Below are 72089 nucleotides of genomic sequence, written 5' to 3'. Positions count from 1 at the left end.
TTTTTGGGCACTGAATAAAGGGAATGTCCTCCATCTATAGAAGCAAACTGCATCTACTGCCAAAATAGACAGGCTGGCTGCTCTTAAACTGCTTCTGTGTTGAGCCATACCCATCTGGAAGGGAGTGAGTAGGTCCAGGTCAAAAGCTTGCCAGAGGTTGTTGATTGGCAGACAGTGCCAATCAGGTGGTATAGAGCTTTGTCTCTAATTCTCCCTCATGCTCCCCAAAGTAGTCAGATTCCTCAGGTACTTGATGCACAGCCTTAGCAGATCTATCTCACTATGGTCTCTAGCAGTTACTTCCTTCTCTTGCTGTCTGCCTCCCATTCTACTGCAGTTAGATGCAGGAGAGTCCACTGGACAGAAGTCATCTGTAATTCATGGACTTTGTTATAATGGTGGTTTCTCAACTCTAACATCTTCATTGTCCATGCAAAATTTAGATGCACAGCTTTTTTGTAATGATGTAGGGTCAAAAGGCAACTCCAGGCAATGGACTGAACTGTCAGTGAGGTTATCTGTAGTAGCACCTCTCTTGTATACCTGGATTCAGGCATATTTATTTTTGCAGGAGCTTCTCTTTTTCCTGTCTTTTTTTTTTTATCTTTCGTTTCTCTTTCTTTTTAAAAAATAATGGGCATCGATCAAGGAATTGATTCTTAAGTGCAATGGCTCTCAAACAAAACAATTAAAAGTAAAAAACTGTACTTATTATTGTATATTTGCTTGTTTTCTCCGATTTGTGAGAAGAGCATGGTCTAGCAAGATGTTTACTATGAATGCCTCAGACAGGCCTAAGACTACGTGTTGCAGAATCAGTAGCCCTTTTTGCGTTCTATCAATGCAAAGATGGCATTTCTTCTAAAAACTTAGATCAATATATCAAGGTGAAAAATGTGAGCTGTGGGTTTTTTTCTTGTCTAAAAGATGGCCATCTCCCCAAATAATTGGTAACTTAAATAGACCAGTCAGACAACACTATATCCACCGTTGCAGTCCATGCAGAGTTATATGTGGTAAAACCCTACAGCTGAGCTGCAAATTGACTTCTGGTCCCCAAACCTTGGATCAATGCCTTGTTCTTGTGTATTCTCTCCAGCTTACATTATCTTCAGGCTTAAATTTGGTATTACATTTGAAAAACCAAATATGCCGTTTGTATGGACAACCTTTGTAAATGAGGCATTTTATTCCAACTGGAGTTACTCTTTTGCCATTATTGAAAGTTTGAAGTTTTATTTCTTTCCAGTGAAAACCTCAGATTTAATGTTTTCCTGCTGGACATGAAAAGACCCATCTCTGCTTCCTTCCTCCAGCTGGGACTTTACCTTGCTTGTTCTTTCATTCCCTTTGATTCCTCTGCTCACCTGCTTCATTATTTGTGATTCAGGTGAATGTAAACTGAAGATGCTTCCGCTCTGGGAGTGTTATTCTGTCACTGGATCAGGTGCAGATGGCAGAGCTCTTGTTAACTTAATTGATTATTAAAAAGCTGACATATGGAAGGAATTACTTCCAGTTTTCAGCCTGGGGAAATTGTAACGCTATATGAGTAAACAACTTAGAAAGTTCCTGAAAATAAGGGTTAGTAATATATTAGAAGTCTGCTTTTGATCTTCTCATGAGTTCTCACCCCTCTAAAACTTGGAAGTTGACACAGATTCTACTATGTGGAGTTGCATTTCTAATAAGTTACATGTGAAAGGAAGTTGTCTGTAGAATTAAAGAACTTCCAGCTTTCTTCAGAGTAGTTGGATCCTATTAAGAAAACCAAAAATATGAGAGGTGTAGAAATGGTCAAGGAAATCCAACAAAGTTGGACAAGAGTTAGTGTAGACAGAACATGTTTGTTTTTTCACATGGTATATTCTCTGAATTTTGTACTTCAATATTGCTTTAAAAAAGTTCTGATTTTCTCACTGTTTTTATAACCACACTCACCTAAGGAAAGGACAACCATGCTTTCTACTTAACTAATGAGGACACAAAGCTTTAATTTCAAAGACATGGACAAAACAACATAAATCTGGTCATTAAAGCCTTAGGAGATGTTTGGCTTTGACAGACCTACTAAAACTGCCAGTCTCAACTTCAAAGCTCTTGTAAAGAGGTTCATTGGAATCTGAATGTACTGAGGTGTCTTCATTCAGCTTCTTCAATTCTGGCTATGCACATCTGTTCACATTCCACAAATATAAAGTATTACTATGATTAGGGCATTTCCTAAACTATCATCATGCTTACATCAAGGTAAACTGCAGGTACTGCCTCTGATGTCAGCTCAGATCACTTCTATTTGATATTTTCGAATAACTTCACACATTTTGTCTTGTTGCCTCTCATACTTGGGAAAATCTTCCTGTAGTACTCAGAAACTCATCAGCTTCTTTAAATTATTATTTCTTTTATTGTCCAGTGGGAAATCTGATAGCCAGTAACCTCCTAGAGCACTGATGACTGCCTATGGTGCTTTGTCTTATATCTATCACAAATTTTATATCAGATGCGGATTGTAAACTCTTTGGGGTGAAAAATCATCTATTTCATCTGTGAGTTTTACAAGAGGTAATATAGCAGGGTCCTGATCTTATGGTACTAAAAGAATTTACAGCTTCAACCTTATGCTGTCAAATGAATATCAAAATCTGCTTCCAATGTCCTTCTTTTATGATAGCTAACAATCTTTTGTACACTACTGTACACAACAGCAACTGATAGCACAGCACCTGAATGCTAGAAAAGTTGTTCAAGAGAAAATGCACACATTATTGCTAGAAAGAAGTCTATAGCATATCACATCCAGCTGAAGTTTTCTGACACAAAATACTTCATATAGTTGTATACTTGGTCCAGTCACTTTGCAGATTTGTCTATAAAAGAAGCTGCTCATCAACTGTTTAATCTGTTCATGAAACACTGTTATGCCAGCTGTCTGAGCTGGCACACATGTTCAACTGGACACAAACATATATGATTGAACGTAATAAGAATGACCAGAGAACAAAGAACTGTCTTGTAATCTTACTCTGCAACCTCAAAACCTGAGTGTTTTGCATAACTTTTAAATACTTATTTTTTCGTTTGCTGCTAAAGGACAAAACCTATGAATGTGTTAAGGAAGGTATGACTGTGTAGCGAATTTAGGCTGAATTGATGTTGGATGAATGAGTACACAAGCAATTGGGAGAGGAAACTACTAGTGCAATGTTTTCCTTATTCTGGCTAAACAATCCTGAGCAGTGGCATGGAAGGGAGAAAAAAAAATATCATCTCTCTCCCTAAAATTCTCGAAGTACAGAATTTGTACTTCTTACATTTGATGAAGGAAGGATTTCTTTGCTTCAGTATAGCAATACAGTAATTCCCCATCCCTACAGGCCTGCCTTTAGACTAGCAGTGAGGAAAGCGGAGGAATTCTGGTGTGTGGGAACAAAGGAAAAAGAATAGGCTACTACATACCACCTCTGTGATGGCAGGACTTTTACAGAGCTTATAACTTTTCTCCTGTTCTTGTCCCCCTCCCTTCTGTATGCTACACTGGTTTCTACCATGTTGTATGTAATGGTCTGGTAAACTCTCAGAAGGGTGTAGAGCCAGCTATCAATCTAATAAAATGCTTCCCCACCATTTGCTTAATTACCATATGAAAATCAAACCATATGGTCTAAATGAGACTTTCTACAATTTGAGCCAAAGCCAGACCTTAAATGCAGAGGTGTCACTGTAGAGAATTAATTCAGGCATTATCTGATTGAAGAGAAAGGCAGACCCTTTTTAAATTTGTGAATGTGCAGCTGTAGAGGGAAATACAGGAACATCAATTAAGCATAACCATGACTTGTTGATCATAAAACCAGAAAGGTAATGAATGCTTCAATCAATTTCAAAGTGCTGTATACTGAATCATGTTAGCAAGCATGTTGGCTTCATCAGCATATCCAAATTCTGGTTTGTTAAATACAAATTACTATCTCTGTGTGACTGACTTAATATTATTTACTCGGTAACACTAATATGTCAATACGCAAAACAACATCAAGAGGTGTTGTTCTTGTCCAAGGAAAAATATCAAGAGGTGAAATTCCAGATAGAACCCTCTATTCTTTGTATTCCAGTAGGACACAACGACATCCATTTCAGTTCTGAATGAGCAGACTTTAAATTAATACTATATTTTATCATTTTGTCTCTCAGCACTAATAGCAGAGGAAACCACAGATATGCATCTTAGTTGGAAAGCTGAAGGACAGTCATTGAATGTCTTCTAGAGCAAACCCTCATCAACACAAGGTTTTTGGGTTTTTATATTTTGTTTAGGCTTGTTTTTTTTTCAGAAAAAAAAGTTGTATTTAAGTATGCTCTAAATTGATACTATAAATACAACTGCTTTATACAAGGTTCAAAACCCCCTTCAGTCTTGCCTGTGTTTTGGTCTTATGACCGTCTCTTGCAATAACTTCATGCCTGTGTTCACATCTCTGCCAGCAGAGTGCTTTATGCTGGACAAAAATCTCCTAGTGAATCCATTTCCTTGATGGAATGGTTATTAGGTATCAAGATATAATATCCATTGAGATAGTGTAATTTTGATACAAGACATACATCAATACATCAAATCATACTCTTATCTACGGAAAATATTCTGTTCTGTGTGAGACTTTTTTCTCTATTATATCTTGGAGATAAACCACTTGCTGTTCTAGTATGGGGACAAGAAGGCAATATTGATTATATTGAAACTAAGCTATTAAAGTATGAAACTGCTCCTAAAGATAGTCTGGGTGAGACGTTTTCCTCTTTATTATCTCATGGTAGTTTATATAACAGATATGTTCAGCTTCAATGTAAAAAGATTTTCCAGTTGCCAAGCAATATTTAAGTCAAACTGCAGGTTTTCTGTATGTTTTCACCTGTAATAAAGGTACATACCTACTCCATGGTAGTTTTTGTAGTTAAGTAGTAAATATTTGCCAAATTCCTATTTGCTAAGCTCAAACAGAACTTGGATGCAGTCATCTAGAAGTTTCCACTATTCCACTTCCCTTTCTTCCACAAGCCTACTTGAAAAAACTGTATCTAAGAACAGTTGCTCCTTATTTTAACATATGAAAACATACAAGGGATACTAAGTTTAGTACTGTCTGAAATCATGTTCCACTCACACTCACCTGTGTCAGGGCATGGCAGTTGGCTCCCCAGATTACAAAGGCAATGTCTTTTTCTGAAACTGCACCTTCTAGAACAGTCTTGGTGATAGAAGATGTATTTAGAAACAGTTTTATGGCTAAGGCCATAAGCCATTAAGGCTCCCCTTAATGGTTAGAAATCAGTTTAACAGCTTTCATGCTTATTAAACTTACCTGGCTGATGGGAAAAGGATGTGCTCCTTAGTTTCTGCTTGAAGATGAATATTCTCACAAATAATTAGTGCTGTTAAATATGAAAAGATGAGTATCAGAGTATTGACTATTGATCATGTAGTTCTGGAGGTGTTATATATTCTCTGAAAACCTTAACCCCTAGTGACTTCTCTTTATTAATTGGTGATTGTCAAATGGAAAATATCTGTTTTGCTTCACTTGACTTATTCCTAAGAAGAAAATAAGCTAGTTAAGAGGACAAAGAACAATCACAAAAACCTACCTTGGAAAACTAGCCAGAATTTCCAGCTACTTGAACCTGCAAAGACAGGAAAGCCCATGCACAGAATAATATGACATCTGTTTTGTGCAATACTCCTCCTGAACAGCTTTAATCACATTTCTCCTTTATTTATCAACTGGACACATGACATTCCTTTATTTCCACATCTAGGAATTTTGCCCCTCAAATTCAATCTGTGGAGATTCACACATTTATTATTGGAGACTTCCAAATGAGTTTCTAGTTCAGCAGCCAAGAAAACAGCCATCTTACCTCTATGCAATTTGTACTCAAAGGCAAGAAGCATTCACATGTTTACATCAAGCCTAGGGACTAAGCATGAATGCTAGCATGATCATCATCTAAACTACCTCATCATTATCTTCTTGACACAGGATTTTATTGTGGCAAACAGCACTAAGACAACATCTGGATGACAGCACACACCTGAATCTACTCTCAAAAGCAGTAAAGCAGGATTACATCAAGTCTTTCTCCTCCCACAGTACTCAGATACACCACCATTGGGTTTGTTTTCTCAAGCAAATAAAGCATGCTGTCACGCAGCATCAGGACCAGGGCTGCTTGACAGCAGGGGATGAGACAAGAACCAAGTTCACCACAGCACAGGCAGCACATCAATAAGGTGCAGTGCCACAGCCTCTAAACAAACAAGATGCTGTGGAACTGCAAAACAATGACTCCTCTGGAGTCCAGTAAGAACAGCAGAAGATGAGTCCTAGAACATCCTGACATCCACTTAGGAGACAGAAACAAAGATATTTACAAAAGTACACTTACAACAAAAATAAATAACCTACACCTGATCTTAAATAGGTCTCCTGAGACAATGGACTGAAGTGTTGGTTGAAGTCCCAGCTGAGGTTGGTCAGGGAAATTAAGGCCCATTACTACACTCAAGATCCTAACACATGCAATGAGTTATTAGTTTCATTCTAACAAGTGTTGCTCTGAAAGAATGTAATGTAGACATGCCATGATATCAAAGAATTCAAACAAAAAGCACACCTAGGAAATAATTGCTGTAGGGGCACCTTATGGAAAACAAGAGAAATCGAGAGTAACCTCGGGTTATGACAATTGTCCCTACCCCTGTAGCATTTAGCAGTATAGCTGCAGTTGGTCCTGCAAAAAACCCTTTGTCCTCAAATGATACAGCATAAACTGAATTGTAGTGTAATTAGATATCTAAGGAAACTCACTCTCTCTGTTTAAAGTGAATGTACTCTTTATTATCAAGTTAAGTGTGATTAATGTAAGCTGAAACTAACCCTCATTTTGTGAGCAAAGCAAAATATGTCTGCTTAAAGTATTAAAAAAGAAAGATGTTCCATAATTTTTCCTTTCTGATGCTGAAATTTAAAAATAAATTCAATGTATAGTAGTGTAATAGATAAATTTTTATGTAGTTTAGTGTAATATTTATACAGCATGAGGATGATTTTATTTTTTATGTATAGGTCTTTTCAGTGCGGTTACATGTTACTTGGAATTGTGCATGTTTTGCTATAATTTAGATTAGCTTCTGGTTGTCAGTTCTGAAGAAGAATAATTGGCAGTACTTATGGATGCTTTGAATAAATCTACATAAATTATCAAGACTGTAAGAGGGTATGACTGTGGCCAGAGGCAAAAGAAAAAAACATTGCAGAGGAAGCAAATAAGTGTGGAAAAGGTATAGAAAAGTGTAGAAAACTACTACATATTTGTCACATGTAGTATGTATTTAATGAAGAAAGTGGTAGAAATATTTAGTGCTCGATGGACCACTTCAACTTTCCAGCAGCACATGGTGATGCCTATGAATTTATTTATTAAAACTTGAATGGCATTTTTCGTGCCCCCATCAGAATAATGTTCTAACTTCACAGAAAAGGCTGGTTGCTACAAGTGTTAAATATGAAATCTTAGAGATTCAAACACATATGATGTTGTTCTCTTTTGTAATCAGAATAAAAATAAGATGTGCCAATGAATTTTGTTGCCAATGACTGGTAAGTTATTAAGAAATAAAATATATACAATTTAGAAATGTTAACTTTCTACACCATCCTCCATGATGAATATGTAATGAGTACAACCAGTGTGAGAGACTCTGAGTATATATCTATACATAATTATTTGCTGTTCCTTTACTGTTGAAACACTAATCATTCTGGATTTCTTCTCACTCCTGGGGATGTCTGCTGTATTTTTATTGATAAAACTTGCAAACTTCTCAAGGCAGAGAATCAGTTTTCCTCTCAATTTAAAGTACCATGTGTATCTTTACTTGCATATTAATCACAGGATACTGATACCCAAATCTTGGAGTAGCCGTTTTAAGAAGCTAATTTATGTAAACACATATTCTCGGATTAAAGGCATTTTCCAAAATCATTAGTTTCTGGACTACCTTTCCCAAGAGTAGAGGGTTTTGCTAAAAGCTGAGACCAGAAAGCAACACAAGAAAGAGATGGAGGAATGTGAAACAGAGGACAGAAGGTGGTGCCAAGGGAAAACAGCTGTTAGATGAGGCTCCAAGGAAACTTGAAAAGACTGGCAGATGTGCTACACTTGTCAGAATTCAGAAAGCCCTCTGTAGAGTGAAATACACAGCAATCACCTATTTAATAAGGTCTGACTGCCACTTTGAATATTTCCTACCTTTTTGATGAGATTCAAGACACCTAGAGCCACCCTTTTGCTACACCCGTCCTCGTCTTCTTTTCTGTAATATTTGAATGTGTGTCAGCCCATAATTTCACCTGAAAAAAAAAAGTAAGGGCAGACAGATGCACAGGTATATGTTCCAAAAACATGTTCTCTTTTGCTTGGCCTGTTTGACTGTTTTCTGATTTGTCTGGGTTTTTTTTTTCCTGGTGTGATAGAGTTTAAATGACAGTCTATGTTAATATTCTCCATTTTTGTTATCATTTAATAAAGTTGTTTCTCTTTGGACATAAACAATACAAGTGACTTTTGCAATACTGCAAGTATCCTTGCAGTCTCCTACATTGGAGATATTCAGGGCCTGCCTGGACAAGCTCCTGTGTGATGTACTCTAGGTTACCCTGCTCTTGCAGGAGGGTTGGACTAGATGATCTTTTGAGGTCCCTTCCAACCCTTGGGATTCTGTGATTCTGTGATTCTGTGATCCTAGTTTCTATAGATATTGAGTGCTCATACACTTCTGTAAAAGGTGAGATATTTTTATTTTGAAGATGATTTCTAAACTGCAGAATTAAAATGTTGCCCTAAAATTTTCATCAAGATAATCCATTAGTTGAAAAAGAGATGTTATTATGTATATAGTGTGAGCATTCTTTCCAATTATAGGTTTGGACTTCAGATTCAGAACTCAGTTCCCTGCTCGTAACTTATTTGCTGCATGATCATGGGCAAGACACTTCCTTCCACGCCCTCTGTAAAACAGACGTAATTCTGTCAACTTTTTTTGCAAAGTGCTTTAGCTGTTCTGAGAAAATGAGAATAGTTGAGAAATACTATTTTTATTTGCTTTTACATATTGGTCTTTTTTTTTTTTTTTAAGACAGGCCTTAATTCCAAACATACTCTTCTGAGTACATTTATATTTTAAAAATTAGTAATTGATATAAATTATTACCAGCTGGAATACTGGGATACTTGATCCATTGATCAAGTGGGTTTATACAACAAGAATTTGAATATAAGTTAAGCAAGTTTCAGTGCATCAGATTCTCACAAAACAAAATAAAGAAATGGTGGTGAGGGAGAAAGGAGTAGTTAACTCCCTCTCTGGACAGTTAGGGACATATTCTTCCTCTCCTTTTGCAAGCAACATCCCTTCTGCTGACAAGATGTTTTGTCTTATTTGGGGCAGATTCTAAAACCATTCATATTGCAGGTATTTGGAGTAAAAACTCTGGATCCTGAAAGTACACTTGCTGTGTGATAACAACATCTATTTCATCTCTGAAAGCTTTGTAACAGTGTAGCTCATTCCCCTGGAGATCTTTATTCTCAGTTTCTGTGTACCATTTCTCATCATTTTATCCAGTTCATGTTCTCCATTTGTGATGGCATCCCGTCAAAACAGGTAGTCACATTCCCAAGAGACAGACAAACCAGCTGATCAGGAACCAGATTAGCACCTTACATAGTCTCTTCTCATTTGTGGGAAGACAGGTCTTGCTGAGGAATTTAGTGAAATACTTTGACATCTCTGTATAAAAACACAGATGTGTGTTTGGACAGTTATAAAAATAAGTTTCTTTCGTAAAAAGCTATGTGTATTGATGTTATAAGGGTAGGTTTTATACTTCATAACATATTGGATTATTAAAATAAATAGAACAGAGTCACACACAGTACCGCAAAGGCAGACATTTCATTTTTTTGTTTTTCTTTGTCAACATTTTTCAGTAAAAGTAACTTACCACAGTTGTTCAAGGATTGTCAGGTATCTGGAGTAGAAATTGGTGATAAAGTTGCAACACATAGTGGTTTCTTGCTGATAGTATATTTTCACAGAAACAGAATAGTTAGGGTTGGAAAGGACCTTAAGATCATCAACTTCCAAACCCCCTGCCATGGGCAGGGACACCTCACACTAAACCATGTCACTCAGGGCTCTGGCCAAAATGGCCTTGAACACTGCCAGGGATGGAGCATTCACAACCTCCCTGGGCAACCCATTCCAGTGCTTCACCACCTTAACAGGAAAGAACTTCTTTCTTATATCCAATCTAAACTTCCCCTGTTTTAACCCATTACTCCTTGTCCTGTCACTACAGTCCCTAATGAAGAGTCCCTCCCCAGCATCCCTATAGGTCCCCTTCAGATACTGGAAGGCTGCCATGAGGTCTCCATGCAGCCTTCTCTTCTCCAGCCTGAACAGCCCCAACTTTCTCAGCCTGTCTTCATATGGGAGGTGCTCCACACCCCTGATCATCCTTGTGGCCCTCCTCTGGACTTGTTCTAACAGCTTCATGTCCTTTTTATGTTGAGGACACCAGAACTGCACACAATACTCCAGGTGAGGTCTCGCAAGAGCATAGTCAAGGGGCAGGATCACCTCCTTTGACCTGCTGGTCACACTCCTTTTGATGCAGCCCAGGATACGGTTGGCTTTCTGGGCTGTGAGCACAAACTGAAGCCAGCTCATATTCATTTTCTCTTCGGCCAACACCCTCAAATCTTTCTCCACAGGGCTGCTCTGAATATCTTCTCTGCCCAACTTGTAGCTGTGCTTCGGATTGCTCTGACCCAGGTGGAGGACCTTGCACTTGGAATGCTTAAACTTCATGAGGTTGGCATCTGCCCAACGTATCAACTGAATCTCCAACGTATCAACTGAATCTCCAACGTATCAACCGAACCACAAAGCTTGGTGTCATCAACAAATTTTCTGAGAGCACACGCAATCCCACTGTCCATGTCACCAACAACGATGTTGAACAACACTGATCCCAACACCGATCCCTGAGGGACACCACTCCTTACTGGTCTCCAGCTGGACATTGAGCCATTGACCACAACTCTTCATGCAGCCATCCAGCCAGTTTTTTATCCACTGAGTGGTCCATCCATCAAATTGATGTCTCTCAAATTTAGAGACAAGGATGTTGTGTGGGACAGTGTCGAATGCTTTACACAAGTCCAGGTAGATGACATCAACTGCTCTACCCCTGTCCATCAGTTCTGTAGCCCCATCGTAGAAGGCCACCAAATTGGTGAGGCAGGATTTCCCCTTACTGAAGCCATGCTGGCTGTCACCAAGCACCTTGCTGTTTTTCATGTGCCTTAGCATGGCTTCCAGGGGGATCTCCTTTTTCTAGTCGTCAGGAGCTTCACCTGACTGCCATGATTTTTCACTTCTGATGGACAGTGGCTTCTCAACTTCATTTGCCATCTCCTTCAGGACCCATGGATGGATTTCATCCGGTCCCACGGACTTGTGTATGTTCGGGTTTTTAAGATGGTCTCAAACCAGTTCCTCTCCTACAGTGGGCGCAAGGTCTTCATTCTCACAGTCCCTGCGTCTGCCTTCCAAGACTTGGGTGGTTTGGTCAGAGCCTTTGCAGTGAAGACCGAGGCAAAGAAGTCATTCAGAACCTCAGCCTTCTCCTAATCCAGGGTAGCCAGTTCTCCTGATAGCTTCTGGAGAGGGCCCACGTTGTCCCTAGTCTGTCTTTTATTTGAAACGTACATATAGAATCCCTTCCTGTTAACCTTAACATCCCTAGCCAAGTTTAATTCTAACTGGGCCTTAGCTTTCCTAGCCTGGTCCCTAGCTTCCTGGACAACATCCCTGTACTCTTCCCAGGCCACCTGTCCTTGCTTCCACATTTATCAGCCTCGTTTTGCCTTCAAATTTTCCTCAGCATCTCCTTATCCATCCAAGGAGGTCTCCCGGCCCTCCTGCTTCACTTCCTTCTAGTTGGGGTGCAACACTCCTGAGCTTGTAGCAGGTGATCCTTGAATAACAACCAAGAGTCTTGGGCCCCCTTGCCCTCTAGGACTATATCCCATGGAACCTTACTAAGCAGGCTTCTGAAGAGGCTGAAGTCTGCTCTCCAAATAATGATTTTTTCAATCATGACTAAAATGTTTTTGTTTGTAACTGAAAGCAACCCTTCCCTGTGCTGTTGTTTTGGGGTTTTGATATTTTTTTTTGTATGTTTGGTTGGTTGGGTGTTTTATTTTCTTTGGGGGGGGGAGGGGGTGTTTTGTGGGGATTTTTTATTTGCTTGTTTGTTGTGTGGTTTGTGTGTTTGTTTTTTAGTGTTGATCTTGTGGGGTTTTTGTTTTTTGTGTTTTTTTTTAAGATATAGAGTATGACTATTGTGCTTTTAGAAAGATGTGCTCAGCTTGCTGAGTTATCTTTCTAAACACAGATATACTCAGGGGTGGCTTGCTGACAGGCAAGCTGGAGAAGGATTTAAATGGATGTGTTAAATTTAGAAAAAGATTCCCATTCTTAAACCTTTTGTAAATGCTACAATGCTACCCGTGTTTATTCTGGGGAAATAAAATCATTACCAGCTTGTGATAATTATGAGTATGTGCCTACATAATGTTATTTCTATGTAAAGTAGTATCCACATCAGAGTAATATATACATGTATCTACACCTGGATAATAGCTTGAAATGAAGGTAGGTTGGATGCTAAGTTGTAATGGATCATAGTCAGAATGCCAACTAATAAAATACTGTTTTATTTTGGAGAAAAACAATGTCTTGTTTGACCCGTACGTCTGTGTATGTGTGTGTGAGAGTGGGTGTTCAGTTTTGTTCTGATCACTTATTGCACTCTCTCTGATTAACTTGCCAGTCAACTTAGTTCTGTCTTTTTATATAGATGCTCCAAGAAAAAGAATGGAAATTTATTTTTGCTTTCAGTACGTTGTAAAGCAAGAAACTCAATGGAAATTACCCTATATGTATGCTAATTGGAAATGCATGTAGTATGTAGATTTGAACATGCCGTGTAACTATAGCACTTCTATACATCCTGCCACCTCTAACAGCTGGTTTGTCATGTATTATGTATGACTTTCAGTGTGACGCTTCAGGGCTTTTTGTTGTCCTTTATACTTTCATTTTTCTGAAAGTGTCTCAGAAGCATCAGTCAGTATTTCATGAAAAGAGGAGGCAGAGCACTAATGTCCCCGGAAGGGTGAGAAGTATGCTTCCTTTGGAGTCCTTCTGCAGTACTGTCTGTAATACCACAACCTTTCCAAGGCAACTCATGCAATGCTTTGGTCTTGAGATACAAATGTCCTTGGGGATAATGGGTACTGGCAATAAACACCACAGGGCCTTGAATACTGAGGTAGCCTGGGGTGAGATGGTGAAATTTGTTTTTTGGCCTGGTGGTGCCTGGATGTAAGGCCCAGGGAATCAGTGCAGGGTCCATGGGTGCCCCATGCAGTCTGAGGCCAGGACAGGCATGATATCAAAGGCCATGACTATGGCCAGGTACAAGCATGGCTGTGACAGAGCAGGGACTGAACTGCAAGAGGTTCAGCATAAAGTGGTTCCTGAACACAGGAGGGAGGATCTTCTGCTGAGATATCTTCCATCTCTTTTTTTCACAACAGCTCTTCTCAGCCAGCTAACTTACTTGTAGTGGGGGTAATGCCCTCAGGACCCAAAAAATTAGTGCAATACATTGTGTATTTCCAGCGCCTGACAGCTATCACTATGACTGCTTTGTACTTCTTCCATTTGCAGTCATAGATATAAAAAAACACCACTCTCGGTGCAACCAGCCCTGAATTGCAGACCAAAATGCAAAGCACGTTTAGTTATGCCTGAGGAAAGGGGTCTTCACTCACACAGAAGAGCACAGAGGCCAATGGCAGGTTGCACAACCTGTGTGGTACCCTATCCTGGCTGTTCTGAAGGTTATCACTGCAGGGTAACCAGCCCATAAGAAGATCATCTACATGAACATGAAGGAGAACAGAGGTGCGGTAGCAGGCAGGAGAACCCCAACAGCCCAGTCAGACACTCTGCCCTGGCTCCTTCCAGGAAAGCATCAGCACCTTTCTCTGGTTGTGAAATCCATCAAGATGAGTTAATAAGAGCAGATCTCAGGAGGACTAGACCATTCAGACTGAGTGGCATTACAGGGTGCATGGAGGAGCATTTAGGGATTTTTTCAAAGCATATTATGGGTTGTTCATGGGGAGGAACCAAAGGTGAAGAAAGAGGGATTGAGGTAATTAGGGGAGGATCAGGCACAGGAATGTAAAAGGATAAGAGGTTAAAAGGGTCTGGATGTATGTAAATTGGGATTATCAACATACTTGTCTTGCCATGCCCTGCACCTCATCACTGCCCTCTGCCCTGCCTTCTCAATAAGCTCAATTTCTATTTTCCTAGGTGAGAGAGTCTCTGTTCTGTGTGCACCTGTGTTAATGGAGGTCTAAATGCCAGCAACTGCAGTTAGACCAGGTATCACAAGAGCCTAGGTTTCTGGGGTCAGCAATTGAAGTGAATGAGGGTATTCATATCAGTGTGTGATTGCTAGCAAATTTCAAGCTGGACTAGCTGGCAAGCAGGTTAAGTAGCTTGGGAGCCAGGTTTTCAAGTGGTTGTCAGATATGTGTGTGTCTCTAGTGGGGGGATGTGCTAGAAGGAAAAGTACATGCCAGCTACTGGAAAGACCATGGGGTCTAGGAATTGTCTGAGACAACCATTTGTACGCATATGTGTGATGTTTGTTTTCTGTAAGCCTACCTTTTTCTTTGGACTGAGAATACTCACATATGTTAATTCATTAGTATACAGCTTATAAACCAGTCATACAGTTTTTTCACTAAGTCCTTTATTTTTAGACTTAGAAACCTAAACACTTTCAGGCTTCTGTCACCAGATGTCTCCCCCTTTACTCCATTTATTCTAGAAATCTTTTTCTGCATCTGTTTTAATTTCGATTTATCTTTTTTGACCAATAGCCATTCCAACTGCACTAGTTCCAACCAAGGTCTCACCAGTGCTGGCTTAATCGTCTTGCCTTAGCATTGTATGCTAAACTGGGGTTAGTGCATCACCTCTTTTTCATCACATTTCAATTGCAAAAATAAAACTGCACAATATTTTAATTATGCAAAGATGTTACAGATCTTTCTTGCCTGCTTATACTCTACATTTATTCATATACATGAAATACAATTACTGTACTGGCTCCTCATACCAAAATATCACAAAACTATGGTTAAGATTTAATCATGTATAAATAATCTTTTCAGCAGACACATTGTATGAAAACAGAATTCGATGTGATTCTCTAGTACTCCTCGCAGCACCATTTGTATCACATGAGGCTTACTCTCTTGGTTTCCATAGAAACCTTTTGCAAGTGAATGTAATTTCATTATTAATACACTCTACATGTGTTTTGTTTTGCAGTTTTGGGCCAATTTTACAATTGCCAACCATTCCTGAGTTTTGCAGCTAGAGTTCCCATATGGATTTCCTTTCTACCTCTGTTGCCATAAAAAGTAGTTCTAAAGTTTTCCCTAAAGCTGCCCCTGTCTTGCTTCACAGAAGGTGATCTGAAGGGATCTAAAATACTGAATAAACAGGCCTCTTGGAACAAGATAGGCTACCTCTTCAGGCCAGATTTGATGAACTGTCAGGATAAAGTATCTTTGAGTCTGACCTATTATTTTGTTATTCTACTTACCCTCACTCCCTGGTTTTGTCATCTGAATATATATGTGTGTGTGTTTATATATACTATTAAAAAATTCAGTCTGAGATACACTGAGGAGAAAAACTCTCATGCAAAATTGTGTTTGGTTTCAATTTTCTATTGCTAATTCCAATTATTTACTTGTAACTTTTCTTGTGGAAGGGATGGTTTCTTAGATTTTGTATTCATAAATTAAGAAAAGCTCAATTCTTGGGAGCATTTGGTCCTTCCAACAGCTAATTTGAGCTAATATGATGTGCCAAAGGAAATTTGACAGTCCTGATACAGCCTTTATTCATTTTATAAGATATATGCCTTTATTGCATTGACTAGCTATGAATTATTGCTTCACATTTCCTATAACTGGGCAAAAGTGTTAGTCCAGACCCTGTCTATGACCCAGCTCCACACAGCTGAATTAGTAGGAGGTAGAATACTTGTAGCTTGAGGAAACATGCCTTCTGCCTCAAAATTAGTTAAGCTAACGTTGATTTCAAACCTCATGAGCAATTGCTCATGTAGTGACACTGGGTCTTCTGGGGTGACTGCAGAGTAGGTGGATCTGACTGATGTTGGACACAACAGTGTATAAACCAGCAAAGATAGATAGGATGGCTTGTGTTAGCTGTATAAGGTCCATTTACACTGCATGTCAGGATATGTGTGTCCTGAGGTTTCCTCAGTTCTGCACCTTAGTGCAAGCTGTGTCCATTAGATGTAGGCAAGAAGGGAGTCTGATTTAGAACCTAGACTCAAAAAACAATGTAAATGTAGTCCATGTGCCTTGGGTAAAGGATAGCAATCCCTTTGTCTTCTTTTTTCCACTCCAGCTACAAGCATGGTGTTTTGTTTTAATGTTGTATCACAGGAAAAGTAATAAAGCAAGCATACTTGATGTTATACAGGGTAGCCCAAAAATGGTCTGTTTATTCTTACAGTCCAGTGGTCAAATTACTGTTATGGTAGCTGTTTAATAAAAAAGTTTATTTGTTTTTTTTTTATAAATCTATTTATACCTTACTTACACCTATGATGTTCCAAGGAATAGTTTGACATTATACAGAGAAAAATGCCACCTGGGTGACGCCCAGCCTGTTACAAATAGTGTGAATATCTTCTGGAGGTTCAGTGAATGAGTTCAGTAAATATTCAAATGCCTACTAAACCTTTTAAAACTTTCTCTGGAACTTCCTGAGAAGTTCCAGAGAAAGTTTTTCCTTGTGCTTTGTCATTTTTGGTATTTATTCCATTTTTGTAACACTTTGTTCTTGATGTGCTTTTTAACCTTAAATATTGGAGGAATATCTACTCCTGCCTCTGTGCCTTTCTTCCAAATGGTCTCTTGCCTATTTCATTTCAAGTATTTCTCCTCTACTGCTCTTTCCCACTTTCTTTTACTTTTATTGAGTTATAACATTAAAGTGTGGCCAAACTCTGAATTTTATCCTTCTTTTAGCCAATAGACTAAGCATTAGGAAAAGTTTTGCTTCACAAGTCTGTAGGTAGTACTTGTATGCAATGGTTCAGATGAAGTCTACTCAAAATACAATTTATCTGTCAAAATAAAAAGCACCTCGAGAAATAGATTTAAATTAATAGACCTGCACTGCTTCACCTAATCTTGTTTTTTACCCTCAAACCCATCGTACCTTCAGAATCACGTTATGTCTGAGTGCTGTAGCTCTCCATTACTCTAAACAGCTTACAGAAATTGAAAATTTCCTTTCCCCCTAGACTACGAGTGCTTGGGGCTTTTTAACAGATAAATGTTTTGTCTTGTTGGAAGACCCATGCTGCTGAGATTGGGGCAAAAGAATCCCTGTTTTTTTGCAACTATAAACTTTGGGTTTATATTTGAGGGAATGCTACTTATCTACATTACTGTTTTACTATTCCTGCCTGGTTTCTGTAACAATACAGTCTAATCTGACTGACTGCATTCATGCAGGGTAATATCACATAGGTACTCTGAGGATCTTACAGCATTGGTAAATATTGATGCAAATATTACCTGTTTCCCCACAGCACCTTCATGTAGTGGAGCTGGTTTTGGATAGGTAGCTGTGCTCAGCCTTTCCAGTGGGGTTAGAAACTCTTTTTTTTTTCTCTGAAATGAAGAATGTCTACAGCCACCTTATAAGGGGTGTTTACATCCTGACTTCATGTCAGCCTTTGGTTGCATGCAACGTACAGGCTTTCTTTTCAGATAACAATCTCCTTCATTCCTGATGAGAAAGAACTATAGAATTGTAAACTATGATTTATAGCAGTTTCAACCATCTCTTTCTAAACTGTCGCAATGCAAATCACAACACTTTCAAAGAACTGAGAAAATAAGGTTTCTTTTTCTTACTCTCTTAGGTTCATGCTTTTCCAGAAAAAAAGTTTTGAGAGGAAAATAGATGGGCTCAAGTTTTATTTTTCCTTATGTTATAGTATAAATGAAATCAGATTTTAGATGTTCTGTAAATAGAATTTAGAATTCTTTATGACTCTTGCTCAAGTAGAAGGCAATTATATCTTTTTTTGACAGCTGTAGTGAAACGGGGCTGAGAAGCAATCATGCCTAGTGTCCAGCAGCTCATCCAGGATGTGAATCGGTGTGTGGGCCACTGAGACTCCCCTCAATATCTGACACACGACAAGACAGACACAGTACAGCATACATGGTTGGAGATTAACACTGTTTAAACCCTTCTAAACTGATAAGTCAGAAAAATATAATTCTTATCCAGTCTTTTAGCCTATAAATAAACTTTTTTTTTTGTTCTCTGGAAAGTCTGAATTCTATTTTGATGAGATAGGCTTCTTTTCCCCCTTGCCATAATAATTCTTCTGTGAGGCACAAAGCAAATTCAAGATGTGTGTTTCCACCTTTTGGAATATACAGGTCCTGTACTGTCACCCATTCAAAACAGTGTCATCTGCTTTCCATGCCCTTTTTTTAATAAAAACAGATCAGGTATTTACAGTAGAGAAGTGACATGACCTTGAAAGATGACTGTGTTTCTACTGAAAAGACAAATATTCCCCTAAAACCACTGACCAATTCATTCACACACAGTCACGGACTGTATTAAAAACTTGTAGCAGAGTTTAATGTATTCACTCTCTACCTTTTAATAAATGTGTTGGAGGTAGGATTTTTAGTTTCTGCTTAGCTAAATGAGGGTTGTCTGGAAAAAACACAGAAGTGGTTAAATCTCATTTATCTTCAGCCATCCGTTTAAGTTTGATGCTTAATCTGTACATTTTTGTCTAGGTTTCATGTACAGCTAAAAGCTAAACCTCAGAATCTTCAGATAGTTATTTTTCTCAGATAAAATGTGTCTCGGGTGCAATAAATTGCTTTCTGGACATACAGATTTTTCTTGGGGGCTGGGGAGGTTCTATTTTGCAGAGGGAGTCGATATGTCCAACTTAGGCATACAACTTTTAGCTAACTGAAATTAGATGATGTTAATCATAGGCACATGTCTTGAATTAATTTTGGTATGTAAACTCGACAGAGTTTCTGCATGTGTTAAAACCACAGGATTCCTGTATTCTTCAAATTCATCTCTTCACTTTTAACCACACTCTTATGTAAATATATAGCAAACCCATTTTTTTTTCCTATTCACAGTGAGTACAAATCTGGGTCTTTGTATGTCTCTGTTGCTGTTTCTAAGACTGATCAGAATAAGGATGTATGTTCCTTGTGGGATCTCTCCAGTTGTTTTAAATACTCTGCCTGGAGGAATGGAGTTTTCTGTGCTTCTACATAGCAGCAGCATTTGGGTAGGAGTCATTTTACATGGCCTATTCAGAAGTACAGAAATTCTTCTAGTGTCTCAAGATGACAGAAGATGCTCTGATGATATAATATTGAGTTTAAAACATTTGCTGTCAGTTTTAGAACAGAAGGCTTGATATCACTACCTAAATGGAGTGCCATTTGAAATATTTTAAAATATCTGTATATCAGATTTGTCACAGAAACTATGGGGATCTGAGCTTTTCTTGGCTGGCAGTTGCAAATACTCCTCAACATCTGAAGTTCAGCTAATAGACCATATTTAGGCAACAGAACTGACCCAAGAAGTAAAGTGTTATTTAATTCATCCTTTGCAAACTGCAACCAATTCACACTTCAGCACTATTAATTCAATACTTTGGGAAGCACAGGGCAATAGTCAACCAGGGCAATCCATACCAGCATTCCGCCTATGCTGGTCAGCAGTATCAACCTGTCAGTACCATTCTAGTTGGCAGGTTTTAAGTGGTTTCTAACATGGTTTGTGGTGGGGTACTTTGCTGATAAGTATGTAAAGTATGTGGAAATACATCACACTTGCACGACAAATAATTCATGGAGTGAAACCATACTGACTGGAAAGAGCAGAGTAGGATTCCCTTTTGGCAATACTATACACCGACAGCATTCAGCCCAGCTATTAGTCAACATAGCTGTGTAATGAACGGGAATGATGTTTCAGAGACTTTCATCTACCCAAAAGACCTAGACATCAATGCTTTTTACCTTTTACCTGGAATATGTACATATAATGGTAAAAAAAAAAAAAATAAAAATGTATGCATGGCTATCAAATAAGAGCATGGCTTTGCATGACTCTTTTTCTAACCTCATTAAATTTGTCATTTGGAGATTTGCCTTTTTACTTTTTCTTTTTCCCCAAGTGAATAATTTTTTTCTTTATACCACCAGTGTTAATTTACAAATATCAGAACTGGTTATGTGCAATGTAAGCATATTCCTGTGTAGGAAAAAAAAACTTTCTGAAGGGATATAAAATTTAGAAGAAAGGCAGAAGTCAGGAGGGCAATTTAAACAAAGTTAGAGAATTAGGTAACCCTTTCTATTCCTCCCTTGTCCTCTCCATTCCCTCAGACAGGTTGCACTGTACTTCAAGTTGTACTTTGCCTAATATGCATTTTGTGTTTTTTCCCAGGAGAGTTATGGTCAGCATAGGAGCCAAAGTAATGTGAGGCAATCAGCCCAAGAACAGTTAAAAGGTTATTTTCATATGTGTATGAGCATTTTGTACCATACTGGCTGCTTTGATTTGGCATAAGCTGGAGATTCAGGAACATGACTGGTTATCTCTACATCATGGTTTGATGCACGACACACTCAACTTCTTACTAGTTTCCTTTACTTTTAAAGACTTCAAAATTCTACCAACACTTTCTTCTTACCTCTTAAACTTCTAGATGCTTAAAATATACTTAAAACTGCTTAAAGATACATAAAACTTCTTTCATGGCAGATATTTTAATCTGTTCCGAATACCAGCGTGAGAGACAGTAAGGGGGCCTGTGGTAGCAGTGCTTTTTCATTTGCTAGGACAAATGTCAAAGTTTTTATATTGACTGAAACATCAAGAGAAAAGCTGATGTGGAAATTGTTAGTGTGATCAGTAGGAATCACTAAAATGTACAAGTGTAAGTAGTATTAAATTTAAGGGACAAGATTTTATACAATGAATTTGTAACAGGAAATGTCCCATCACAGTCAGTGATAATTGTTTAATTTTTAACAAAGTTGTGGGTTAAATCCAGCCTACAAGTTCCTTACAATTTTTTTATTCTACAGAGAGTGAATCAATAATAAGGAAACCTGGAAAAGGATTCTACTTTTCTTGATTTTCATAATTTTTTCCTTTTTAGTCTTAGCAAAGATGGGAAAAATCCATATGATTCTTAGGTATCTAAATCAGGGTTTACAGCCTTATTACACAGGCAATGAATTCAATCAGAAAAGTTTATATTCACCTAATGTTCTGGGCAAATAATGTCTTTAATAAACTAAATTTGAAAAGAAGACACAGCTTTTCCTTGCTATATCTTTTATAGCAACCTGACCTGGGCACTAGCTAAATGCCAGAAAAACTGAGGCAGTAATGAAATCTAGCTGCTTGCCACTGACTCAGCTCACTGCAATGCTAGGTCTTATATAGAAGTCTATGGCACAGTGACAGAATTGCTTTCAGCTTGGCAAAAACAGTATAAACAGACCTATGGGCTGAGACTACAAGTACACAAGAGAACTGTAAACAACTGGACTTCAAGAATCCTACCTGAATAACATATCATGTTCTACTACAGTTACAATGCTAGATCTCATGAATACAACCTTCACAAAGGAGAAAAGACAGAGAAGTTTTCATGGTTCACATTTCTTTGTGTATCAAACATACAGTAGGAAATAGAAAAATCTGCTAGCTTGAAAACAAAATAACTCTTTTTGCCGCTTGCACACAAAAAGGACAAAAAAAGAGCCTATAGATATTTGAAGAATTTATACTAGTAAGTAAAATATTCTTTTATGTAAATAAAATTCCAGCTCAGTTCTTGGGATTATGTCTTTGTTATCTGACCCTAGGAGCCAAAAGAGTTAAACGCTTTTTCAAGGATTCAAGGCAACAAAGGGCAGCTAGTGGCATGGGTTTGCTTTTTGTTGATGACTGTGGTTATCTCAAAACATCAGCTCAGCCAACTTTACAGTAATAAACATAACAGTGGGGAGTTTAGTGAGGTTAACATCAATATGATGCATCACCACTTGATAATACACACTTGAAATCATTTCTCAGGCTGTACAGGAAAGTGTCAACTTTTCTTCTGTTTTGCCTAAACATTATGAAACGTCTGTGAACCATCTTGCACCTTGGGATCATATAATGAATCAGGAGGTATAGAAGGAATGGTGTATAGAGTCATAGAATCATAGAATCGTTAGGGTTGGAAAGGACCTTAAGATCATCAAGTTCCAACCCCCCTGCCGTGGGCAGGGACACCTTACGCTAAATCATATCACCCAAGGCCTCATCTAACCTGGTCCTTATGGTTTGGGAAAATATGCTCTCTACCGTTTTCCAGTATCTAACTGTAAATGCTACAGCTGCGAATGTTTCTGCTGGAACTAGTGAGATTGAAAACCATTTAAAGTGACCTGCCTGCAGATTTAACAATTTAAGAGTTCTTGCCTGCAGATAGAGACAGCAGATGGGAGAAACCATTCAGGAGCGCTGGTGCAGGCAGCACCAATATGCATTCTTCAAAAGAAAATATATGTGTGCTCATACATGTATGTGCTTATGTATAGACATTTCTGGAATTTTATTTTATTTTTTTTGGATAGCCTTCTGATGGAGGTCTTTGTACTACATCTTATTTGTAATATGATTAGCATATTGAGATTTGTGGCAGAGAACAGCAATGCGGCTAGGAAAGAACTAATCAGGCTTCTAAAAGAGTGAGTTATATAGTATGGACTCCAGCCTGTTGGAGTATTTTTGTCCCTTAGGTGGTACCAATATAATTTTAGTCATATATTGGTCAAAATGTATTAAAAATCTATGAGACTTTTACTTAGTCATTAACATTAGAAGCAACCTATACAATTCAGGTAGTCTAGAATCATAGAATGGTTTGGGTTGGAAGTGACTTTAAAAGGGCGTCTAGTCCAGCCCCCTGCAATGAGCAGGGACATATTCAACCAGGTCAATTTCCTCGAGTCCTGTTCAACCTGACCTTGAATGTTTCCCAGAATGGGGCATCTGCAACCTCTCCAGGCAACCTTTCTGGCCAAAACCAGACACAGTGCTCTATCTGTGCTTTGATGGTCTCACAGCTTTTGAGAAGAGGATAATCCCTTCCTTGAATGTATTGACTCTGCTCTTGCTGATGCAACCTAGGAGGCTGTTGTCCTCCTTTCTGCAGGGCACCGTGGACTGGTTCTCAGCTTGCTGTCCACCAGAAACCAAGGTCTTTTCCTACAGAGCTGCTCTCCAGCTCTCAGTACTTAGATGGCATATTTCATAAAGAATTTGCATTTTCTTCTGAAGTGATCATGATTAAATTAAAAAATAAGTTATGACTTGTCATAGGAAAATTGTTAAAGGCAACCTGGGGTTATTATAAATTACACTAATTTATGCGGGAAATTTTTAACCCTACAAATTGAACAACACAAAAAAATGACTCATGAGTTTTTGATGACTTATTTATAATTTCTGCAGGCCTTACTGGCAACTGTGAAGAACTGGAAAATTTACAATCTGCTGTATGGTCAATTGGTAAAATATTGCACATAATAGTAAATACATTGCTGGGCAAAATGCAAAAAAACATAGAGGAAATACCAGTGGTGATTATTCTGCTATTAATTCGTAACCTATCTTTGTTAAATAAGGGACTCTGATAGTGCATACTGGGCTAATTTCTGCTTTTGCAGTAAGAAGAAGGTAATTCTGATTTTGCATTGCTTGGAAGCCACACAGAAACCTGAGGAACATTTTTGAAGTGAGGGGTCGATTTAAGGGCATGAGGATATTCAGCTGTCAGTAGACCTGGTGTTGCTCAACTCCTTAGATGCTAACACATTTCTGCTTCACTGGACAGTACTAGCTGTAGCCCTACTGACTGACTGTAGCCCCTTAAGAAATGCAGTGCGATTAATTTTGTAAAAGAGAGTGAATGACAGATATGTTTAGCACATGCATCCTCACATTATTTTTTTAAGATTTTAACCATGAAAAGTTCCACTTTCCCACTTACCAAAAGCCATGTGAGTTCTATCTTGATAGACAAAATAAATACTTTTTCCATCTGAAATCGTTAGGATAGTTACGATTAACATGAAATGTTGTACTACTGTGCTGTTATGATTTTTTAAACTAACTCTTGAGAGATCTTTTTAATCTACTATAAAATAAGAGGACTCATGAAAACAGGTGGTTTCTTGCTGAAATTGCTTTGCTGGACTGTCTAGTAACTGTTATAGGGTTATAGAGGATCTTAGGAAAGTTTCCCAGTCTCTTTTCCAACTCTTGGCACCAAATTAGATCCCAGAAATTGAATGAAAAATGTTAAGAGTTCTCTGATTCATAATCAAGAGAGGAAGAATATTTGGAAAATGGAGATGGTTGTCCTCCTCTACAGAGAGTACTTAAACAGGGATTTTCCAGGCACATTTACATATTTTTTTTAAGAAGATGGAAAATACCTTTGTCCTAGTTTTTCCATATCACTAAATTTTCCTTTCCTCATCCAGAACTACAAAAATGCTAGAGCTCCAAATAAGGTAAAAACTTTCCTACTGAGTTTGACAAGTTCATATGTTTTTCTGTGTCTTAATTCTCTAAAACAACTGCCTTTGTTTTTGCTAAACTTTGTGTAAGAGATAAAACCTGAGACAAAGTTTTGGAAAGGAACATTTCAGCCTTGGTGATTTAGTGAAGTTTAAAAACTGGAAAATTGACACGTAGTAAAAAGTGTTTGGTAAAATGAATCTAACCCATCAGAATCTTTTATTCTGCCTGTTGTAACATAAATGGACACAACTGAAATACCTTGTTTTTTTCTTCAAGTTTATTTTCTAAATAAAAGAGAAAAATAAATATCTGATACATATTTAAACGTCCTTCCTTATAATCTAATTATGGAAGATACAGCTGCATATAAATCTTGGGAAAAAAAAAATTTGGGGATTCTAATAAGGTTGGAGTGGGTTAAAAGGAAATTCTTCACATTCAAACTCACTTTGTTGGTTAAGTGTCCAAGTTAAATCTGAGTGTCTGAAGCTGACAAAGCTGATTGCAAGTGCCAGTTTGGATGCATCAGAAGTCTCCTGAGAGAAGTAATTTTCATAGGCTTTTGCTTAATATAAAGCACTATTTTCAAGATTCATTTATTTCACATTTTTTTTTGCCTTTACTGAATAGTACAAATCTGTCAGAAATAAGGCAATTTAAAATCTTGCTCTACTTGGGGCCCAAATCAGGGAGCCATGAAACCTAGCTCTACTATACTTTTATACACAAGTATTCTTATGTCCATTTTTGCTGAAGAATGTATTTCTGTCTTTATTATATATAAGTAAAATTATCTTAAAAAATCTTCATTATGAAAACGATAATATTTGTTTTGATTAGGAAGCACTTAACACTGTGCTTGCTATTGCACGCAATTTTATTTGCATGTTGAAAACCAGTTTTGGAGTAGTTCTTTAGGAAGCAACATGTTTGTTTGTTGTTGTGTTTTGTTTTTCACATGCAGTATTTTAGGATTTGAACAAATAATTATTAGGATCAGAGTACTGGAGTGGAATTTTATTTTCTACTCACTCTCTCAACTCTATGGTGGAGATCTGATCTCAGACTGCTGAAAGGTTCAATTTGCACTTGACCGAATTATAAAGAAGAAAACAAGTGAAAGCTAACCTGGTTAGACTCACATTTATTTTAAATTCTTCTTTGCAACTATGTTTCTGCATTTCTATGAAAGTAGAAACAGATGCAAAGGCATTCCATGTTATCAATCAATCATGGCATAAATTGCCTGAAATTAATAATTAATTGTTAAAACTTAAATAGATGTAAATAACTTCTCCCCCCTTCCCCCCCCCCCCCCCCCCCCCCTTTTTTTTTTTCTTTTTGGTTTTCTTAAGTGCCAGGTGACTGAATACACTGAAAAGTATGTTAAAGGGTGCAGGGCTCTTAAGGAAGACTATACATTTAGCAATGAGATCTTAACCTTTTACTTTGTTCTGACAAATAATCCATTTTACTGGTTTACCTGTATGATCATCTGAAGTCACACTACAGTTCAGCTAACATTGTATTTTTAAGGAAATTGAACTAATTAATTCATTTGTATAGAAGTTGATGGGTACGTTATAGGTGTGATCAGGGACTACACAAAGACTGCTTGTGAGTAATAGAATTAAATCTTAACTACTAGGACCTGCAGAAGTCCTTCTTGGTTATGCCATAGGGTTCCTTTGTATTGCTGAAGAGTTACATCAAATCGCTGAGGTGAGTAGCTCGAGAGAGGACACCTTCAACACCGGAGCGGGTGGAAGATCAGCGTCCGGGAGCCTCAACTCAGAGCGACAAGAGCCACCAAGGGAGCTTCAAGTCCTCGACAGGACCTGCCCAGGAGCCGGCAGCTCAGCTGACGAGAGCAAGCAGCTGACTCACAGGGGGCGGAGCCAGGAGGAGCGGCGCCAGCCCTGAGTGGGTGAAAACCTGCCCCAGGGATCTCGAGCGAGCGACCGGAGCGGCCCAAGGCAGTTTGTGCGGGATGGTGAGCACTCGCAGTATGAGCAGGGCCCGGTCTGGGAGCTCTGCTCTGGCTGCCCCGGCGGTGGCAGCGTAGGCACCCAGACAGAGCCGATGAGAGGGTAGGCTGCAGTGCAGAGCTCGGGGTGTAGAGAGTGCCTGCACTGGTCTGGTGAGGGGAGGGTGCACAATGGGCAGGGCTGCACTCGGTGCTCCCTGGTGGAGCTCCTCCTGCCACAGGGGCTGAGCTGCGGGATGCTGTTAATAGTCTGCGAGATGTCAGGGAAGCTGAGAGGAAGCAGGAATGCTTGCTCCCGGCCCAAACTGTGCAGGGGCCTCGAGCTTCACCTCTGCCTCATGAAGGAAAGAAGGAGGCCGTTAATCTGGGAAGCTGGGAATTAGTGAAAAAAAGAAAACAAAAAAACAACAAAAAAAAGGAGGAAAAGGACAATTAAAAGCAAGGGGCTTCCTCCTAAATCTGTTGTCCCCACACAGAACCACTTTGCTGTCCTGCAGGGGGCTAATGAGGAAATGCACTCAAGTGAGAAGCAGCCGGCTGATGCCCTGGTAAAGAAGATCTCTACTGGTGCTGTCAGGAAAAAGCGGTGGGTCATAGTAGTAGGAGACTCTACATTGAAAAGGACAGAAGCACTTGTCTGTGGGCCTGACCCTGTCTCAAGTGAGGTGTGTTGCCTACCAGGGGCACAGATCAGGGATGTGGCAGAGAGGCTGCCTGCTCTAGTAAGTGCCATGGACTATTACCCACTCCTGGTGATACATGTGGGTGCTACGGATATAGATAGTAGTCGCCTGGGGAACATAAAGAAGGACTGCAGAGCCCTTGGAGAGGTGGTTAGGGGCTCTGGAGCTCAGGAGGTCTTCTCGTCAATTCTCCAGGATACAGGGGAGGACCTAAAAAAAGCTAGGAGGATTGGCCAGGTTAAGAAATGGTTAAAAGGGTGGTGTCATAGTCAAGGGTTTGGGTGTCTTGAACATGGGACCCAAGCTTGTAGGCCAGGTCTAGTGGGGGCTGGTGGAGCTGATTTGATAAAGAGCAGTTTTGGTAGGAGGCTTGCCAGACCAGTCAAGGAGGCTTTAAACTAGATGTGTTGGGGGACGGGGGCATCATTCCATCCCAACACACCCAGTCAGTTGCCAGCACCTATAATAAATGCTTGGAGCAATGTAGATATATTCCAGCTGCTCCAGCCAATGAGCCAGCTTCATTTGGAGCTTGGCTCAGATGCCTCTATACAAATGCCCATAGCATGGGGAACAAACAAGAGGAATTAGAGATGTGTGCACGTCTACGGGGGTATGATATAATAGGCATCGCAGAAACATGGTGGGATGGCTCATATGACTGGAGTGTTGGAATGGAAGGTTACAGGCTCTTTAGAAAATACAGGCCTGGCAGGCAGGGAGGGAGAGTTGCCCTTTATGTTATAATAGGCTGGAGAGTATGGGGACAGGTGAGCAGTTAACAGAGAGTTTGTGGGTCAGGGTTAAAGGGAAACTAGCTATGGGAGACATTACTGTGGGCGGCCTGGGAAGAGTACAGGGATGTTGTCCAGGAAGCTAGGGACCAGGTTAGGAAAGCTAAGGCCCAGTTAGAATTAAACTTGCCTAGGGATATTAAGGATAACAGGAAGGGATTCTACAGGTACATAGCAAATAAAAAAGTGACTAGGGAAAACGTAGACCCCCTCAGGAAACTCTAGGGAGAGCTGGCTATACAGGATTTGGAGAAGGTTAAGGTTCTGAATGACTTCTTTGCCTCGGTCTTCACTGGCAAAGGCTCTGACCAAACCACCCAAGTCTTGGAAGGCAGACACAGGGACTGTGAGAATGAAGACCTTGGACCCACTGTAGGAGAGGAACTGGTTTGAGACCATCTTAAATATCTGAATGTGCACAAGTCCATGGGACCTGATGAAATCCATCCATGGGTCATGAAGGAGCTGGTGAATGAAGTTGCTATGCTGCTGTCCATCAGAAGTGAAAAATCATGGCAGTCAGGTGAAGTTCCCAACGACGGGAAAAAGGGAAATATAACCCCCATTTTCAAGAAGGGGAAAATGGATGACCCAGGGAATTACAGACCAGTCAGTCTCACCTCTGTGCCTGGCAAAATCTTGGAGCAGATTCTCCTGGAAGGCATGCTAAGGCACATGAAAATCAACAAGGTGCTTGGTGACAGCCAGCATGGCTTCACTAAGGGGAAATCCTGCCTGACCAATTTGGTGGCCTTCTATGATGGGGCTACCGAACTGATGGACAGGGGTAAAGCAGTTGATGTCATCTACCTGGACTTGTGTAAAGCATTCGACACTGTCACACGACATCCTTGTTTCTAAATTGGAGAGGCATCAATTTGATGGATGGACCACTTGGTGGATAAAGAACTGGCTGGATGGCCACATGCAAAGAGTTTTGGTCAATGGCTCAGTCTCCAGTTGGAGACCAGTAATGAGTGGCGTCCCTCAGGGATCAGTGTTGGGAACAGTCTTGTTCAACATCTTCGTTTCTGACGGGGACAGTGGGATTGAGTGTGGCCTCAGCAAGTTTGCCGATGACACCAAGCTTTGTGGTTCGGTTGATACGTTGGAGGGAAGGAATGCCATCCAGAGGGACCTTGACACGCTTCTGAGGTGGGCTGATGCCAACCTCATGAAGTTTAACCATGCCAGGTGCAAGGTCCTCCACCTGGGTCAGAGCAATCCCAGGCACAGCTACAGGCTGGGCAGAGAAGATATTCAGAGCAGCCCTGTGGAGAAAGATTTGAGGGTGTTGGTCGAAGAGAAAATGAACATGAGCCAGCTTCGGTGTGCGTTCACAGCCCAGAAAGCCAACTGTATCCTGGGCTGCATCAAAAGGAGCGTGACCAGCAGGTCGAAGGAGGTGATCCTGCCCCTTGACTTTGCTCTTGTGAGACCTCACCTGGAGTATTGTGTGCAGTTCTGGTGTCCTCAACTTAAAAAGGTCATGGACCTGTTGGAAGAAGTCTGGAGAAGGGCCACGAGGATGATCAGGGGACTGAAGCACCTCCCATATGAAGACAAGCTGAAAAAGTTGGGGCTTTTCAGTCTGGCGAAGAGAAGGCTGCATGGAGACCTCATAGCAGCTTTCCAGTATCTGAAGGGGGCCTTTAGGGATGCTGGGGAGGGACTCTTCATTAGGGACTGTAGTGATAGGACAAGGGGTAACGGGTTCAAACTTCAACAGGGGAAGTTTATATTGGATATAAGGAAGAAATTCTTTCCTGTTAGGGTGGTGAGGCACTGGAATGGGTTGCCCAGGGAGGCTGTGAATGCTCCATCCCTGTCAGTGTTCAAGACCAGGTTGGACAAGACCTTGGGTCATATGGGTTAGTGTGAGGTGTCCCTGCCCACGGCAGGGGGTTGGAACTTTATGATCTTAAGGTCCTTTCCAACCCTAACTATTCTGTGATTCCATGAAACTTTGTCTTCTGAATGTATTTTCTGCAAAACCAGTGGTAAATGATGTTTGAACACATATAGCCCTGTGTAGGCTGCATATTACTAAAGACCAGGACTACTCAAGAAAATTAATGTGTACTGAGCTTCCAGTTTTATAGAAAATATTGTACTAACTGTAATGAAGTATTTCTTTTGCTAGATATTTAATGGAAAGATGAATTATGAATGCATAGACAGCCTTATTTATAGCATTACTCAAATCTGGAAAGCTTGACTTTGTAACTGCAGTGTTATTTTTTCATCATCAGTTTTGCAGGTTTTATAAGCAGACAGACGTATATAAGATTTTTGTATCTTTTTACTTATGTTGGGAATGTCACCTTTACTAGAGAAAATAGATGAAGAGTGTTGTAGTAGTCTAAATAAGAAGACAGAATATTTTGTGTTTGGACACATAAAAACAATGGAAATAGTTTGGTCAGGTGTGGTATTCCTTCAGGAAAATCTGGTGAATGTATATTTTTGCTGTTGTGCTTATAAGGCAGAAAGTGCTCAGAGTAGTTTTTCTAGGTCTAAACTCATAAGGAGTTCTAGAGAAGAAATATGGCCCCTCTTTGAAGTCAGTAGGAGTTTTACCATTCGCTTCAGTTTGTAAGAATTTAACCTTAATTACTTTAAATAGAAGGAATCGATTATTCTGGATTAGTTGCTTTGCAAATAAAGCAAGTAAGTGTTGACTGTGTTTTGGAACAGTTGGGAAAAACAGATGCTTATACGAAATAATGAATATCAAAGAGCTCTACATAATTACAGCACAACTTTCTAGCAGTACCTTGTGACTTTACTATGAAGACATTACACTTTCAATACAAGTGCTGTGTATTAATCAGTTAATGTAGGATTTTGAAGAGCTACTTAAGTGCTGATCATTAGTAGTAATTTATCCTATATAATGTTTTACTATATGGCAGACATAAGCATGGTTGCATAGTTGTGTCAAAAACTTGCCAAAACTGTAATTGCAGAAAAAAAAAAATTAGCTGGCCAGGCACCCAGTAGGTATTAAAGACCTTGCTTATGTCAGTCTTGCAAGAATGAAGACTTATCCAGAGCTGGTAAAAAAAGACAAGAATATTTCCATGCGTTTCCCAGTAAAATTCAAGTTTGGGTAAAACTCAAAGATTTAACATATTGTCCAAATGTGTTAAAAATAATGATACTGGAAACTTTGAGATACCTTCTTCCATCAGATCAGTGCAAGAGGAATGACTACCAATTTAAAAAAGGTCAGTGTAAGACCCTGAAAAAACACAGAGGTCAAGAATATAGTGAAATTTTGAAAAGATTATTTAATTGTTTCACAACTATAAACATGTGCATTTTAAAAAATAAAGTATGAAATATGAAGTAACATAATCTTCAAACTATAAATACACACATTTTTAGAACAAAATGTGAGTTATAAATCTTTATACAGTATAAACTTCTAATAGTTATTGATGCTTTTTTCTGGCTTCCCTTTCATTTTTTGTCAATGATTTTTTTTTCAGTTCTCCATCAGAAGATAACAGACACTGCTAGAGTCACAATACTGAACTGATACTGATGCAGTTTGATCTCGTATACCTTATCTGGCAAAGCATTCCTGTCAATATACTAGAAGATTAGATAGGAATACTTTCATGTTTGATTTTTTCAGAACAAGCAGAAGCCTTTCATTTAGGCATGGGATGCTCACTCACTCATTTACCATGGTTATTTAATCTAATCATGATGTTCTTTTCATGTTTTCCTGTTTGCTTAATTGAGGTCATTATCTGTCAGTATAACTTACATAAAAATATGATGACATTGATAATGTTGGCAATATTGCAAATAGCAGCATTAAATACTGGAGGAAGATGTGGAGTGGAAATGGCATATATAATGCATTTAGTGCAGACACACTGGATAAGGCTATTTATCTGCTTCAATACGTCAAAGAGCATGGGAACCCACAAAAATGTTATGTGTTTTGAATGAATCACAATAGAATTGTTAAATCTTCATGGAATGTCTTATAGAACTGTTAACACATTATAGATTGCCATTTGAAAGATACAAAATTTAATGCTGGTGACTGGCATATGCAGAGTATTTTTAAAATGCCCATTGTCTTACACTCCTTCCAATTCCTTTAAGCTTGAAATATTGAACCATTATGAAAAAAGGAGCTGAGCAACAAGTGAAAAAAGGGATTTCACTTGTCAGGTTTCCAACAACTATAAATGCCTCATTGCTACTGAAAGCATTTAGATTATTGAAAAATCAGTGACATGACCAAAAAAGTAATTTAGTAAAATATACAGTACAAGTCTTTACCTGGAACTTTTTTGCTGGTTTTTATCAGTTAGGAACTTTTACTGGTTTAGAATGAGATATCCTTAAGTTATCCCCTAGACTAGAGCAAGGTTTAAAACACACTTGCAAGCAGAGGTTTATAAACTGCTTTAGAATCATAGAATAGTTAGGGTTGGAAAAAACCTTAACATCATTGAGTTCCAACCCCCCTGCCATGAGCAGGGGCACCTCATGCTCACCTATGTCACCAAAGGTTCTGTCCAGTCCGGCCTTGAACACCACCAGGAATGGAACATTCACAATTTATTTGGGCAACCCATTCCAGTGCCTCACCACCCTTACAGTAAAGAATTTCTTCCTTATGTCCAGTCTAAACTTCCCTTGTTTAAATTTGAACCTGTTACCCCTTGTCCTGTCACTACAGTCCCTAATGAAGAGTCCCTCCCCAGCATCCCTGTAGGCCCCCTTCAGATACTGGAAGGCTGCTATGAGGTCTCCACGCAGCCTTCTCTTCTCCAGGCTTTGCCAAATGAAATGACTTGTATATTTTGTTGTTGTTTTCATTATCATCATGGGAGTCAATTAGGTATAGCTAGGTCTGCATAATCTAAATGATTGAGAAATATATGAACATTTTTCTTTGAAACAATATTTATGGTCTGAAATATGTTACAAATATTGTGACATATTTAAATATTGTGACATATTTAAATATTTAAATAACTGTTAGAAATTAATTAGTTTCTTATTCTAGGGTATATAAAGAGTTTTCTCTTAAAGAAACCCTAGAAAGTCCTGAGATAGATATCGTTAGATAGCTCTTATTGTTCATTTTGTATGAATACTGCTTTAGGATTCTTCCTTCCCTCAGCCAAAGGGAATGACAAGCCTTCTTTTTCATGGACAGAAAATCCAACATGAATAGATTTTTAAAAAATAAATTAAAAAAAGAGGCCATTAATGATTAGATTGTATTACTTCTGAAATTACCAGTCATTTCTTGGAGATCTCCTGTCTGAGTACATGGCTCTTCTAGTAGAATATCATCTGAAATAAGACTAAAGAGAGATCAAAGTACCGAGAGAATATCAAACATTAATATTCCATAGAAACAAAAGAGATCAGATTGTTAAAAATCTAAGAAATAGTACTGCAAAGGAAGTAGAAATGAGTTAGAAAAAAAAGAAAATATGGAACTGGAAGATATTTCAGAAGTCTGAATAAGAAAGATCATGAATAATTCTAACCTGCTGATTGCCATTCAGTTGTACAGCACAGGTGTTTCGTTGTGTCTTTCTTCACAGGCTGTGTTAATGTTCATCACTTGAGGAACACAAAGAGAACCAACAATTCCTTTTGTTATTTTAATTATTTTCATTCTCCACAACATTAAAGAAATTAGATATTGATTACGTTGACATTTATAACTAATCAATTTTTTCAGTGTTTCAGGGTAAAGTATGTGGTGAATGCACTTTGCACAGTGAAATTCTTCAACAACCGAAAATAATGCAGACTCATTACTCCAGCAAGGCAAGATTGTCTCTGGTTGGAAAATGTCAGTTCAGTAATATAAAATTTTGCAATCACAATTTTGAAATTTATTGCTTCCAGCAGTACACCTGAAAAATAGAAGTTTTTGGAAAGGAACATATTTTTGGTCCAAACGTGAGAAGGCAAATAGTCTGGTGGTTAGGAGATATGCCTGAGGTATGATAGGCAAGAGGAAATTCTTCTTCTCTCAGATTAATAGCAACTTGTTAGATGTCTCGCAGGGTCAGTGCCCAAGCTATTATCTCTTCTGCACATTGGCTTCCTCTTCTCTATGGCTTTATAAGGTATTCTGCACTTCATTCAGTCTGGAACCAAAAGACCCATGTGTCCTGGGTTCAGCAGTAGCAGCCATGTTTCTCCTTCATGTTTTGACTTCCAGCCTGGGAACAGTGCTAGTGATACTGATGTTTTCGGTTGTTGCTAAGTGATGTTTACCCTGACCAAGGAATTTGTGAGGCTCATGGTCTGCCAGGGAGGAGGGGAAGCCAGGAGGAAGCAGAGATGGGGCCCCTGACCCAGGCTAGCCAAGGAGGTATTCCATACCACAGCACGTCATGCCCGGGGTGGGGGGTAACTCGGAGTTACCCGGAAGGACACGGGCTTCTGGGTGGGACTCGTTTCTTGGCCCGTGGTATTGTATTCTCTTCCCTTGTTATTTTCTCTTATCATTGTTGTCGTTGGTGGTAGCGGTGGTGATTTGTGTTGTACATTGGTTGCTGGACTGTTCTTGTCTCAACCCATGGGAGTTGCACTCTTTCAATCCTCCTCCCCATTCGTCAAAGTTTTACAGACTGGAAAACCTGTTTCCCACTCAGCTCCATTTGTAATCAAGTATCTTATTCCCCCTTAGTCTGAAAGTCTGCCTTAAAGCTGTTGAAACATGATGAAATTGAGAGAAACCTGCAGGGTGTTAGTCCATTCTCTTACTTCCCATCAAGTAATGATCCATAGTCACTTGCTTTCAGTGAATGTTATGAGTCTGAAGAAGACTACTCTAAGACCCCTTCCTACAGCTTCATGGAAAACAAAGTAAGTTCTATGAGGCAGCTCACTTTGTGGAATAGTGACCTACCAAGACTGACAGTTCACACAATGTAAATTCTGGCCTGATAAGTTAGGGGTTTGGTACACCAAACCTCAACCCTGGTCTCTTTCATGACCACTGGCTTTTTGCAAATGAGCTGATGGCTGGTAATTTACTTCTCTGATAGTGAACCTGTCATTCCAGTAACTTCCTGACAGTGTTTCCAGCTGAACTGCTGTTTGAAATCAGGTTCTTTGTCATTGTAGGTAGCAGTAGGAGAAAATATATACTTTTGTGTTCAATGAATACATGCTTTGCAGTTACTGCTCCTGTGGGTTTTACCTACAGTTAATAACTTCTGAGAGGCTGGTAATCTCGATGGATCATGTAGGCCCAGATAAATTGTTAATTTCATCTTGGAGTTTTGGTCATTTGTATTCTAAATAATTAAGCACTGTATGTATGTATTCATGCATATATTTATTTATTTGGAGAGACTGAATATATCAGAAGTATCATTTATTCAGTTCTGTTGGAAACACAATCACTATGCTTGTGCTGGGAAGCTAAAGAACTCAGGCATGGGTTCAAGAACTCTCTGGGATTAGCTATACTGTTAATTGCTACCATGATTCCTAACTTAATTTTGGACTGTGCCAGCTGTGCCTGGGCACAGTTTTGGAGTCACCAGGGACAGCAGATCATTCCTAATAGGCCATTTGGACTTGGCTACTCTGTTTTGGGAGGGAAGATGGCTAAGCTCTGTGGACTGATATGAGCTATGTGATGCCAGCTGGCCTCGGGTTCACAGAATGACCCACAGCCTATTTAATTTACTGGTGTAGATGTAGCCAGTAGAACTGTGGCCAGCACAACAAAAGATGAGGAAGAATATTTTCAGTACTCAAGAATATTTTCATCTTAATGTCAGCAGTGCTTCAAGTCACCTTTTCCTAAACCTGTATAAAAACTTTTTTTTTTTTAATAAAATACATTTTTGAAGTTAGAAAGAATTATCTTTGCTCTTTTAATTTAAGCTGCCCAAGCTAGGAAGTGCTCTAGGGAAGCATTTTCATGGTGCTCTGAGTGATTTCATACTTATCTATTTAATTATCTTCACTCATAATAAACTCTGCTTTGTAACAGTAGGTAGTGCTCAAACTTCTTCTAATTAATGAATTGGTTAATGGACAACCTGCAGAGTCAGAATATGCTAATTTAGAGAGAATCTAGTCAATTTAGTGAAACCTACTGATGCACTTCAAGCTGCCCAAATTTTGGACCAGTAAAGTAGAACAGCCCTTCCAGGCAGAAATCAATGGTCACTGTCAGAAAAGCTGGAGTTAAAAGCAAAAAAAACCCTGTGTCTTTAAATCTGTCACAGTGCTGAGAGTTGTTACACTTCAAAATTCTGCTTCTTTAAAGACTTTTCATGAATAATACATTACAGACATGAAGATGATACCTGTTATTGTGTATTAGCATGTAGTTCTGAGGTACACTCTCTGTGTATGGCTCTTCACTGTTGAACCCATTCTTGTTCATTGACAGCAGACAATTCTGGGATCCTGAGGCCATGCTGAATGCAAAGTGATGACAGATAATAAATGGCAAACAGTGTACAGCCTTGGCAAGCAGTCAAAAGTTTAGGCACCTGTGCTTTGGAAGGGAAGGTAGCATGGGTACAGCAAGGCTCTCAAGATGACCAGTCAAACCGATGTCTTTCAGACTATGGAACTCAAGTAATGTCATGCATAAAACAAAAGATGAAAAGTCAGAGTAGTAAGATGAATTTTGAATAGAAAATAGCTAAATAAACTGCAAACAAGAGAGCTTCTAGGGATTTAACTGGTTGGTTTGCATGAACATCAGGGAGAAATAATCAAAAAGAACATTACAGGGAAGACAAATGATTTCTATCCTTGCAGAGGATTGCCCCTGGAAAAATAATGCAGTTCAGCTACTGTCAGAAACAAAAGCACTCAGAAAAATTAATAGACAGATGAGTAGCAGCTCCTGAGCATGTGACTCTGTGTGTGTCTGAATTCTGGAGATTGTGAGTGGAGGTGCTGAGTGTGTTACAGAGGTTTGCAACTTCTAATTAAAGTCTTCTGTAAGTCTGAATTCCATCTACCTAAAATTTCTTTGCGAAAGGTCTTGAACACTGAATACTGACAAGATTTCTTTAAATTACAGGTACATTAATTGAAACAGCAATTAGAATATAATTTATAAAACTTCCTGGTGTGAGGAAGATAAAAACAAGCTTGACTTCACACGTGAATACAATGGGGTTTTGGTGCCAAAGAGTTCCCAGTGTATGTAAACAAAATAGTAGGGAAAAAAAAAAAAAAAAGGAAACATTTTATCTGCTTTTCAAAGTGTTTGCTAAATCCCACATAGGAAGAACTTAAGGAAGCTAAATAATGACTGGTTTGCAGGAAAATTACTATCATAGATTAAAAAGTAGGTAACAGATAGAAAAAACTAGAAGGCTGCCTGACCTTTAATTTCTTTTACATAGGGTTAAAAATTTTCATATAAAAGGAAGGAGCAATGAGGTGGTAAAATCTGTAAAACAGAGCTACTAAGATTAACAAACACAGGAAAATTCAGAAGGACCCAAAAACATTAGAATAGCTATACTGGGTCAGTTCATAAATCAGCTTGGGCCAGTACCTTATTTCTAATTCCCTAATATAGGAGAAAAGCATACTAAGAAGAAAGGCAAATGCTAGTATTTCTCCCAGTACATCCTCCTAGCTTCTAGCTATCTGTAGCAAAGACACTTCCCAGGACAGAAGATCTATCTGAGACTTTGTATTTAATAGATTCAGGGAATCTAACGAGTTGGATGTGCAGCTTGATGGCAAATGAAATTCCATAAAGATAAATGCTAAGTAATGCATATTCCAGTAAATAATTTGATTTATACATATTACTGGATTCCAAATGAGCTGAAGTCACTGTGACAAAAATAAAATTTAAAAAATATAAAACTGGGGCCCCAATATGAACCCTTTATTATTTGTCATTTATATATTAATTATCAGTATTGCAGCAGAATCTCCAGACACTGATTGGGTATCTACTGTGCTCATGCATTACACAGATAAAGAAAAAAGTCTCCAGCCTGAAAGACCTTGCAGTCTGGGTATAACAACAGACAGGCAGATGTGGGGGAACAAGGAAACAATGAGGCAATATTGATCGGAAGGATAAGCAGTGGTGTCATATTAATTGACCTTTGCTCATTCTGCACTGGTGGTCAAAAAGGAAAAAACATGTTAGCATGTATAATGCCATTACATGAATCAATGAGTTCTAATCTTCCCATCTCAAAAGCCTACAGTAAAATCAGACGGAATTCAGAGCCAGATGACAGAAATTATTTGAAAAGAAAACAGAAATGTGGGATTCAAAGATTGGGAATAGTTAATTTAGATTTTAAAAACCATGTTTTCAAGATGCAAAATGATAAAAGAATGTGTAATAATGGCACACAATATCATTACAAATTATTACACAAATACATTGTCAAGTGGCCTTCCCTAATTAACTCTTCTACTGATATAGGACATAAGAAAAAAAAACAAAACCAAAACAAAAACAGAGAAACAAAAAGACACATTTAAAATGTAATTTTTCCTCACGCAGGAACTGCAGACTTAATTTATGGAATGAACTGTTATTGCTTGATGTCACTATGACCAAGTCTTCAGTCCTATTCAAAGTGGAACTGCAGGTTAATTGGGATAATGTCATGTGTAATTGCAATTCTCTTCTTTTAATGCTATGTATATTGCTACACATACAAGCCTTGTCCAGCCATTAGCTCATGAAGGACAGGAAAATATTTTCCTTACAGACAGTTTAGTCCGTAATTGTCCAGCACAGGCTTCTTGCTGCTGTTGAAGCCTTTACTGCTAGCTACAAACTGTGAAAAATAGAACACCAAGTTAGACTGGTCTGATCTAGAGCAGCAATTGCAGTGACCTTTGATGAGAAACTCTATTAAATACTGGAATTGAGATTATAATGTATGCCTATAAGTAACTGGCAACTCTTAGTTTTTAGCGTGCATTTGGTTTTCAGTTCTGGCTCACTGCACTGCAAGAGCTGCAGCAGGACTGGCATGAGCATTTCAGGGATGTCTTTCTTTTTACCTGCTTTCTCTAGTAGTAAGGAAGGAGGGAAAGAAAGGGAAAACAGCAACGTTGAGCTGATTTAGCTACAAATGGTACTGCTATCTTCAAGAACAACTAGAAACTGCACAATGAATAATTCAGCATTTTGTCACTTCAGGGGCTTCCCATTCTGCCTTTATAATTCAGAACCCTTCCTTCCCTCCTCCTTCTTGTTAAGGAGAAATCTGAGCTGGAAAGGCAATCTCCAGGGACTGCCTGCCTGCTTAACATGAATGCGGCATTTCCCTGGGGTTTTACTGGAAGCTCCCAGCTGGAGGTGTGTTGACCATGTCCATGCGGGACCTCCATGGCATACACATCCTGGCCATGCTCACGCAACTGTGACACCTAAAAGGGATTTCTTCTAAAAACGTGGGGCTTTTCCTGTCTTATTCACTGCATTGTTTGAGGAATGGGATGTAATATGACTTTAAGGGAAATTATATTACCTGAGGGTCCCAGAGTACTAATAATTTACAGTAGGGTTTCTTTGTTTGTTTTGGCTTTTTTTTTTTTTTTATTTCTGCAGCACAGAAAACCATTATTCAGTAACAAGGTCTGATTAAAGACAGAAAAAGTAAGGGATGAGTGGGCAGACAGGCACATACTATAAGTACAACAATTTTCTAGCACTTTGTGTGAGGAGCTGAAGACCTCTTCTTGTCCTTCAGATGAAATTGCTGGCATTCAATGATGTTTATATGCACAAAACCCAAATAAACAAACAAAAAAACCTGTGCAAAAACCCCTTTCTCTGCCCTTGCTGCCACTGTCATTAGGAGCTTACATTCCTGTAACAAAACATTGAATGAAGAAAACCTGTACTGAAAGAAAAGCTTTAAAATAGGCTTCCAAGGACAACATATTGTTAAGAATATGTTGAATAGAATTGTGCTTTTAAGAAGTCAGGATTTGGGAGTCAGTTCATTTATAGTGCCAGGATTTATTATTGCAATGTTAGAATTCATATATGCAACACTAAATACTAAGTTGTAAGAGAATAGTCAATATGGCCAGGTGAATGCTAAAATTTGGGGATTAACATTTTTTTTTTACGTTGTGTCAAAGCTCAGCACACTTTCTGGCTCATTTTAAGGAAGTATTTGGTCCAGATTGTGGTCCATAACAAAAAATAGATACAAAATCAATGCACCTGTCTGCTGTAGGGGAGGTATTTGTGAATCTGTATTCACTCTTTTTTTTATTTTTTTTTTTTTTTTGTCTAAGGAAGGATCACCATTCTCATATAAGCCTCTTTTCTTACATACTAATAAAATGCTCTGCCTGGCTGAATGCCCCTTCAGAGATCAGGGACCATTTCAGCCCCTTCAGAGTACAGGGAATATGATGCAGATTCTAGGCTGATTGCAAATCAGGGAGATATATTTTCTTAGCACCTTTTCTGCAGTCCTGTCTTTGCAAGGTGTTTCTTCAGCAAAGTGCTAAGGCCAAACAGAGCAAACATTGGTTTTCTGAATTATCTCAGAGCCATAGTTTTGTCAGCTAAGGCTGGGTTGCCACTGAAAGGAACAAAGTCCTACTCTTCCTTTGCCCCAGAATGAGAACTTCCAAATTCTTCACTGTGGTCATCCAGATTATGGACTTCATCCTATTAAAAGGCAAATCCCCTGGAAAATATTTGATTTTTAGCAGATCAGTCCTTGTGGTGGTACAGTGCAATCACGGGGGTGGGGGTGGGGCAGGAGCACCATGTGGGTTGAACACAGATTTCAGATCAGCTTCCAACATCAGGCAACTGTACTCTCAGTTACTTCATTTGAAACCTCACTCTTTGAGAACTGTACAGTGTTCCTAAATGAGAACGTAAAGGCACAGCATGATTGTAGATTTTACTCTCCAGTGATGCCAAGCCTTAGTTTATAACTTAATAAAAATCATGAATATTGAAATTGTGGCATTTTGGCACTGTGTTTGGTAGGATATCATGCTACATAAAACTGCCTTCAGGAGCTCTCATGTATTTGGAAGGCTATTTGTAACATGAAGCCGAATCAGACAGACAGTGGAGAATAACATATGTCTTCAACATTTCTTTACTGACAATTTTCCCCATTTTTTTTGTATTACAACAATTCTGTAGTTAAAGCTGTAAGAGTGGGTTGTTCCATGAACCACATAGCAGATGAAATTAGTCATTAGCTGTGACTACCCAAAGCTGTGCACGTTTCTGTTTGCCAGTCAGTATGCTTGGCTGACTGGCCAGTAGGTGCATGCATTCTGCTGCCAAAACAAGACGTATAACAGATGTATTCTGCCTTTCTTTCCCTTCCTGGCATTCTCCTTCAACCAGATAATATTCTTCATGAAACTTGCGGGAATTTTATTATCTTTGAGAGTTCAACTTCTCTTTCCAATTTGCTGAAAATTAATCAACAATGCAAAATGTAGCAAGTGTGGTCTGACAGAAAAAAATGCACAAGAAGTTAAACTGTATATGCCTCAGAAAATCAGTGTCAAAAACATATTAAAAGTAAACTGTTGAGAGGATATTTTCTTCTAGCTGTAGTCAGACTCCATATTGCAGAGAATTGAAACATAATTTTTATATCAATCTTGACACACCTGAGCAGAAAGCAGTCCAAATTTGAAGGCATATCCAATGTCTTTTGTTTCAGGATCTTATCTCCATGTCTTTTGTATCTGTATAATCCTACTGAGGTTCAGCCACTCTCCTATATGTTTCCACTTGCTGGGTATTTTACTGCAGATCACATAACTTTAGGCAATGATAATATTATTATGCTAATATTGTTATTTGTCAGCATTATTTAAACAATATTTCATAAGTTAATTGGCTGCAATTATAAGTGCCATAAAAATCTTATAAAAGGAAATCTACTCCACATAAATAAAGACAATAGAGGCAGTTTTCCTGCTCTGAAAGACTTATCCTCAGAAGCTTGTCCATTGCTTCCTGTTATGTCAGGTGACCGGATAAAAGATACTACTACTTCTTACAAAACCTATCCTTCTCACATGCCTATAACTGTTTTGGCTACAATACTGTTGTCTGATGACTGACAGTGCAGTCAGCTCCTGAGTTATGCTACCCTGTGCAGGGAAAAAAGTTAGCTCTTTTTGTGAATTCTAATACTGGATGCATCTTAGGATAACATTTGGACCAGTTTATTCTAATGATATAAATTTCACAAGAAAGCAGGTATACAAATTTCACCTCTAGCCTTAGCATCACCTCCCTCACTGTTGTCCCCATGCATGTATTTTCAAGTGAGCAGCTTCATTCTTTTTCATATTGCGTTGCAACCTTCAGATAGCTCACTCGTATTAAAGTGCTAAGCTCTCTTGTATTTCTGGTTGTTAGCTAGTGCATCAATCTTTAATCCATCTTTAAAAGTTATAAATATTTTCTCATTGTCACCATTTTCATCTGCATTTTTATATTTCATCTGTTCTCTTGATAGATGATTTTCTTTTCTCAAGTTTGCATAGTGCACATTACAATAGGCCTGGGGTCTGTCCTGTATGTACAGTATAGTGATACTGCATACAGAGGGTATAGGGCGTTAAAGAATAGAAAACTAGAAATGGAAGAATTCTTATTAATTGTGTATGTCTATATATATATATCATAGATCATATAATATCTTGAGTTCGAAGAGCCTATAAGGATCACAGAGTTCAACTTCCAAATATATATATATACATAATATATATATATACACACACGTACATGTGTAAGTGTGCACATAAAAGAGAAAACAATATTCAATATCTTTTTCCTTTCCTTGAATTTGGTTATGGTGATTCTGATTTTTAATTCCAAAGCCACTTGGACTCGGTCAGTACCACTGACAGAAAGCTGAGGGAAAGACACTGAGATTTCCACAGTAAAAGTCATTTAGGCAGAGTGGCTGAACTAAGCATGTGCTTCATGAAGTTGGGGAGAAGAGAACAGAATGTTATGACTAGCACATTTCAACAATCCATTTTTAGAAATGTCAATTGCTCTGAGTTATGAAGAAAACAACAGCCCCTCACAGTGCCCAGACCCTAATCCTGAGTTTGAAAGATGGCCATGGCTCGCAGCTGCCAGTGTGTAGTAGGTGTGATGCCAAACACCTCAGAACTGTTTTTCTCATGCTACATGTGGCTGGGGGGAATCACCACCACAGGTGATATACATCACATGTGCAGTGAGTCCACGTTGCACATGAAACACAGACTGAAGTCTTACGTTGCATGCTACCTGGAATCCCTTTAATACAGACCTGGCATCCAGTGTTTCAGCACAACCTGATTCTTTAAATGGTCATGCCTCTCCACTGTTAAGGTTGACCAGTTTTGGATCTTTGCTTTTTACATAAACAAAAAGTCCCCACTATCCCAGTCATGTTAGCATCACACTTTGTAGGTCAATCCTTTAATTAAAACATTTTTTGAATATAGACATCATTAGATTCAGTTGTCCAGCTTTGCAATACTCTCATAGGGTGAAAAAAAGAGTGAAAGGAATACATTGTAATTTCTTGTATTCTTAGTCTTTTTGACTGATGTCCCATGTGCTAGGTTTTGTTCTTACAGACTCTTACAAAAATGCCTAACTCCCTGCATTACACAATAGCTTGAGGATATCTGAAAGAATGTCATGGTGATATTCACCATGACAAATTCCATGGTGAAGGCTGATCACTAACATCTGTGATAAAGGAACTTTTCTGACTAATCCTATTGCTCAACATACTGGAAGATACAAACTGATCCTATCCATCTAAACTTCTCCTACTTGCAGACACATTGGCTCAAATATCCACCAAAACTCAGGCAGCAATCCAGACTGCTTTCTCCCACTCCAGTTTGAGTTACATGTAAGGGTGTCACAGACATTGAGACTTCACTGCCTGTTCAGAAGCCAGAGGCTCTTGAATAAATTTAGTAGGTGCCAGTTTCAAAACAAAACAAGGAAAACAGCTTTCTTTAAAAATAAATATTAGATCTATTCAACTTCCTTCCAAAGGATGCTGCAAATGAAAACGTGCATTTGCTTTCAGGAGAAGTAGTACAAAAAGAAGAGATTTCTAAATAAAGTGTGTCAAGTTTGACAGATCCCTGTACAGAAAGCAGACAGACATGGGAAAAAATCTGGGGGAAATGCTGTTTCTTGCCTATTCTTGCACTCAGCTACCTCTTCTTGCCCTCTTCTCCCATTCTCCTGGCATAGGTTTATGGGTACTGAGAACAGTTTACTGGATTAGGCGACTTCTTGGTCTGAAGTGGTACATCTGTTCTTGACTTTTTTAACTGCTTAATCTTGTAAAAACCTGACTTCTGTAGGCACCTTTTAGTCTGGTGTGGAGGTTCATCAGGTGTACACATTTTTCACCATTATGAGTTCAGAATTAGAGGGTCTTCCAGTTCCTTCATGAAATCTGTTCTGCTTCAAGATTTCCAAATAAGCCAGCTAATCAACACTTCTCATAGTGAGTAAGAGCATTTGCTCAGGCAATAGATGACCTACTGTCCAGGTGACTCAGTCCCATTTTGACATTCTTGAATGCTATCACATATCCAGTTTCCTAATATATCCCCAAAGCAGTAGCTTTCCCTTTGTGAACAGAAAAGCTTGTTCAGATGCCAAAAATATTGCTGCCTAGATACTAAAAAATCCCTGCTTCCCAGCCCTCACTAAAAAGTGGCACTGTCCTGGTTTGTTCAGGCTTTTTTCCTTCAGGCACTCCACATGCACCACAGAAACCTGGAGATTTCTGTTCCTTTTTCCTCCAATTTTACAAGGAAGCCCACCCTGAGACACTGAATCATGACTACCAACATTGCAGCTTTGGAAGATTTAACTGGGAAGCCCCACAGAGCCTACTAACATCCTATAATTGACTGAGGGGCTGCTCCTAAAGAGTAGTATAAGGAACTCCCTCACCACCAGTCTCTCATGATTGAGTGTTTGCTTTTGAAAAGAGTTCTTCACACTGCTTGCTTTGAGAGGGGAAGAGGAGGGATAAAGAGGAGTGAAGCCTCAATTGCAGCTTTCACTGTTTTCAGAAGGAAAATCTCAGCAGTACACATGCAAGCTGTTATTGTTTGGTCACTTGTCTCTATTGTCTGCCTCTGCTTGGAAGAATTAAAGCATTTTCAGAAAAGTAATCTTATCACGAGAGAGCAATTAGACATTTTGTAATCCTATCACCCCTGTGCTGAAATTACCGTGCCCAGTTAGCAATAACTCTGCTTCTAACAGAGTGAGCAGCAGCACAGCATGAATTATTTAACTCAATGGTGCGCTTCCTGTTTTCAAGTCACCAGAATGATACAGGCACGACAGACAGTAATTATCCCCAGCATAGGGAAAAAACAGTTAATGGAACCTGCCTTTTAAATCAATATTATTAATTCAAGGAAAGAAACAGCATGTACTATCTGACGCCTATAGAGTTTTGATCTGGGCTTGATGTCACACTGAAGCAAGTGGTTGCCATGGAGATTGGAGCGTATGTCTGCGTATCCCTCCCCGCCAGCGATGCGAGGAGTGTTTTTGGAGAGGAAGTGCCCATCTGTAGTCAATAGCTATTGTTCTCATGGAACCACATGCCGGCCTCGCTGCAGCCTGCCGAACTGCGTCACGACACTGCAGTATCAGCCCCTTTGAATAAAGACTCCCTGTTGAACCAGTTTTACCCACCCTACCATTTTCACTGTCATTTGATTATCTGCTTGTATTTTCTGGCTGTGCTAATGCAGTCTTTTAGCAGTGTTATCAGAGAATCCCTATGGCTCGATATCTTGCAAAGCTGGACAGATCTCCTTGTGTTTGCTTGTTTTCTTCATTGCCCTCTCCATTCGGTCAAGGGAAAGTACCTGTGCTATGCCAGCTGTTTTGCTTTTCTTCTTTCTTAGACATAGAATACCTTGAAAACCTGAATGTGTTTTCTCACCCTGTAGAAATTCATAGCAACCTCAAACTGCTTGTAATAGATCCTTGTAAATCATCATTGTTAACTGCCAGCATATGTTTGTAGAAAAAGACTGGCAGTTTGGCACAGTCCCCCATGATTACTGAATATACCTGTTTATTAACCAATTAAGTAATGAGCTAATATGCCAATGGCATATGAAATCAGGGCACTATTACTAACTGGAAGATGTCAGACAAATTTACTCCTGTTACCTGAAGACAATGGGATGAAACAACTTCATGAATACCAGGTGCAGTTTGTAGGCTCAATTTCTTTTCCTCTTGAAATACAGTATTCAGAGTAATGTCTGGTAAATTTCTGCCAGAGATTCTTGGAAGTTATTCTCCTGAACAGCATACACAGAAAGAAATGGCTATGATGGAAGCAGATTTTTTTAAATGTTTTCATTTTATTGTTCTTTTCCTCCCATTTCTCTCTTCTCTCTCTATTTTGTGCATTTCATGTCAAGTAAAGGTGCATTTCAGCTATCTGGACTTCCCAGTGTAAAAGATGCAAAAGGCTTTCAGAACAGCCAATATGTGTACCCTCCTGTGCTATCATTCTCAGAAATGGCCAAACCATTTTTGCAGAAACATCAAAATGAATCAGCTCTGAGCATGTACCTGGCGTGGGAAACTGCGGGAAAAACAATTACAGTTTAGTAAATTCCCATAATGGTAAACATTTTGATTGTGAAGAACAGGCCTGCCAGGGATTCTGGGTCCTTATCTAGCCACCAAATATTGTCTAAACTCACTACTACCAGTGGTAGGTTGATTACAGCTTGAGTACCCCCAGCCTGCGTACAGGTGTAGCATTCACACTCAGCTTGCACTGTATACTAACTTTCCTAATTACATGAGGAATGCAATTTCATATTTGCAATCTGCCCTACTACTATAAAGAACACAAACGGTTATATCGTCCTAGATCGTGTGGCACAAGCAAGGTTGCTGTGGCTGTATGATCACCCATGCAGGGTGATAAGGGATGCACAGGAAAAGAAAGACGACTTTCCCTCACTCTCACCCCCTCCACCTCCCCCCATGTTTTATTTATATCTCTTCCATCCCAGCTGGCACATACAATGGCAACTCTGGGATTTCTGACCCTGAACTAAACTGCTGCAGGGCTGAGCGAGAGACTTGGCAGGTATTTGTTGAAGCTGAACTACATTGCAAATATTCCAATTTTACTGAATCTAAGAGTTTCAAGAGAAGCTTTGAACGGATGTTTCTGAACAGCTTTATCAGTTCTACGAGCAGCATGTTCTTACTACTAGGTTTCCAACAGAATTGCCATATTATGTAATTTTACCTTGTATTTGGGTGCTTTGCTGTATTGTGAGTGTTGACTGGTGATTTTTGAGCTCTTGGGGTAGCCAGATTAGATAAAAAGGCCAGACCCACCTACAGAAAGATGTAAATAGAAAAGCAGTATGTCTCAGTCAAGCAAGGAAACATAAACTTTCACTTTTGGACATGAGTAGCAAGTTGGATTCCTAGTCATGGAAAAAAATAGTATTACTATGTAGGTGAAAACCTCCAGTGTTTGGAAATCTCACAAGGTTTAAAAGGGAAACAGACACCATTTGGATAGACTGGTGTACATAATCATATTTATATCTTGAAGTGGATTTAAACTATCTGTCAGAAATGCACTGAAATTGTCATGTTCCCACAGTACAAGTAAATATCAGTGAATTTTCATTTTGACTCGACTTTCCATTAAAAAACATGTAGAGAAGCTTACTTTCTTCTGTACAAGGTCCTGAATTTTTCACTTGGTTGACTGAAAATCCTATCACATCAAACACAGAAGACCTTGGATTTTGTGTTTTTTTAATAAATGCTCAGGTGGACTAGCAGACATCTGAGATTTTGGGGGCTCTTGGATCTCCAGCTTTAATGCAGCCTACATTGGTTATTTTGGTAACCAGTGTGGCATTTTTTGGTGAAGTAGGGCATACACAGGTGAAAGTCATATGAGATCCTGGGCAAGGATATCTAAATCAGAATAATTCTCACAGGATGCTTTCCACTTGAACTACATTAACTGCTTTAAAATACAGATGTTTCTGGGGCAATGCTCACCTCTTCTCTACTGGATGACTAGTTCAGATACAGGAAACTGTTTTGTCTCTCCAGCTTGAAAGATTTGGTTTTATTGCTCTCCCATTCTGCAAAAGCACAGTCAGGAAAGAGATACAACTGCTGATTACAATTGCTGTTTCTCCTGTTTAATTTGGTCCATTATGCATCAGAGAACTAAGATTTTCTAGTACCTGAAGGAATCTGTAGGTTAAAAAACAATTACATGGCATTGGTCACCAATTATGAGGCACTGACGTGTGAAGCTGCTTTCTGTTTGCTTTTTTAGGAATCCAACATCAGAACTTAGTGTGGTGCAAAATGTTCAGACACCTTTGTGATCTTATATTCTATAGTCCTGGCACTTCTGATTCTAGTGGGGTTTTCTAATGAGAAAGCTCCCTTCCTTTCTAGTAAAAATTCTGTATTGTAATATTTATAAAATAAAATATTGTGGAATTTCAATTTTGAGTTTTAGGAAGATTATGAATTTGTTTATTAATTTTATTTTTAGGAAGGCAACATTTTTGCAGACCTGACCAATTCCTAACTCCTATATTACAAATGTAGCAGGCTCTAAACTTAAAATGAGTGAAGATATAAACATGCATTTTTTTTGTTTTTTTATTTACTCTATTTCTTTTTTTCAGTTCATTCAGCTTCTTTGCCATCTTTTCATTGCATGCAAAAGGACATGTCCAATGTTAGTCAGCAGCCATGGACTATTTTATGTTCTCAAAAATCTTTCCAGAAGGGCCCCCTCAAGCAACAAATGGCCCAATTTATTTATGACAGTGCCAAAAAAACTATTTCCAGGATGTTCATAGGTCAAGAACTCCACTGAAATAGAGAATGCCTCTAGGACCTATCACATTGTTTATTATTCACTGTGTATGTTGTAGTAGTGCCCTGAGGCCACAGTCAAAATCAGGAAGTTGAGGGAGATTGAAAGAATTATGATCTCTCTTTCAGTTGTAGATTATCCTTATAACTTTGTCAATTTCCTGTCACCCTTTTCCTCTAGGACGTTAGTTTACCCTTCAGACAATTTTCTTTCAGAAATCTCCTTCCATTAGCCTCTTATTTCTATTTTTGTCTAACTGTTGTCTTGAGATGACTAGTTATTCCAGTGGTTACATCCAGTGAAAGGATGCTTCAAATGGATGTTTCATGATTTGTCTTTAGATTCTTTCTTCTTTTATACACACACACAGACTTCTATGTGATGTGAATGATGTATCTCAGAGACTTCTCATTTTTTTAGCTTTTGCAGGTAATCTTTGGGAATGGGGGTACTATTCTTGTGTATAGAGCTGCAGGTTACTGTAGGGAACTAGAGCAGTGTCCGAGAGTTCTAAAGATAAGACACGTCACAGCAACTGTTTTTTAATAAGGCCTAACTCATTCTGTTTCTTTGTTTACCCATCTCCTTCCCAGTCCTACCAAACTTTCATTTGATTTGACCTTTTCTTCAGTCGTGCAATGAAATCACTCTGGGTGACTAAGACCTGCCTATCTGCACTGCAACATATTACAGGGAGAAGTTGTGGGCAAAGCTCTGAATCCAAGAGTGTCAAGAAGGAACTATGATTCCTTTGTGTAGTGAGTTTTCTAGGTTGTGTTGTTTGCTGGAAATACAGATTTTTTTCAAACAGATCCACAGAAATCACAGTACATTTTCTGTAACAAGTTCAGGTGAGTAAGCCAATACCTGCCAATGTTGGATAGGATTGTTCCTCCTCTTGCTTAGCTAGCTCAAACTTTTAAAATAAAATAACATCTAAAACAAATACAGCATAAACTTGCCATGCTTGCTATTATTGATGAACACATTGCGAAGAGTAACATAACAAAATATATTTGCACATTGTACAGTGGAACAAAACATATGTGAAATTTTTCAGGCCTCCAGAATTCATATTACAGTTTCCTCCTCTTGAGGAGGAAAGATGGATCTGTAAGGAAAGTGAGATGAAGGGAAAATGTGAAGTAATTTTATGGAGTTAAGAGTGTGATTGGGCAATAAGAATAAATTTATATTTGTTCTGGTTTGGGGATAAGTTTTTCAGGGGTTAATTAACTTCATGCTCTGTTCATTTCTTCTTTGTGAACTCTGTAGAAATGACTGTTATCCTTTAATTTATTTTTTCTTAGTTAAGTGTTATAATATCATCTTTTTCTGTCCATGAGGTCAGACAGGGGTCCAATTACTCATTATAGCAGGAATTCGTATTTCTGGAGTTTGATTCTCTTGAAGCCTTTTTATGCTTACACTCTCAGTCAGGATAAGCAGGATGAAGAATGAGACTGCGGAGCACTGAGATCAGCAGTGTTTTCAGCATCTGCATGCAATAATGTGATTTGACTGACTTGTATGGACCCGAGCCCAAAAACTACAGAAAGGATTTATGTAGGCTGTGTTGGCTGACATGTGGGAGATGTTCCTACTATAAAAGTTATGCTGATTACAATATGCAATCATTTTCATAAAAGCAGCCAGACTTGTTTCAGTTTTGTTCTTTGGCTTATGTTCCTCAGCTTATGTTCCTCTAGCCAGTTTCCATCCTACTGTTTCTAAACCAGCTTGTACATCTTTAATAATTATATAAGGTTGGTTCAGAAAAATAGTCAAAATTCTACTCATCTGTACTGCATGGAAGTTTGGTTCATCAGTCTTTGAAGAGAGAGACAGAAAAGACTGAAAAATGTATGTTGCCTTCAGTACAATTCAGGTTACTACACAGAGCCTCCTGCTCACCACACTTCAATGAGTCATACGTGTTAAGCATAATAATTCCTCTTTTTTTAATGTGTTCTGATGATAATTTTTTCATTTACAGCTATAAATGTTACATTCATTTTAAAAAGTTGACAAAAATCAGATTGTCAAAAATATAAAATAATTTAACTGAATAATTTTAACTCATTCTAAAATCCATTTTTTTTATTAATGCACATTATAGCTATTTTGCATTAACTTTGTGCAATATGTGCCCTGATAAAATATTTGGAAAGATCTTATTAACCATATTTGTCAAAGCTTTTTCTGTGCGATTAGGGTTTATTTCACTAAATTTGAATAAAACATCGATCATTGAACTGTCAAATTACAATACAATTTCTAGTGAGATGTTGGCTGGAAAGGACTCCACTTACACCGTATTATTTTGACAGATTTGGATTTATATAATGGATTTTTTCTGAGGAAGATGAGATTACGAGTCCACTTGAGTCCAAACAGAGATTTCCATGTTAAAATGAAGCCATAGAGCTATATATCATATCCCACCTTCAATAATTTGCAGTGATGCACAAAGGTTTTGTTCTATAGGTCAAAAAAGCTCAAATCCTACCAACCAGAAGGAGATATTAGGTGATTTTTATGATCTGGATAAATGTCACCTTACAAAATAAGCTAAGGGATTGAGAAAGGCATGACATGCAAGCAGAAGGCAAAGTATTTTCTCAGTCTTACTTGAAGTAGCATAGAATCCTATGTCTGGGTAAACAGAAGTTTTGGCCTGTCATGTCTGATTGGTCTTCCAAAACACTACAGAAGTTGGATTCAAAATATAACAATAGTATCATAACAGAATGCAATAGCTTTGCAACCTTGGAGATATTACATTCTTTCACAGTTCAAGTTCTTTTTCAAAGAGCCCTTGGCTCTGGCTATCACATGCAGTGAAATTGTGTTCAAAGGTACTCAGGCTTCCTGTAACAAAACAGCGGCGATGAAGCCTGACAAGAGTTTTTCTGTACCCATATTATGAAGCCTCACAGGGAAACAGCCACCCTGAGATGTATAAAATTATACTGCAAGTGAAGTTTAGTTACAGACTTGGCTAAAATCAGTAAGAAGTTTATTTACATGGCCTTTTTTTTTTGGAGAAGACCTGAACTTGCTCTGCCTAAGCCCTAAGTCAGGATACAAAGAAGTTCTAGTCCGAAGGGTCTGTACTCAATCTTCTGTGATAAGCTCTGTTGGGTGCATGGTGCCATTCGGCTTCAAGTTTATATACCTCCTGTCACAATGAAATGCAAGCAGAGCAAACAAAGGTCTAGACAACAGACTGAGGATTTACAGTTCATTATGTAAGGCTAAGGCTCGAATACACTGTAGTCCCTTGACCTGGAGGTAAGGGTCTTGGAGATAAAGGGTTTTCCTTATTCACACAAATATGGGAGACAAGCTAAATAAGAAAAGCAAAATACTGTGATACTGCTTAAGGAGCACTCTGTCATAAACTCTTTTTTTTTTTTTTCCTAGGGAAATTTATGCTCAGGAAAGACTCTCTGGATGAGCCTACGTAACTCATAAATCAAATGCCATGTATTCTGGTGCCGTTTCTGACAGTCTGTATGTTAATAACATCTAATGTGTACTACTGCTTGTGTTCCCTTGTTCTATTTCTGGTCAGCAAATTATTTGTACAGGGGTACTTAGATTTCTCTTCAACAAAGACAGTGTCAATAACAGTGACGATCCATTTGTGAAATAAAGCTAACACTTGGACACTCTCACCACCTTTGCTACCTGAAAATTGTTTCTTTTACTCTCAGCAAGTTGTAGGATTGTCCACTGTGCTCAGCAGAAAATCAGTTTTAGAAGTCACAATTCAAAAAGGATGAGTAGACCCATGGAAGTTTCTGTACCTTTCTGTTGTCTGGAGAGGTAATTTAACAACTACCTTAGATTAGAAGCTGAAGGAAGGCTTCAGCTGGCTAAACATATGTATTTAGTGTAATTATTTGCCTTGAGTATTACAGATGTGTGCAATGCTGGTGAATACACCTGGTGGCTTGAAGAGAATCCAGGCACTTCTGCAGTAGGAGCTAGAGCACAGCTAGAAATTGCTTGGGCAACTTAAACAGCATTAAACATCCAAGCTGAGACAGACTGTTACTACATTTACATATGTACAGGAAGATGACTGCTTGCGAGCCAGATGTTTAAGTTTCTACTGCAATCAATGAGGGCGTAATTCAGTCACCTAACATCTATGTTATCTCATATGTCCCAGGGTACCCAGCATGGACTCCGACTGCTGTGACAAGAGAGTGTGGGTCTTGTATAGGCTCCATTCTACAGAGCCTTCAGCTGACATATTGGATATCTGGGGAATCTCAGATGGCACTAAGCACCAAAGGTTATGGAACAGAATTGAATGTCACATCTAGCCAATATAGCTAGCAGAAGTGAGAAAGCTATTCAGCTCTGTCAAAAATAGTCACCCACTTCTGACCATCTCAGTAGCTCTCTGTACTGCAGTGACTAAATTGACCAGATTAGCAAAGAGAGTAACTTAGTCATCTTAGACACTGAACTTACCCCTGCTTACATATCTGGATCTGGAGCTGAAGTCTACCCCAAGCAGGCAGAGGCCTAAAGTTAGGTAAGATGTATCCCATTCCCAGCATTCAGTACAAGAATACATGAGAGGTGATTCTTCCATCCTCACATTAGCACTGTCATGCTCAGTTTGAAGACACTTGCCAGGCTGTTAACAAGAAGCTGTTTATTTAAAATGTCAGTTATGTAACACGATTATTTAAATGTTTTCTTCTTTATATTACAGTAAATTAACACAGTTTAAAAATTCCTCTCACTTCCCACTTTATTCACTCTGAAGCTACCAGAGTTCTGATTTTCATCAGGACATCAGTGAGTATAATAGATTAAGCAGTCTGAAATTTCTTCAGCCACCTATCCTCCATGTGCAGCTCTCTGGTTGCTTTGTATGACAAATACAATATTTGACAAAAGCAGATTACTTGAAATAATGCTATTAGCTATGCAGCTTTGGTCTGGTTGTTTTGTTTGTTGCTTTTTTTTTGCAAGGCTCTCCCTGTAAAAGGGCCTGGGCATCACTGAAGTACATAATTTCTTAATTACAACCCAAGATGACACCACCTTCCCAACCCCCCAAAACTTGTCAGGTGTTGAACTTTTCATTGGATCACTTCCAAGGAGGAAAATCTTGTCAAGTGTAGCTCTAGCACAAATCAATGGTGTGTTCATGTAAACACTAGTTAGTTCATGTAAACACTAGTTAGTTCATGTAACCACACTCAGAAAACATAATTTTCATTAGAGTTGCTGGTATGATTGTCATCCCTATTAGCCTAGATGTAAATTCAATGATTTACTTCAGAACTTCATAGCCATCAGTGGAGAGGATGTATGCTCTTGCAACATGGGAATTTTGGTTATAGAGATGGTAGACTAAAAGGTGGAGTAGTGAAACAATCAAGCAAATCAATTTGATTTAAGACTAAAATTACCTATCGTTAGTTATGTTGACATTCTTCCTCAGAAGTATATATTTGAAAGCCACTTCTAATTTAATCAGGCTGTTGAAGTTTGACATACATGCATGCACACACACAGAGTGAAGGTAAAAACTACAGAATACATTTAGCTACACAGGGATACAGAAGGAAGCAAGAACCTGACCTTTTAAATTTATATGTCTACTTAAATGAGTTAGATCTTGCCTTCCAGAAGCATGCATTTGCCTGCTCCGAAGAAATGAAGTGTAAAATGCAAGCAGCTTTCTCGGTTCCTTGCTCTACAGAACTGAGGTAGGATTTATGTGTATGATTAGCAGCACCAAATGAGTCCCAAAAGCAAAGAGGAAGTGGATTAAATTGTGGCTTCTTAATTTCTTTCCTAAGGCACTGATGGACAAGTGCAGCCATATCATACTTCTCATTGTACTGCACTGACTTTAACTAGTTCCTAAAACATAACATATTTATTTTTACAAAGAGAATTTCACCCGTATTTTGCCCTTTCTTAAGCATATCAAGCTGTAAGTTTGTCCAGGATTTTGGTAGAATCAGCTGTAGTGTGTGCAACAGTATTTGGTAAAGAGGTGTTTTTGGGATAGCGTACAGAAAGGCATTTCATATACATATGATAGACAGCTATAGGAATATGTTTTTTGATAATGTTAAACCCCTTAGAAGGCTTGAATGAAACCAGAACATAAAAGAGAGCAGAAAACCTGGTTGTTTAGGGATGTAAACTGTGCTAAAATTATCTCTGGATACAAACATCTTTCAAAAACTTTCCTATCATTCATACACACAGACACAAATTAGATTCTCCCATTATAACAGCTGTGAAGAAAAGTTCTTTTATGCTTCAAGAAGACAGCTTACCTTACTTGTACCAGTTATGGTTTGCTTCTGTTATGCACTTTGGAAACACAATAATCATAGAATCACACAATGATAGAATAGTTAGGGTTGGAAAGGACCTTAACATCATCAAGTTCCAATCCCCTTCACATGTGCAGGGACACCTCACACTAAACCATGTCACTCAGGGCTCTGTCCAAAATGGCCTTGAACACTGCCAGGGATGGAGCATTCACAACTTCCCTGGGCAACCCATTCCAGTACCTCACCACCCTCACAGGAAAGAACTTCTTCCTTATATCCAATATAAACTTCCCCGGTTTAAGTTTTAACCCATTACCCATTGTCCTATCACTACAGTCCCTAGTGAAGAGTCCCTCCACAGCATGATGTGAGGTCCCCTTCAAATCCTGGAAAGCTGCTATGAGGTCTCCATGCAGCCTTCTCTTCTCCAGCCTGAACAGCCCCAACTTTCTCTGCCTGTCTTCATACGGGAGGTGCTCCAGTCCCCTGATCATCCTCGTGGCCCTTCTGTGGACTTGTTCCAGCAGTTCCATGTCCTTTTTATGTTGAGAACACCAGAACTGCACACAATACTCCAGGTGAGGTCTCACAAGAGCAGAGCAGAGGGGCAGGATCACCTCCTTTGACCTGCTGGTCACGCTCCTTTTGATGCAGCCCAGGATACGGTTGGCTTTCTGGGCTGTGAACGCACACCGAAGCTGGCTCATGTTCATTTTCTCATCAACCAACACCCCCAAGTTCATCTCCGCAGGGCTGCTCTGAATCTCTTCTCTGACCAACCTGTAGCTGTGCCTGGGACTGCTCTGACCCAGGTGGAGGACCTTGCACTTGGCATGGTTAAACTTCATCAGGTTGACATCAGCCCACTTCACAAGCGTGTCAAGGTCCCTCTGGATGGCATTCCTTCCCTCCAGCGTATCAACCGAACCACACAGCTTGGTGTCATTGGCAAACTTGCTGAGGGCGCCCTCAGTCCCACTGTCCATGTCAGCAACAAAGATGTTGAACAAGACTGTTCCCAACACTGATCCCTGAGGGACCCCACTCGTTACTGGTCTCCAACTGGACATTGAGCCATTGACCACAACTCTTTGCGTGTGGCCATCCAGCCAGTTCTTTATCCACCGAGTGGTCCACCCATCAAATTGATGTCTTTCCAATTTAGAGACAAGGATGTCATGTGGGACAGTGTTGAACGCTTTACACAAGTCCAGGTAGATGACATCAACTGCTCTACCCCTGTCCATCAGTTCTGTAGCCCCATCATAGAAGGCCACCAAATTGGTCAGGCAGGATTTCCCCTTAGTGAAGCCATGCTGGCTGTCACCAAGCACCTTGTTGATTTCCATGGGCCTTAGCATGCCTTCCAGGAGAATCTGCTCCAAGATTTTGCCAGGCACAGAGGTGAGACTGACTGGTCTTTATTTCCCTGGGTCATCAATTTTCCTCTTCTTGAAAATGGGGGTTATATTTCCCTTTTTCCCGTCATTGGGAACTTCACCTTACTGCCATGATTTTTCAGATATGATAGACAGCGGCTTAGCGACTTCATTCACCAGCTCCTTCATGACCCGCGGATGGATTTCATCAGGTTCCATGTACTTGTGCACATTCAGGTTCTTAAGATGGTCTCAAACCAGATCCTCTCCTACACTGGGCCCAAGGTCTTTATTCTCACAGTCCCTGCATCTTCCTTCTAAGCCTTGGGTGGTTGTGGTCAGAGCCTTTGCCAGTGAAGACTGAGCCAAAGAAGTCATTCAAAACCTCAGCCTTCTCCAAATCCTGTGTAGCTAGTTCTACCGAGAGCTTCCTGAGGGGGCCCACGTTGTCCCTAGTCTGTCTTTTCTTTGCAATGTACCTATAGAATCCCTTCCTGTTACCTTTCACATCCCTAGCCATGTTTAATTCTAACTGGGCCTTAGCTTTCCTAACCTGGTCCCTAATTTCCCGGACAACATCCCTGTACTCTTCCCAGGCCGCCAGTCCTTGTTTCCACATTTATCAGCCTCGTTTTTCCTTTGAAGTTTCCTCAGGATCTCCTTATCCATCCAAGGAGGTCTCCTGGCCCTCCTGCTGCACTTCCTTCTAGTTGGGATGCAACACTCCTGAGCTTGTAGCAGGTAATCCTTGAATATCAACCAAGAGTCTTGGGCCCCTCTGCCCTCTAGGGCTGTATCCCATGGAACCTTCCAAAGCAGGTTCCTGAAGAGGCCAAAGTCTGCTCTTTTGAAGTCCAGGGCAGTGAGGTTGATGCACGCTCTTCTCACTGTCCTGAGGATCTCAAATTCGACCATCTCATGATCGCTGCATCCAAGGCTGCCCTGGAGCGTCACATTTCCAACGAGCCCTTCCCTGTTGGTGAGCACAAGCTCAAGCATGGCACCTCTCCTTGTCGCCTGCTCTATTACTTGCAGAAGGAAGTTGTCTTCCACACAATCGAGGAACCTCCTGGATTGCTTGTTCCAGGCCGTACCGTCCTTCCAACAGATGTCAGGGTGGTTGAAGTCCCTCATGAAACCAAGGGCCTGTGAGCGTGAGGCTGTTCCTATCTGTCTCTAGAGTCTTCATCCACAGAGTCCTCTTGATCAGGCGGTCTGTAACAGATCCCCACAGTAATGTCTCCCATAGCTGTTCTCCCTGTAACCCTGACCCACAAACACTCTGTTAACTGTTCACCTGTCCCCAGACAGAGTTCCATACTCTCCAGCTTATCCCTAACATAAAGGGCAACTCCTCCTCCCCGCCTGCCAGGCCTGCCTTTCCTAAAAAGCCTGTAACCTTCCATTCCAACACTCCAGTCATAGGAGCCATCCCACCATGTTTCTGCGATGCCTATTATATCATACCCCCGTAGATGTGCACACATCTCTAATTCCTCTTGCTTGTTCCCCATGCTACGGGCGTTTGTATGGAGGCATCTGAGCCGAGCTCCAACTGAAGCCGGCTCATTGGCTGGAGCAGCTGGAATATCTCTACAAGGTACCTTTAAACTTTAACTTTAAACTCTATATAAGGTGCCTTGACACTTTTAGATGAAACAGTCAAAAAAGCTGGTAGAGTAAAATCCATCTGTGCAGGACAAGCCACTAACCCCTAATGTACAACTATAAAAATAAATTGCATATTATCTTCAAATCACCCATCAAGGAAGTGTGATCTGGTGAGTTGGAGGGAAAGAGAAAATGCATTTTGAAGGGTCTTGTTCAGCAAAAGTCAGAAGTAACTGCAGCACTGTGTGTCTCTGTGTAGCACATACCTTGGCCAAAGATTGCTTACACTGGGTGAACGGGCCTTGCAAACTTACTGCTCTGTAGTAAATTGCCGTGTACTAATGGTATTTGAGACCTAGTGTAGCCATACAGATAGCCTAAGTTACATGCCTCAAAAAGACTGTTTTCAAATTACTAAGGTAACCTATTTCTTTATAGTGACAGAGCATCATTTAGACTAATTTTATTCCCTCCTGAAATTATTGTGCTATTTCAAGGTTGCTTTGTGTTTGGAGAACACCAAAAACTACAAGAAAAGAGTAGTATTTTGCACACTAGTACAACAGATTCTGATTTTTTTTCTGTCTTTCTTACCCATAGAGTATAGATTTGCCAGTTGTTAAAGGTAATTGTTATGGCACTCAACAAACAAGAAATGAGGGGAAAAATAACAAGATTTAATTTTGGAAAGCTGAGATAACAATGGAACCATTATTAGATGAAGGAGGAATATGAGTTAAAAGTCAAAGAAAGAATGATTTTAACTCATAGACAGAAAATAGTCATTGAAATTGCATTTATTTAAAGCTCTTAAAACTCATTTTCCTCAAGAAGCGTCCAAAAGACAAACGTTTATATAGTTGACTTTTGCAGCCATGTTTGTTTTGTGTGTATATGAATGATAGTATTTCTACCATAATAGTTACCTTGTCATATATTACCATTCCTGTCTGACCTGACTCAATACACAAGAGTAGGGAGAAAGAAAGAAACAATAAACAAATAAAGGTTTTTCTGACTAACAGCTTGAACAAAACTGATTTTCAGGTGGTTCTTGTTTCTCATAGGATCTCTCTTGTCCACTAAAGGGTCAGTATTCAAAAGATCTTCAAATACTTATAAAGCATTATTGTTACTTATCGGATGCTGTGCTTCTGGTCCTGTTTTCTTTGACTTTCCAAGGTTTTAATGCACTCTCTATCATTGCATGAAATTTATTTGCAACAGGAGATCAGATTCAAAAACTGGTGTTTGACAGAAAGGAGCATGTGTGCAGATGGAGATATGCAACACAGTACATGCATAGAAACGGACATTGTGATTTCATAAGCACTGCTAGCAAAGGAAGATGAAAACATCATAAATAGTGAAAATATTTTTAAAAGAGTGTGTGACATATATTATGGAATTAAAAATACAAAGGAAGGAAATAATTTTAGAAGAAGACAAGGAAAATAAATGAGAAATTTGGAGAAAGGATGAACTAAAGGCCAGGAAATTTTAAGTTGCCAAAGATTTAGGATGAAAACCAGAACCAAAGATATTTGTGTTGGCTGCTTCAAAGTTTGCACTCACACAGGTACCTTGAGAAACAATCCTTAAATATACTAGAAAAAAAAAATATATATCAAGACCTAAATTTTTCCAGGCCAATTCTTTTTCTTTTTGAACATCTGTGTTTTGGAAAATAAATGGCATGTTGGAAAACACCTTGATAATTTTTATGAACTTCCTAATTTTAATTTAATGTGATTTATAGCTAATCTCCACAAACTAATCTAGGATATGGATCTGTGCTGGTACGATTCTTGGATCTTAACACTTTTCTTTGACTTTGTATCTCCAGCAACACCCTTAGGACTAAGCATCATCTTAATAATATGCATTGAGAGCATTGCCTGTGAATGCAGGTGTTTGCTATATCACAGAGAGAAAAACTCTATGGCCATCCCAACCTCTGCCAGTTTCTGTGTACCTTCGAGCCAAAGGTTTTGGCAGAGATTCAAGCCCGTTGCCTCTTAGTTACTTTTCTAAACATGCAACTTTGCATGTCAGTTTTAAAGAGTTGAAAAATTGTTTTAGAAAACAGTAAAACCTAAGAAATAGTACATCACTTTTTTCAGTGACCAGCATTTCTATACAATTTTTTTTGCTTTCAGCTGACAGTTTATGTTTTTTATATTATGAAGTTCTGTGAAACAGATCACAAAGACTCACCATGCCCTGAATAGTGCATGTGGTTGCAGAGACATAGAGCAGTCATAAAAACAACTCAATCTGAAGACAGTACATTTACATCCTTTAACAAGAAACAAAGCATTACTTATTGCCCATCAAGGACAATGCATGACTGCTCTTGGTCCCTTACTTCCTGACATCCAGATATGGACTTGAAGTTTTTCCACCAAAGTGATTTCTGTGTAAATGTAAACTTTCTCTTTTTCCCTCATGTTCCAGCTTAAGTGCTGTTGAACATTCAAGGCTTTCAGGAATTGTTTGTCTGTATGCCTAATTTGGGCTCCTGTTTTTTAAAAAGTTGACAGAAGAAGAGCTTATTGGTATGAGCTCTAGCCTTGATTTGCTAGAAGCATACTTGTTGCACTGGTCACATCTTTCCAATACACATGAGCTAGCTGTTAACATGGAAAAGGGAGATGAATTACTTATCACAGAAGTAATGAGCACAAGTGGGCACCAGAAATGCTGGCTGCTATATTTAGCTTATAATACTAATATTGGAACGTCATAGTTGTGCCCTCTTCCTTAATGGCATCCCTGTGAGATTCTATCTAGATTTTATGATCATATATGGAAAGTAATTCAGCTATTTGGGGAACTATGCTGTGTGCTGTGTACAAACAGGCTACTTATGTCTGTTCTCTGTGTTGTCAGTACCATTAAAAAGTCACATCAACTGGGAGGATGTTCTGCTTTATAATTTCTGCTTTTATTGTTTCTAAGGAAACCACTTTACTTATCCACATTCACTGTGCTTGCCACATCCTCAATTTACACACAGTCAGGGCAAAGAAAAGCAGTACACAAGAAAATCAGTTCTTGATAGTACTGTAAATGTATCAGTATTGCTTGTCTTTCTTTACGCTTTTTAAGTTCGATTCTGTTTAGCAGAAGACCTATGTTTATGTATGTTTCCACAGGAGTGAGGCGGTATAGAGATACTGTGCCACAGTTCTGGTCAGCACTTTGTGGTGAATTTAACAGCTACTGAAGGCCAGAAGGGCTAAAAAAGACTGTGTTTTATTCAGATAGATGATAGATAAATAGAGAAAAAGGCTAATGCTAGCATGTTACTTAAAAACACTTCTTTCTTCTTAGTTTCCTAGAAAAGACTCCTTGTGTTTATGGAATTTGAGGGGAAATATATTTTTAAGAGTAAAAATTCATGATAAGGACAAGAGAATTATTATTTGCAACTGAATCTTCTCCTTCTGCATGATTTATCAGGTGTTTTGAGGGACTACTTTTCGAAATGACAGCTTTTGCCACAGTCTGCTATTTTTAGACCTTTGAAAAGTTTTTTAAACTTAACACATTTTGGGCACGTTGAGAGCTGACTGTGCCCATTATGTGAATAAGGCAGGGCTTCACAACCACACAGAATCTCCCATGGACATTTTTAGAAGTGTATGGTACTTTGAATGACACTGTTGGGAGTCAGAAAATGGAGTGAGAGCTTTCTTAACTGTTCTGGCCTTTACATTGCACTTCATTATAGCAGCCAAAATTTAGTAAAGACTGAGCACTTCTTTGCTAGAATAAAAAATTATTTACTGACCTGTAATTCTGTCTTTTGAAATCCTGAGAGGACTTATTTGAGAAAGATGGCAACATGTTCTTTTTTTGCAATGGGACATGAACTATCTCTGCTAAAACTTCTGGGTTTCTGACCTGTTGGTTAGAGACATGTCACTCTGGAATTTTCATAGACTTTCGGTAAACATGCTTAGCTAGAGCAGTGGCTGACCAAACATTTCAAGGACTCTTTCCACATGGAAGATGTACCACTATATTTTACTCATGGAAGATTTGGTTTTGACATGAATCAAGCAGAAAAAGAATTCAAAACCAACCAGAGGTTTTCTGATGAACCAATTTTCTCATGAAAGTTCAATTAATTTAACTCTTGAGTATTATTAATATTAATTATATAATATATATAATATATATTATATATTAATATAATAAATATATTAATAGTAATATATTAATAAAATGTATTTATGTTTCAGAAAAAAATAATGCTATATTTTAATATTTAAAGTAAGATCAAAAAGCAATATACCATTTATTAACCAATGAGGGATTAATTCAGATAAAATTTTCTCAGGCAGGAAGTAAAATGCCTTTGTTTCTAGCTAAGACACAATAGAAGCAATGGTATTAACTGTGCATTGAAATTCAGCTTTCTTTTAAGCAAACATCTTAAAATGATAAAAGCAGAAGGGTATTGCAATAATTTATGTAGATTCCCTGGGTAGGTTTAATATGAAGCTTTCATTTTTACGGTACATAGAAATATAACAGTAACATATGAAAGAATATTGTAAAGCTATAGATGACATCATAAGGGTTTACAGCTGCAACTTAGCTTGAGAGTGCATTTATTGGTGATAATAAACATATAAAATTGGTTTTGTAACATTTCATAGTTCCCAGGTATAAAAAGCCTAAAGCTGGCACAGTATTAAAAATATGACTCATAAACAGATTTCTGAAAAAGTGTTAAATTGGTTTCATTTGTGGAGTATTATGTACTATAGGTATTTGGTTCTCCATATAGTATATTTTAATGTGCTTATGAAAACCTACAGCTGAATGTAATTTAGTATGAATGATTATCCATTTGAAAGTTCACTCATTATTAGCTGGTTTTCATTTATTATTCCAGTCACACAATCAAGGAACTTAAAAATACTGCAAGTGTTCGGTAAACAGTCACAGCAGGATTCATTTCCAGCATGCAGTGGGAAAGCACAGCCTATGGGACAATCACAGACTATCGAGGTGACGAATCCCATGCTTGTGAATAATCACTGTGATTGCAGAAATCAGCTCAGATTTCCTTATAATCTAGGAACAAAACCTCTTGCCATCATGCTAGTTGTTGGTTGCATTATAGCTATTGTTTTAACCAGTCTCAAGTTCTGAAATGATGTATTCACTTTTCCTGCACATATGCTTTGACTGTACACAGATATTTTGGAAACTTCAAAGTCCTGGGTGAAAGGAGAATTAAGGCATCAGCTGTTTTCTCCAGATCTTATTTCTGCTTTCATAGATGTACTCTGGCCATACAGGACAATTTCAGTGCTCCAAAGTTAAACATTCTGCAAACTTGCATATTTGGGGCTTAAAACAGATGTAAGCAAAGCGGTGCTAGCATAGTTTGTCTGGGACATGACATAGTCAATACAACTGTGTAATTCAGAACCCTTTTATAAGCAATATGATCACGGAAAATATGACACCACATATTTTTTAATTAAACCCAACATCATTAAGCAGTAGAGTGAAAAGTACATGCAGTATCTCTGTGCAGCTACTTGATGTTATCTGTCTGCCCTTTCACATGAGCCAGAAGGAGAACCAGAACATTAACAAATAGCTTCTATTCTCACAGCTCAAAGGAGGGAAAGAATAACAAGTTGCGTAAATGGAAGGAGAAATATTAGATTTCATGTTATTCATTTTTGTCTTCTGAAGTGTCATTAGTAACAGAGGTAAGTCAAAATGTTGTAAAGGTTTAGTGTCCTGTTGCCTGATAATTCCTGTGTCTACCTCAGTCACTGAGATTTTACAACCAGCCATCAAGAGATGATTACTTCAAATGCTTCTTGATCACTACAAAGAATATTTTTAAAAGGACCCTGACAGGAGCTGCAGGCCCATATTTTGATTTGCCCTTTAGAGGTATAATCTTTTAGAGAGTTGGGAGTCTTTTTAAAAATAATGATTGGCTTTTTTCAGGTACTAAAAAAAACCCAAAACCTGGCCTGGTGTGTTTGGTATCTTATGTTGCTTGGTCAGTGGAGGGATGGATGCTTATTAAAATAGATTCCCTCCCCCTTCCCCTGTGCCACACTAACTTGCTTATGTTAGTTTCCCAGTCTAGGAGTAACAGAAAATAAAAAAAGTTACAGCATGACAATCGATTATTTCTTTCAGGTAAGAGTCATCCTGAAGTTACCAGCAGGATCTGCAGGACTCATCCTGCATCCTACCAGCTCCAGCACTGTTTTAAGCACAAGCAAATATGACAACTCCATTCTCTCACCACTAAAACATGATGGAACCAGTTGGAGAATGGCATTTGCAGACATTTTTTAACAACTGGCTTTGGATACTCTTAATAACATACTGTGATGACTGCTATATGTATAAAAATACATAAACGCATGCATGCATGCAAAAATAATTTAACAGGGTTTTTAATAAAGAGAGAAGCAATCATTATATTACCATCCAGTCTGCCATTTCCTGCCAAATAGATGCAGCAGGTTGACTTTTGAGTTCGTATTTGCCTATAAGACTTATTAGATCTGTGACAACATACTGATTAGTCCACTTTTGCTATATTATTTATAAATATCCATAATAAAAGTGTACTTTATATCTATAGGACAGAACTAATGGGTGAAAAGTTTGCTTTCTACAACTCCTTGCCTCTGGCCCAAAACTGAATGAATATGGCTCCTGTTGAAGTTTCAGGCATGTTCATCTATCTTTTAAATGTTTTTTTATGCCGTGTATACCATATGGTCAGAAATACTGAAACATAATACATCGTAATTTACTGACCTTAGGGAACTCTTTCTCAATTTAATTAAACAAGATAACTCACTAATGCCAGTGCTGCCTATTAAGCATGAGGAGTCTAAAAGGATAAGTAAGTTAAAAGTGAAGCTCTTTCAGGAAATTGAGACAAATTCCTTTGACTGGAGAGATTGACTACCATCTGCAAATATTTTGTTTTTCTCCTTTTCTAACAGCAAGGGGTGAGCTTATACAGATAAACACATTCTTTTTCTCCAAAAATACTCATATATTTTGTGTGAGACTAATGTTTCTCTACTTAAATTCCTATTGTAATTTTTTTCAGTCATGTACTTCACATTGGCAAAAATGACAGTCATAGTTAGAATTTATTTGTCTGAAATTTTGTCTTTGAAAGGGTCCTGGCTCAGAATACTAGTGTCCTGGTCACCCAACTTTTCTCTGACCAATTTAACAAGATCTCAGGGGCAATACTGGACATGGCTGCAGGAAGGGTATAGAGCTGAGCTGCCCTCAAACCCAAGATACATAGTGTCAGGAAGCATGTCTGAGTCTGTCTGGTATGAGATGAGAACTATGAACTAAACCAAAAGAGCAAAAGGATCTAATCGGAAAATGGACATTTCAATTCAAATCTCTTTTGCAAAATCATGTGAAGGACTTCATTTTCAGGCCAGTGCCAGAACAAAATCTCTAGTAGAAATCTGAATCTCAGAAAATGCAGCAAAATGAAATCCTTATCCTCTTAACAGCTTTAGCTTGGGCAGCTTGTATCTCTCTGTAATGCCAAATACTAAACCCTGGAATGTCCCCAAAGTGGTCTGGGAATCTGTAATTGCTTTCTTAATTTACCAGAAACAAGGCCAATGGAACTGGGACTGCCAAGAAAAAGCAACAAGGCATGTGAACTGCAATACCTGGTGGTGCTAAATATATTTTTGCATGAGAGGCTTGCAACTTAGTATTTTCTAACCTGAAGCTGCCTCTGTCCAGTTAATGTATGGAATAAACTTGAAATATTTTAGCTATGTTCAGGAAATTTGTCATTTAAATATATGTATCTTCACAGAAAACTGCACTTTGCACTTATTTAAAGTGGTCTGCATCTGAAATTGCCGGTGCAGCACTTGCATTGCTCTCCTGAGAAACCATAATCCCTGACAAAAAAAACCAAAACCTCAGACCAATGTCAGCAAGATTTCCACCACTGGGGCCCCATAAACTAGGATTACCCATTTAGGGAGTTAAACAGGAACAATTGTTGCTCCATTTGTCTTAGAATGAGCACTCCCCCCGCTCCCCCAGCAGTAGCTCTGACAGCATGAGAGTATTATTTCTCAATGCCACCTTCTGCCATTGCCTTATGAAGAATTTATATGTTTTGAGTTTTCCTTCATGGCAGGCATCCAGCAGAGCTGTACTATAAACCTGCCACAAAGAATGAAAAAAGTGCAGTTTTCAGTTCTATTGGAGGCCCAGACTGATGAGCTCAGACAGGCCAAACCTCTAAAGGTTAGCGAGTCTGAACCTCATCTGATTCACCGAGCACTGTCAAATTATGTACTACTAAGGAGGTAGCAAACATTTTTAAAGACTAATTACTTGAGAAGGTTGTGGAGGGTGATTAATAGACCCAAATCCTTTACTGGAGTTCTCTTGAGGAGCCCTAATGAAATAACAAATCCAGAGAGAGGACAAATTCTTTTCCTTTTTTGGCAAGCAGTTATTTAAGCCGAACAATGCTGCCAGCTGAATGCATCGTTAAAGGGATGGCTTACTGTTGCACACCAAAACCCCCACTGTGATAAATGGCAAATAAAACACGTCTTTCATCCACACATCAAGGCAGATGAAGATGAGCAGAGCGGGGCTACCAGGATCAGTCTCTTTGGGGTTATCAGGCACTGATGGCCTGTAGAGGGCTCTCAAGGTCCTCTGCTGAGGCTCTTAACCCAGTTTCACCGGCTGCAGCTGGAGGTTTTCTAAGGTCACCGAGGTCTTTCTCAAAAGGGCTAAACAAAAGGATCCTTCAGCATAAGCGTGCATTTTTTCCCTTTTCTATGACCTTGCTGTTTCTTTCCACTAGCTCCAGACACAACTTTCCCTGCATTATTTGGTTTAGCAGCCAGATGTTAGAAAGACATTGTTAAACATGTCTCCCCTGTCAAGGTGATTGCGAAAAGGAAAAAAAAAAAAAAAAAAGGAAAACTAAACCATCTAAAAACCTAACAAGATTGGGATTGGAATAGGAATGAAACTTTCAGTATTTTCCTCCTACTTCCACCTTTGATGTGACTGTACTATCGGCACACAGAACACAGGTGATGTGTTTATATGTAGATTGCTCATTTTCTTCAGTTCCTAGAATGCTCTGGGATATGCTGGAAAAAAAATATTGCGTTGATTATTGTGTCTTTAAAGCAGAGTGTACTGCAGAATACACATCATATTTGATACATAAAGTGAACAGCAGAACCAGTCACACAAGTTATTTAGCAGAATGCTCACCTTAAAATCCAAAGCCAACCGGCAGCCAAGTGCCATAAGTGCATAAGGACATGAAGCCTGCAGAAAAATTCGCATATATATTTCATGGCAATTAGAACCTTGTCTTGTGAGTTAATGACATATTTTAATTGCTTGCAACTATGGTTTTCTTTCTTAAACATATGACCTATACTGGAGGAAGGAAAATGCCCTTTCCCCTTTGACAATGACTGTATTTTAAATCCCCAATTCTTGCTGTGATTATTTGCACATGTAAAGCTAAAACTTCAGAAGAAATACATTATTACAGCAACCTCAGTTCCTGTCTTTCCTTGTCTGCCTATACTGACAGGAAGAACCCCCTAAAATTAGGATAATTAGATTGTTTTTCATTTCTAGTAGAGTTCCTTTATAGAAGGACATATCCTGTAACAGTCCTTGACAGCAGCTTCTGGCATTACCCTTTGTTTGTTTGCCTTTTCAGGAAAAAAGGTTTGTGTTTTTTTATTTTTCTACATCACTTCATGTTCCTATTTCCTTTCCTAGTAGTACCAGGGTGACTTTAGCTAGGACAAAAGTTATATAAGAAAACCTTATGTCCTGTTTTGTGTCTCAGTGTGTAGCAACACAGCTGTAGAAGTAGTCTTGTAACTCTTCTTTCTTACTGGCTCTTTGAATAAGCCATTCAAAGTATCAGTTGATTTTATTCTCCTTAACTGTAGTGGCAGCTGCTGCTGAGTTTCTGAAGACAAGTTTGCTGTGACTGTACAATAACTAGTAGAAAGAAAATGTGCAATAGTAAGACAGAATTGTAGATAGCAACAAGACGCAATGCCAGTATCACCAGGTGGTACGGACTAAAAATCTTGAGGCTGCTGAATGAAATGCAGAACCTCTACCTCAGGACTCCTCAAGTGTTCCTGGCTTTATAGGGATTAACCATTTTTTCTCAGCCTGTATGTCAGCCAAGGATAAAGAACTATTGCTCTCCACATTCAGTGGCTGTTTGCAGTGAGAGCTGTACATGGTGAGAATGGGACTGTCAGGCACATTTGTAAATATTATTCCTTTGGACTACTGTGTAGGCATCTATACCTAGAAACTGGTACCATTGAGAGGTTTTTGAGTCCTAAGTCTGCTATATTTCTGATATTTCTGCAAACTTCTAATCTCTTAGAGTGGGAGAAACTTAATTCCTCTAAGGAGGCAGGGTCTGCAGATGTGACGAGAAATAGGGTACCTTTCCTACCTGCCGTTCCTTGGGAGCCATACAGCACATGCCCCTGTTGGATGCTGGAAGAGAGTCAGGCAGTAGCTAAAATTTTATGAAAATTTTGCAGTATATTTAAGTTTTCCTTGACATATTCTGAGGTTTTGGGGGCAGAGATTTTCTATCTAAAGATTTTGAAGACTTTGCATGTTTTTTCCAGGGTTACCTGCTGTCTCTGTCCCTAGCAGGTCATTTCGCACCAACCAAAAGACACGCATCTGAAAATCCTCAAAATATTGCAAACCAGCTCCATGTGCATCAAACCATCTGCAGATGTGCAGTGTGGTTTGTTCTGTGCATGCCCAGGAAGTTCAACATGTCCTAAAAGTGTTTGGTTTACTGTGCATGTGTAGAAGATGTATGCATATAGATTTCCATACCAGATGTACTGAGATGCTGTGCATTGACAACGAGAAAGATTACATGGGAAATTTTTACTCTGAAGGGCTTTGTTCTGAGGGGTGTTCTAGTCTTCAGTGTTCCAAGTACTACACCTCCACCTCATTTTCTCAAAATATTTCTTTGAAATGTCTCTAGTCACCAGTGAGGTCTTAACACCAGTGGAGCTGCCTAATACCCATAGTGTCACTATAATTTTGTGGAGCTGTCAGAGGCAGAGAGGTTCAAATTAATGGTGTTTCTACTTGCATTCAATACCCATTAACAAATACCTTATTGGGCATTACACCCCACTGTCCTTACTAAATCACAGAGTAGTTAAGACTGTTTTCAGGAAGCATCTCTTAGGAGAATATGATCATACAGGCTGGAAGAGACTTTAGGGGGTGTCAGTCCAACCTGCTGCTCAAATCAAGGTCATGCAGGTCCAGCTGCTCAGTTTGGTCTTGAAAATCTCTGAGAGACTGAACAGCTTCTCTTTCAGTGCTCGACTGTCCTTAACAGAAAAAAAATCTCTTTATGTCAGGTCAGAACCTCCCTATTTCATTTTATGGCTATTGTCTTATATCCTCCTGCTGTGCATCTCAGTAAAGAGCCCAGCTTCACCTTCTGGGTAACCTCTTTAGTACTTTCAGGCTGCTGCTTGATGCCCCTGACACCATTTTTGCTCCAGGCTGAAAAATTTAACCCTTTCAGCCCCTTCTCATGGGGCAACTGCTCTAACTCCACACCTTCCTGGTATCCCACCACTCAACTCATTCCAGTTTACTATCTTTTGTGAAGTGGGGAGCAAGATTGGACACAGTTTTCCAGACATGTCCAATGAATGTGGAGTAAGAGAGATTATTCCTTCCCTTTATCTGCTGGGTGTGCTCCTGTTTATACAGAACAGGAGGTTGTTGGTTTTCTTTGCTGCCAGAACACTGGCTTGTGCTCAGCTGTATGTTGTCAGGTGCAATAAGTACTGGCAGCTCCCTGAATGATGGGATGCAGGAGCTGAGCACGATGCCAGGTCTTCCAGGGCAGGGTCTCTCTAGTCAATCTAACCTGCACTACTGGATTGAGGTGAGCGGGGCAGGTCTGGAGACGGTACCCAGCATCAGATATATATCATGGTGGTTAACAGGCAAGTCCGTGATGACAAGGCAGGTCCTAGGTCAAGCTGGGAAGTGAGTCAGGGCTTAGCTGAATTGTCCATTGGGTCAGGTTCAGCAGAGTCATGGACAGAAACAGGAAGGGCTGCAACATGGCTGAAGCTATAGATCAGGCGGGGCCAAGAGCAAAAGCCTTAACTGAGCAGTTCCCAAGGGAAGGAGGAGGAAGCCCTGCTGTGACTTCCTACAGCTCCTTCTCCACAGCAGCTCTCTCAGCCAGCTGGCCTTGAACGCAGCCATCTCTGGCAGCCAGGCCCTGGGAAGTCTGGGGAATGATTCCAGGGTACCGACAACTATCTGCTGAGGCCCCAGGTCCTTTTCAACAGAGCTGCCCCCTAAACAGTCAGTCTTGCCCTGTACAGTTGAAGATCACTTTCCATCCCACAAAGAGGACTTTGGATTTGTCCCTGTTGAATTTATAAAGTTAATGTTGTTTCATTCCTCCAGTTTGGATAGCTCTTTCTAGATGATGATCCGTTGATCTATGGAGCACTTTAACATCATCCACAGACTGGGTGAGGGTGGATTCCAACTCTTCCACACCAGTGACACAGATACTACACTCAGGTGGTACCAGTACAGACCCCCGAGAAGCTACATTTGTTGTCAGCCTCAAAGTGTGAATCATCAGCTCTTTGGAGTCAATGATCCACAGGTTCAGCCACTAAACTCACATTCAGTAGACTAGTTATCCATCCAGACAGCAACATCCCAACTCACATAAAAGTCTACTGATGTATCTAAAGCCTTGCTGAAGCTTAGTTTAGTGATATCTACGATATCTATCAGTTTCTCCTCAGCTACAGAACCTTTTATTTTATCACAGCAGACAATCATACTGTCTATTTCATGCTACTAATCCTGAGTCACACTAAACTACTCTTCTTCATTCCTTACTTGCTGTCCTCTTTGGACACTTGATAAAAGATTTAACTAATGGCTCCTTAGTAATTTTTAACTAAGTTATGTGTATTCTATTCCTTTAATATTTTCTTCAGAAAAGTACATAAAAGGAAAAGGAGGACAGGAAGAGATAACAAAGGAACATCTTGTGATAAGCTTGTTAAGCTTCTAAATTTAATAAAGAATACAACAGCAACATGGCTTTATGGATCAGATGCTCTTGTATTTGTAATTCACAGATTAAATGGGAACATTCTTCATATTTCAAAAGGGTAGGATCACTTGCTGTTGTATATGCTCAGGTTTTGAATTTCATTTTAGCAGCTTTGAAGAATATGAAGGGCTTTTAATTTCAATTTTCAAATCTTGAATTCTAAAAAGTGTGCAACAACATCTCCATTTCTTGTAGCTCTTCAGTACCAACTTCATCACTGAAGTGG

At 39.0% G+C, this 72089-nt stretch overlaps 2 long non-coding RNA genes across 2 annotated transcripts; one reads left to right on the top strand and one right to left on the bottom strand.

Moving 5' to 3' along the window:
* Positions 1 to 34254: 34254 nt before the first annotated feature.
* Positions 34255 to 44749, bottom strand: LOC130602688 (uncharacterized). Its single transcript, XR_008972961.1, has 3 exons — positions 44609 to 44749; positions 36723 to 36836; positions 34255 to 34538 (listed from the first exon to the last, which is right to left on the bottom strand). It is a non-coding gene; the product is annotated as an uncharacterized LOC130602688 (long non-coding RNA).
* A 1213-nt stretch (positions 44750 to 45962) lies between these two features.
* On the top strand, positions 45963 to 49806 carry LOC130602689 (uncharacterized). Its single transcript, XR_008972962.1, has 3 exons — positions 45963 to 46278; positions 47467 to 47543; positions 49746 to 49806. It is a non-coding gene; the product is annotated as an uncharacterized LOC130602689 (long non-coding RNA).
* The last annotated feature ends 22283 nt before the right edge of the window (positions 49807 to 72089 follow it).

Source organism: Pezoporus wallicus, unplaced genomic scaffold (genome assembly GCF_028554395.1).
Source record: "Pezoporus wallicus isolate ANWC-B61680 ecotype Strahan unplaced genomic scaffold, APGP_CSIRO_Pwel_v1 contig_6966, whole genome shotgun sequence".
Classification (NCBI taxonomy): Eukaryota; Metazoa; Chordata; class Aves; order Psittaciformes; family Psittacidae; genus Pezoporus; species Pezoporus wallicus.
This window is presented reverse-complemented; position numbering and strand designations above follow the sequence as displayed.